This window comes from Schistocerca cancellata, chromosome 6 (genome assembly GCF_023864275.1).
Source record: "Schistocerca cancellata isolate TAMUIC-IGC-003103 chromosome 6, iqSchCanc2.1, whole genome shotgun sequence".
Taxonomy (NCBI): Eukaryota; Metazoa; Arthropoda; class Insecta; order Orthoptera; family Acrididae; genus Schistocerca; species Schistocerca cancellata.
Genome location: NC_064631.1, coordinates 719,983,026 through 720,055,114, shown reverse-complemented (window position 1 = coordinate 720,055,114; position 72,089 = coordinate 719,983,026).

The window sequence follows — 72,089 nt, the reverse complement described above, 5'->3', positions numbered from 1 at the left end:
AAGTCACGAGATCTCAATATTATTGAGCCTTTGAGGTCTATTTTGAAGAGAGGGGTGCATGACAGATACCCACCTCAATCATAGTTACCTGACGTTGCCACTGATTTGCAGGAAGGATGGTGTAAGAGTCCCTTGGAAACTAGAGACTACTGGAAGCTGTTTCGAATGCCAATGGGTTTCGTACACCCTTTTACGCTTGGTAATGGGCTATTTTGAAGTGTTTCCGTATTTTTGTCCAATCCTTGTAGGATGAAAGAAAGTGAAGCCGACCGGATTGGCCGAGCGGTTCTAGGCGCTACAGTCTGGAACCGCGCGACCCCTACGGTCGCAGGTTCGAATCCTGCCTCGGGCATGGATGTGTGTGATGTCCTTAGATTAGTTAGGTTTAAGTAGTTGTAAGTTCTAGGGGACTGATGACCATAGATGTTAAGTCCCATAGTGCTCAGAGCCATTTTAGCCATTTTTTGAGAAAGTGAACATTTTATACCATATAGTCTACTCGGAGCAAAATTAGAAAAAGAGGTATACACATAAAACTGAAACGAGGTATATGTTATAAGAGAGAAAAAAAAATGGGTGGACAACCCGCCAACAGAGTTTGGTTTTATGCCCATGTAGAAAGATGAGTTGTTCCAAAATTGACGAAACGCATGTCAACATCTTTGACTCGAAACCGAAAGCAACATGAAACATGAATGTCCAAAAACGTCTAGAGGAAATGAAAACATAATCAGAAGATATACAAAATCGAGGCATCCTCACAACAGCTGTACGGTCAGTTGGTTCAAATGTTCAAAGGTCTGTGAAATCGTATGGGGCCTAACTGTTAAGGTCATCAGTCCCTAAGCTTACACACTACTTAACCTAAATTATCCTAAGCACAAACACACACACCCATGCCCGAGGGAGGACTCGAACCTCCGCCGGGACCAGCTGCACAGTCCATGACTGCAGCGCCTAAGACGGCTCGGCTAATCCCGCGCACGGTCGTTTGGTACTTTCCAAGGTGAGAAAAGAACAGCTGGTGCCAAATGGTCTGACGAAGGCCAAACTACAACTGCCACAATTGTTGCAAGTATATTGGGATCCTTAGATGTCCGACTAACGAAATATATAAATAAGGTTTTTAAAGTCAACTGCTGTGAGGCTTCTTAGCCGCAACGTGGAGTTCCAATCTGTGGCAAAAGTGTTTCCTCAGGCCGGCCGCGGTGGCCGAGCGGTTCTAGGCGCTCAGTCCGGAACCGGGTGACTGCTACGGTAGCAGGTTCGAATCCTGCCTCGGGCATGGATGTGTATGAGGTCCTTAGGTTAGTTAGGTTTAAGTAGTTCTAAGTTCTAGGGGACTGATGACCATAGATGTTAAGTCCCATAGTGGTCAGAGCCATTTTTTTTTGTCTCCCCAGTAAGTTAAGCCGGCCGAAGTGGCCGTGCGGTTAAAGGCGCTGCAGTCTGGAACCGAAAGGCCGCTACGGTCGCAGGTTCGAATCCTGCCTCGGGCATGGATGTTTGTGATGTCCTTAGGTTAGTTAGGTTTAACTAGTTCTAAGTTCTAGGGGACTAATGACCTCAGCAGTTGAGTCCCATACTGCTCAGAGCCATTTGAACCATTTGAATCCAGTAAGTTAATTAGAACATTAAGTACAATCATAGACAACATAAGAACATGTCTGGATTAACAACAGCTGTGATTTTTGATGCTAGTTAAACAAAATTGTGGAGGTTCTATAGCACTTGGATGCCGGAAGGTGAAGGATGTTTAGCGGATGACGTTCAAAAGACGGACGAAAACCAGATATCACGTTCTTGTTGACTCTGTAGGAGGAAGCAAAAAATTCATTAGATTGGAAAAAAGTAGGAACCACTGGGTAATCAAGTTCTGATCTTAAGCTGTAAAACCTTAATGTGAAGAAGAAGTTCGTCATAAAACCCGAGCACCGTAGCAGGCAACCTGCAAGGCGGCTTCTCGACAACAATCTGTTTGTTTTTGCCTATAAACGCCGCGCTCGTGTGCTGCCTGTTGATAATTCTGCCCCGCTCCGAGGCCAGGGAGGAACAGAAACAAACAGACGAGGGAGGGCCCAGCCCATAAAAAAGGTGTCGACTTGTACAGGCGCCCTCTCCCCCCTTTTCCGGACGCCGGTGCTGGTCGCAGAGGCTCGGCTGTCTGCAAATTACATCCGTCTCAGAGGGGCGGCCGCCGTAATTAAAAATTCCACGGCGTGCGTCGCAGGCCGGCGCCGGGCGTGTGCGGCGCAAATTGCCCCCGGCGTGCCTCTGGCGCCGGACGCCTCTGTCCACATTACCGTCCCGACATCCGCTGGGCGCTGCGGCTCACTCGCGGCAGATTAACTGCACCAACACTGTGCTGTGGAACTAATGAGCTCTTTCCTAAATTGAGGAAACCAGAAGTCTGTTACGAAGTTTGACCTCAGATATGTTAAGGGGCCACTTACACCGAAGCGCCAAAGACACTGCTACAGGCATGCGTATTCAAATACAGAGATATGTAAACAGGCGGAATAACACGCTGCCGTCGGCAACGCCTATGTAACACAACAAGCGTCGGGCGCAGTTGTTAGATCGGTTACTGCTGCTATAATGGTAGGTTATCAAGATTTAAGTGCATCTCAACGTGCTGTTACAGTCGGTACACGGGCGATGAAGTGCGGATTTTCCCGAACGAGCATTTCACAACTGTACCGTGAATATCAGGAACGCGCTAAAACATCAAATCTCCGACACAGCTGTGCCCGGAAAAAGATCTTGGAAGGGCGTGACCAACGACGACTGAGGAGAATTGTTCAGCGTGACAGAATTGCAGCTCTTCCGCAAATTGCTGCAGACCTATACTTGAGTATTGCTCATCGTGTGGGATCCGTACCAGGTCGGGTTGACGGAGGAGATAGAGAAGATCCAAAGAAGAGCGGCGCGTTTCGTTACAGGGTTATCTGGCAAGCGTGATAGCGTTACGGAGGTGTTTAGCAAGTTTGGCAGTCTCTGCAAGAGACGCGCTCTGCATCACGGTGTAGCTTGCTGTCCAGGTTTCGAGAGGGTGCGTTTCTGGATGAGGTATCGAATATATTGCTTCCCCCTAGTTATACCTCCCGAGGAGATCACGAATGTAAAATTAGAGAGATTAGAGCGCGCACGGAGGCTTTCCGACTGTCGTTCTTCCCGCGAACCATACACGACTGGCACAGGAAAGAGAGGTGATGACAGTAGCACGTAAAGTGCCCTCCGCCACACACCGTTGGGTAGTTTGCGGAGTATAAATGTAGATGTAGATGTAGATTTCAGTGCTGGGCCATCAAGAAGTGTCAGTTTGCGAACCATTCGACGAAACTTCAGCGATATGGGCTTTCGGAGCAGAAAAACCACTCCTGTACCTTTGATGACTGCGCGAAACAAAGCTTTACTCCTCGCCTGAGCCTGTCAACACCGACATTGGACTTTTGATGACTGGAAACGTGTTGCCTCGTCGGACGAGTCTCGTTTCAAATTATATCGAGCGGATGGACGTGTACGGATATGGAGACAACCTCATGAATCGATGGACACTACGTAGCAGCAGCCCGCATCTCGTGGTCGTGCGGTAGCGTTCTCGCTTCCCACGCCCGGATTCCCGGGTTCGATTCCCGGCGGTGTCAGGGATTTTCTCTGCCTCGTGATGGCTGGGTGTTGTGTGCTGTCCTTAGGTTAGCTAGGTTTAAGTAGTTCTAAGTTCTAGGGGACTGATGACCATAGATGTTAAGTCCCATAGTGCTCAGAGCCATTTGAACCATTTGAACGTAGCAGCAGCGGACTGTTCAGGCTGGTGAAGGCTCTGTAATAGTGTGAGGCGTGTGCAGTTGGAGTGATATGGGACCCCTCGTACGTCTAGATAAGACTTTAACAGGTGACACGTACATAAGCATCCTGCCTGATCAGCTGCACCCAATCATGTCCATTGTGCACTCCGGCGAGCTTGGGGAATTCCAGCAGGACAGTACGACACCCCATATGTCCAGAATTGGTACAAACTGGCTCCAGGAACACACTTCCGAGTTTAAACACTTCCGCTGGCCAACAAACTCCCCAGAAAGATCATAATTGAACGTATTTGGGATGCCATGCAAAATGCTCTTCAGAAGAGATCTCCACCCTCTCTTACTCTTACGGATTTATGGACAGCCCTGCAGGATTCATGGTGTCAGTTCCCTCCACCACTACTTCAGACATTAGTGGAATCGATACCACGTCGTGCTGCGGCACTTCCGCGTGCTCGCGGGGGTCCTACACGATATTAGGCAGGTGTAGCAGTTTCTTTGGCTCTTCAGTGTATAATCAAGTAGACGGAATGATGATGCCGTTTCAGAATAATAATGTAATTATGATTTATTCAGTTTGTTGCCCCAATGACATTTTTGTCTGTGAAAATGCCTTCACAATATCGGTAAAGCCCGTAATACCGAAACAATGCAACAAGCGGTAAAGTAAACCTCATATGCAGATGAGAGTGCATGTACTTTATTTAGAGTTTTGATTTTTCACTTTCGGGAAGTGAAACTATCAGCACTGCCGCACGTACGGGGTAAGGAGCGAGCGGTAGGTCCCCACGCTTGCTAACAGACGCGTTTGGCGATCAGGCGCTTTCGGAACCAGTGAGATGTAGAAATCGCTCTTCACGTCAGCGAAGGGATACGTAGGGAAAGTTCATTTATTTTGGTGGAAATCAAATAATTGTTAATAAATATTTGCTAGCAAAAGTTGCCTTTTACTACTCAGTACATTGGGAGGAATCTTCAGGTCATAAATACTGTTTTTCACTATTTTTACAGCGGCAGGACACGCTGATATTAACAAATAAATGAATAACTTTGGCATGACTCAAGATGCACGATGTTATACGAACTATACCGACTGTACGCTCAAGTTACAGACTGTGCGCCATAGTCGGTAGCCGTCGATAGGATGCCTTTAGATCCAGTCGTGCGGTAGACCATGATCTCGTGCTGTTAATAGTTAGCTTATAATCAGTGTGAACAATTGCATTTTATGGTGTTTCTTAAATAAACACATCATAATTGTATTCTGTGTAAAAATTATTTGCACAAAGAAACTTCTTCCCGCTTCATTACGTAAAACATAGGCAGTAGTATTGAAGTTTGAGAATCAGACGCGCTGCTACTGCTCTGCATTCGGACATGAAACTGCGAGACCGTCTCCACACACACACGTAGGAAGAATTGCTACGCGGCGGCTCAGCTCACAAGGGCAGTTGAAGGATGGAACGTCTTAATTATCGCAAAACTCGGGTGGGAAAGTGTGGCCAGTTATGCTGTACGCCCCTTACACCGCCATCTACGGTATCACTGGATACCAGAGAAATTTCTGGAGATGGTCTCACTCACACGGAACAGACTCGAGACAAAACCTGACAACACTGAATGAAAGGTTCAGGACGATGAGTAAAATGGGCAGTATTGTTTCAACAGCAGCTACCGTGAATGAATGGGGCAAGTTTTATTTTCAAACAGGACACACAGCGCATACCTACGACTTCTGTAGTGTTGTGCAGATATCTTCACTGCGATACGGAAATAAACATAAACTGTAGAAATAAATCGAGAAAATACAAGTACCCTTTAAAGAGCCGCTGGAGGCTACGGGTTCCTTATAACACAATTTAAAAAAAATAACGCTTATAGAATATCTGACGTTGTATTCATAGAGGAAAGAGGGCCAAACCTTACAAGCCACATTCAGCGCAGTAGTGAGTATTGGCGGGGTGCCAGGTGTCACGTGACGGCGGGTATACATCCGGCACCAGGGTGGCGGCGATCATCGTATGGGGTGTGAACAGAGCAGCACTACGTTGTATCCTTGCCAGGTACACTCAGTACATATCTGGGTACAAATAAGGGAACGGAAACTTTTCCGAAGTAACAGGGACCACAGGGCTTGAATAGGAAAATGAGAGGCGTTATGGAAAAGGAACCTTTACGTCATGCGAAGCCAATGACAGGCTAGAAACTCAGTACTTGGACAGACTCCTCTCCCCTTCTACCTAGCCTCTGCCCGGCAGCAAATTAGAGCCAATGAGAAGGTAACGCTCCTTCAGTATTGCGTCATGAGAGATGCAGACACGGACGAAGAGGGGAGGCGGCGCTTCTCGAGAAAGTAGCAGGGCTGAGAGTAGTAGAGAAATAGACAGGGAGTCTGACACTCTGGAAATCTGTCTGTCTTAGAGTGCTTACAGTACCAGCTAACAGTGACACTCAGTGTATACGGAACGCTGCTATCAAATCACGTCTCTGCATAAGGACTTGTTCCCGTTGTGGGCTCGAAGCTTAACTCAGAAGAGAAGCCAGTTCATGAAATAAATTAGGAATTGCAACGTACTACTTGTCAAGATAATTTCAAGCTACGTTAGAGTCCTTATCCTATTTTGCAAGAAGGGACAGCTAGGTCAAGACCCCCTCTCACTCCCAGCGAGCCCCTGTCGCTCAGTCCCCGACAACACTCATGTTCGGGGAGTAACACTGACAAGGAAGTCGAACAGTGACAAGGGGCGGAGCAAACACGAAATGACACTTCGCAGATTGAGAAGGTATGTGATGTTCCACTGATTAAGAAATCGAATCAAATTTACATAGAGCTTGGCAGTACGATCCTATCTATCAGTAGCTCGTTACACCCCGTTTGACATGGATGCAAGCACTGGTTCTCTTAGGAAGGTGTCACAGAGCTGTTGTATCTTCCCCTGAGACACGCTGGCCCGCAAGTGTTGTAACAGGTCTTCGGAATCCTGGGTACTGACGTTCGGAGTTGACGCCAGAAATAGTCCCATACATCTTCTATCTGGGACAGGTCTGGGACTCTTGCTGGTCATGGCAGTATCTCAGCATCACGCAAACGGATCACAGACACGTGTCATGTGCGGACGAGCGTTGCCCTGTTGACAAATGGCACCACAACACTATTGAGTGGGAGGTACCACACGACCACGCAGGATGCCCGTGGCGTACCATTGTGACTCCAGAGTTCCCTCAGTCAATATCAGCCGTGATCTCAGGTCATATCCACTTCATGACGCCAAGAGTAACATCGCTGTGCCTCTCAAAAAGTGGAAGAATGGGACCTCTCCCTAGGTCGCCGGTATACCTACCGACCACGGTCATGTTGGTAGTGCACAACTGCGATCCTCTTCTGACCACAGTTCATCACCAGTCTTCAGCTGTTCGTTCTTCCCAGTCACGGCACTACCCAAAAACAGCCGTTTGTGTTGCGGTGTGACAGGCAGCCTACGCATGTAACGGTGGTGGTGGTGTGTTGGGGCTTATGGGCACTCAACATCGAGGTCATCAGCGCCCTGACACACATTAAAAGGAACGAATGTGGACAGACCTAATAAAACTGAAGCACTCACTCAAAGAAAGCAGGAAAAGAATGAAAATGCTACACAAGAAAGTAAAACCTAAGGAAAGGGAAAACATAGCAACAAGAATGCCACAGGAAATTGTCATTGGCTGGTCACTTACATAAAATATGGGCGAGCTTGTCACACAGTGAACAAGTTAAAATCCTCTCCCTAAAATCTTTCTAAAAACATTTGACATGGCACAGAACTTTAAAACTTTAACCACATTGGTCCGAGTGTTGCCTAAAAGAGATGGCAGGTCCGCCGGCAAGTCAGCCATGGCCCGCTGGTCAGAAAATTAGTTGGGCTGCAGCTGATCCCCGACCGTTGGTACAGCGATGCCTTGTCCTCGGATGGAAGGCGCTGATGTGAAGGGGTTACGATCTGCTTAGTTCACATTACTGCGCTCCTCTCTTTTTGTTGTCAGAAATGGTCGACTAGAAGCTTGAGGACTAGTGTTCTTGCCCACAAGTTCCATGCAGTCCAACGTCGGGACACTGTCACAACAGTATCTAGATACCGAAAGATTCGACCAGCCGGCCAAATAGGGAGCCACAAAGCCGCTCCTTTCAAACTTTGTCAGTTGCTGATAATATTGCCTCATACGAATATGCGGGATCTTCTTCGCACTATCAGTGATCACTCAAAAACTGACACTGCTCATTCTACCTGGCCTGGTAACAATACTACACACGAACAACACTAGTGGACGCTGGTGGCCGTCCTGTCACAGAAAACTGCTTCTCTAATCATTTAAATACCTGTCGATAGTGTGTACGTCTACAAAGTTACACTGATGTCTCACCATGTCTTCTGGATGATTCAATTTTATTCAGCCAGTATATTTGGTACTTGTGGTTTTCGGTATGAAGACTTATTTGATGAATCTCTCCACACAAGCCACTTTTGTGGAAGACTCTACATCTCTGTGCAACTGTTACAACCGGCCGGAGTGGCCGTGCGGTTCTAGGCGCTACAGTGTGGAACCGCGCTACCGCTACTGTCGCAGGTTCGAATCCTCCCTCGGGCATGGATGTGTGTGATGTCCTTAGGTTAGTTAGGTGTAAGTAGTTCTAAGTTCTAGGGGACTGATCACCTTAGAAGTTAAGTCCCATAGTGCTCAGAGCCATTTGAACAATTTGAACTTAAATGCACGTACACTTGTCTACGGTTTAATCCTCAAAACCACTACCACACTCCATTACTAAATGAACTACTCCTCTAAGACTCAGGATGTGTCTTATCAACTGTACTCTTCTTTTAGTCAAATTCTGCCATACATTTATTTTCTCCGAAGTTCGATTTAGTACATCTTTATTAGTTATCCTATCTACACACTTAATACTCACCATGCTTCTCTGGCATCACACTTCGAAACCGTTTTTGTAATGTTTATCATCCGTACTACACTCCCATCCAAAGTGACACTCCAGAGAAATTGTTCTCGAAAAGATTTCTTAGCACTTAAATTTCAATTAAATGTTAAAACACTTATATTTTACTGTAAAGATTTTTCTGCTACTGTATGTTCTCATTTTATATCCTTCATATTTCAGCCATTTTTACTTACTTCTTCCCAAAATAGCAGAACTTCTCTCCTACTTTCAACGTATAATTTCCGAATCTAATTTCTTCAGCATCACCTGATTTAATTCGTCTACTTCCGATATCTACCTCCGTTACACTTTCTTTATTTGTTTTTATGTATTTTTACTTTTTAGTATACTAGTTATTGTTTTATTTCTGTATGGACTAGCTCCTAAATACATCAAAAAAAGTTTCACATCACCCTGGTTCCCAGAAATTTTGAAGACAAAGGTTGACTGTGGATATTGCATCACAGACACAGTCCTTTCGATTGTTCAGAGATGCCACTAAACCCGCCCAAAGATGTAAACAAACATGCCTGAGCAGCGCCTATTAGACGGAGGGTGTCCGACAGTCGAACACCTCCAGTCATTCCACCAGGAAGGAGGTACACGGCTCGTGTTGTCTGTAATTCAACCATGCCTAGACGGTCAATACCACGGTTCGGTCGCGCCCGCATTGTTACTTTGCGCCAGGAAAGGCTCTCAACAAGGGAAGTGTCCAGGCGTCTCGGAGTGAAACAAAGCGATGTTGTTCGGACATGGAGGAGATACAGAAAGACTGGAAGAGGCTATGACGCCTCGCTCAGTCCGCCCAAGGGCTACTACTGCAGTGGATGACCGCTAGCTACGGACTATACCTCGGAGGAACCCTGGCAGCAACGCCACCATGTTGAATAATGCTTTTCGTGCAGCCCCAGGACGTCGCGTAACGACTCAAACTGTGCGCAGTAGTGTGGGTGACGTGCAACTTCACTCCCGACGTCCATAGCAAGGTCCGACTTTGCAACCACGACACTATGCACTATCACGTTCTCTTCACCGATGAGTGTCGCATATGCCTTCAACCAGACGATCGTCGGAGACGTGTTTGGAGGCAACCCGGTCATGCTGAACAGCTTAGACACACTGTCCAGCGAGTGCAGCAAGCAGGAGGTTCTCTGCCTTTTTGGGGTGGCATTATGAGGGGCCAACGTACACCGCTAGTGGTCATGGAAGGCGCAATAACGGCTTTACGATACGTGAATTCCATCTTCCGACCGATAATGCAACCACATCGGCAGCATATTGGCGAGGCATTCGTCTTCGTGGGCTACAATTAGCGCCCCCTTCGTGCACATCTTGTGAATGACTTTCTTCAGGATAACGACATTGCTCGACTAGAGTGGTCAGCATGTTCTCCAGACATGAACCCTATCGACCAAGCCTGGGATAGATTTGAAAGGGCTGTTTATAGACGACGTGTCCCACCAACCACTCTGAGGGATCTACTCTGAATCGCCGTTGAGGAGAGAGACGATGTGGACTAACAGTGCCTTGATCTACTTGTGGATAGTATGCCACGACGAATACAGGCATGCATCAGTGCAAGAGGACGTGCTACTGGGTGTTAGAGTTACAGGTGTGTACAGCAGTGTGGAATATTACCTCTGAAGGTCCCGCTGTGTGGTGGTGCAACACGCAATGTATGGTTTTCGTGAGCAATAAAAAGGGTGGAAATGAAGTTTATGTTTATCTCTACTCCAGTTTTCTGTACAGGCTCCGTAACTCTCGGAACCGAGGTGATGCAAAACTTTTTTTATATGTGTGCAGCTAACTGTTGCTCAAATTTTTCGATAGTACAAAGTGCTTAACGTAAGACGTATAACTAATTTTACAGAGCTTTTTGAAATTCCCATTACAAATTTATAGGAAGTGTAACAAAACTGTCACATTTCGCCATGCGATGTTGTTTCATTTTATGCCCCCATTTTGTAGTTATTTGATTGAGAGTATTATACATGTGTACCTGGGGAGAAAACTTTGCGTTGGTCTCAGTTCCTTTTGTTGTTGGCAAGAGGCGGTCAGTAACTCTCATTAGGAGCGGCGGGCAGCCGCAGGGGGTTGGGCAGTTTTCCCGGAAGTCGGGCTGTGACCTGCTCCGTGCTTTTGTTGGCAGATCCTGCGCCTGGCCTCGCGCAGGGCAGAGGACGCCATGCCACCACTGAATGACCTTCCCCAGAGAAAAACTGAGCGAGACATTCTTGACTTTTCTATACGCGCGTTGAAAGACGAGACGCAGTCGTGTTGCCGGACCAGCAGGGTCCAAAATTTTGGTGTATCCACACGAATGAGCTGTCCCAGCCACAGTGATTGGTGCGCAGGGTCCAGAAGCGATATTCTTGTTCGTCACATTGGCAACAACGCTGAGTCGTCACCTCCATGGAGGTTGATTTGTTTGGGGAAATACAAACCTCAGGACTGTGGTAGTACAATCCATATTCTGAGCAGCTCTCTACTTACTTACTTTACTTAGTTGGTTTTAATTTTAGGCTTCATTTTTCTCGCTGACTTTGAATTCGTAAGCTGCCGAGATGAGGAGATTCTGTTGTGTTTTCCCTACAGTGTTCCATATAAATTGGTTCCTCTACACATTGTTAACGTCATTTTGCAATTTCATTTGACGTCTAGAGAACTCTTCTCTGTGTTAATTTCATGTGAATTACCTCAGCTATTAGTAACAAATAAATATCTGTTACTGTCAGTCTTGAATCAGATTTCTAGATCCCTCACTGTCCTACAACTTTTCCTAAACATAAGCTATTGCATTCTCGAGCTGTTCGTTCCACTTTCTCAGTGTTTCCGCTGAGCACAGGGATAAAACTCAGTGACCAATTAGGTACTTACGTAGTTCAGAGAAGGAAACGAGCAGTGCTCTGGCCCGTCTTGTATGATTATAGATTTGTTTATTGACCAGGGAGAGTGGTTTCGATTTCCCCTTGCTTGGCTGTGTGTTATTTCACGATACTACTGCCAAGAACGTAAAGACAGAGATCATAACTTTGAAAGATTTGAAGAGAACCGCATATCTGGGCACGAACTATTTCCTTGATAGTGAACAAATATATAACACAAAGATTTCCAACTTTTCCTCGTCTACTGGGCGAAGAAGAAATAACACAATACTGTGACTTCGGGAATTGCTATGTTAGTAACAAATTGATTAATGACCAGTGATAAGGTATGCATGGAACATACAGTAATCAGTTGCGACGTTACATATTCCTCCATATCTGCAATCCGTGTTACTATTACAGCAATGGCTATTATTAGGAACCATTAAGTGGTTACAAACGTAGCAACTGCCACACACAGTATACTGTTATAGCTGTTTCATCAAACAGACACGACAGAGTGAAACATACCGTGTAATGTTGTTAACTTATTTTATTCTGCAAGCGGTGCTGCTATTCAAGACCATAAAAGTGGGTTAAAAGCTGTGAGCTATCTGAGGAAGTTAACCTTGCATTACTGCGCAACTGTTTCACCAGGTATCCAGTCTAGCTTACCAAATTCCCAACCAGACTAACATTAATTATAATCTTTTAATAGTTATACGACAACCGGTGATATATATATAAAAGAGAATTTAGATAAAAAGAAATAAATCAGTTTATATTTGGAAATTTATTTTAACATTGATCATTGAAATTTCAGCATATTAAACTTGATTCCTAACTTAACTGGTGCCTTTTTTAGGATTGTGAAAATGTGAGATTGTAATCTTACGGAACACATCAAATATGGAGCCAAGATTGGGAGACTGCATACAACACTGCATTCATAAAATCACACACAAAGAACGTTGAAACATATGCAAGAGGAATTTAATCACTACCAACCGATTCAATTTTCACCCAAAGAAGTTACGTTCGTAGCGCAATCCTGTCCGCCATGTAATTACCACACACTGGTATACTAAATTCACACTAATCTTAACGAAAAGAATAGCTGAGGGCTACTTTGATGATTACACCACATGCTTCACGTGGTCAACTTGGTTTACACAAAGAGTGTAACTCCACAATAATTTTGATAATTAAAATAAATTAGATCGAAAAGCAATGTACAAAAGTAAAACCTCGAACTGGTTACTTACGTCTTATTATTAACCTGATGGGTCAAACAATTGTATAAAGACGTGGTACTGGTCTCACACGTGGGTTGAACATAAAGAAAAGTTGCTATATTGAAAAATATTGTCAAGACGAGACGTTATAATCTCACGCACATTCGCATTTAAGATTGATGAACTTAGTTAGAGTTACTGATCAACACGTGGTTCCACTTTACTCACAAAGTAGTGACAAAGCAACTACCGGAATATATTCTGAACTTCACACTCGAATTACACTGCGCTACAATTTAAGATAACATTAGATATTTTAGAGCTAAACCTAAAATAAAGGTGATTAAATTTTCAGTTAGGCTGAACTTAAGAAATCCATTGTCCTACGGACTTAGCAGACATGCGCTTAGCCGGAGATCTTACCACTTCAGACGCTCGCCGCGGACAGACTGCCGTGGTCCCTTCCTGAGGGTGGCTGACAAATACAAACGGAAGTGGCCAGAGGGGCAGCTTCCTATACCAACATGACAAGGGACGGACAGGACCATACTAAGAATAGAAACCTCTCTGTTTTTAGAAAGCGTAGCTACCTGTTCTGACGTTGGTCCTACTGTTCTCTAGCAGACAGGTTTGTCCGCTACCCTCAAGCATGCAACTAGAAATACATTTGCTCATTCATCCTCTCACACAGAAGGGAAGGGGGATGACAGTATCTTATCATATACAGTATATAAAAGAAAGCGGATGTAGGTTCCGTATGAGACTGTGTGACATGAATTACATATAAACTGTGTTTTAAAGTGTAGTAGTGTGACAGATCGTTGTTTATGTGTAAAAGTAACACGTTTCACTGCTCAATCTCCTCCCAGATAGTCAGAAACACTACAGTAAATTTAGAAGAGGAATTTATGCCGTAAATGACAACAGATTTAAGAAATTAACATGAAAGGAATCCAACAGAGACCTTTCAACCGCTTTCCCTGATTGTTCCTTTAGCATTGAGACGGCTTGCCTCCAGGTACTGGCAAATCTCTACCAGCCCTGCCGTGCTTTTCAGACTTCTTACGGAACCTGATGTAATAGTGAGGGCATGGCTCAAATAACTCTAGTACCAAACAATTTAGAACTTTTGCGGTTTTCCTAAACCGGTACCATAGAATTCCACTTACCTTAGTCGTATCCTTCTCTCACTCCTCTCTAGTTGGTGCTCTAATAACCTCACCATCAATCGCTCGTAAAATCTTTCCTTCTTCTTCAAGGACAGCGGAGATATAAGTTCTTTCTCAAATATATCATCCGTTAGAAGTTCACTATATCCCATCCGTGTTCTGTCGCCAAGGGAAGCCGATGAATTTATACGAGGGTTTGAACCCGAACCTTGTAAGTTTCCAACCCCTTAGTAGCCCCCCTCGTATCCCTATTTCACTCAAATACAGTTCCATTATCACTCATTTTAATCCATATAGTCAAATATTGGAACACTCTATACGCATAAACTCAGAATTGGCAAAATACGTGAATACAGTGACTGTTTATTCGAGAAAAATTTCTAACTAACACATCCAGTTTGCGCCCAAATTCGCCATTGTTTTTTCAATACCTCGACATTATTAGTGCCATTCTTGATGGTATCCCACGAAAATTAATTTGGAACCATGCATATGGCTACTGCTCTGCTTCTTTATTCACGAAAGATAGTTACCATTAAACACTTGGGTCACTTTTAACGTGAACACTACTTCCTTAATATCTCCCTGTCATAATCTCTGTACTCCTGTAATTGATATTCTTCCTCTCACTGCTCTACTTCAACCGTCTCCACATTAATCTTCTGTTTAAAATGTATCACTATTTCCACAACTCTACACCTCTGACCTGCTCAAATTTCTGACTGCGTCCTCGTAACTGAGACTGCTCACTCACCTACGAAAACATTCACTGATTCGAATTAAATATCTCACATTTTCAACACTTTAGTGACCAACGAATTTCCGCCTGGCTACCAGATAACGTTATCTCCTTCTACAACGAAAGCTTAAAACTTCGTCTTGCGGTGAGAAACACTGACTTCTCTGCCCTGTTGAAAGTAACTATGTAATAATAATGAGAATAACAATGTACCGAAAGAAGAAAATAATTGCAGTAACCGCTAAAAGGCTGAATTACGATGAAAACACAAATGTTCCTTCACAATAAACTAAAGCATTGTGGACAGATGTTGTAGCACTCGTCACAAGTGGTACTCACCCTGCCCGTGAGCCCTCAGAATATAGTATTTCTGTTCAATCTTAGAAATACTTAATTATCACTACCGTTTATTATATTGGACTAAGTACTGCAAAATAGTATACATTCCGAAGCACGTCTTGCATTTAATACTCTTAGCTGTTGGTTCGGCTGTAGCTCAAGACTGGCAGGACTGGGTTGGGGTACGTCGACTTCGAATGAAACCCAACCTGCCGTCCGGCTTAGGTTTCGTTTTGCTCCCGCCTCGGAGGCAGGCTGGCAATATGTGAAGGGTAACACCTTTTTTGCTCCATGTTTGCTGTGACAGAGAAATGTGAAACTTTTTCTTAGCTCCCCATTTTCTACCTCTGGGTGTTATACACAGAGAATGCATATTGTTTTAATCATAACGATAATAATAAAGTTGTCACGATCAGTCTTACATGAACCTTTCAAAAAGAATCCACTGCGGTACCTTCGTTCCAGTGATGCTGTTTTATTTATTCAACCCGCTACTGGGTTATTTGAACGCGGCTGAGTCCATGGCTTCCACAGTCTAAAAGAAGATGTTCAGCGCAGCTATAACCGGGGAGTTCCATACCCTTAACAAGTAAATCTAACGACTTGTATCGTAGATTATGCAACTTCTGGCTTGTATGATTTTACGGTGTTTTGATACTGCACCACGATTCCAACTTCGTTTACCCTACTGAACTTGTAATCTCACTTCACTATTAACTGTACTCACATTAACTTTTCACTCGAGCTTTCAAACAGAACGTTAGAAGTCTCAGTTGCCCGTCTATTATGGATACAGTACCATCTTGGTCCTCCCTGTGAAATTATCTCTCTTTTAGGATTCCTGAGCCAGAAGTTACCAGCTCCTAGTCTCACATTTGAAATATCATCAGTGATACCCACATATGTTCTTTTAGGCATGGGCATAAGAATCGTGACCTGAAAAGCTACGAATCATATCACCATGATCTTTCTTTGTCTCCAATTAGGACTAACACCATTTCCGACCGTATCTCGTGGCAGACAAGCAAAGAGAGAAAATAGGCAATTGTCAAGCCAAAGATAAAATAGTCAACGAGTATCAGAGTACATAATGCTATGCAGTTACCACACCAAAATAAAAACAAAACTAAAGAGTAAAGATAACGAAATAAGCTTTCTTTGTATGAAATTCCTGAAGGTCTAATGAAGTGGCCACTTTCTGTTAGTTATTATGCTCTCAAATTATGGATTTTTGCACAGAAATTCATTTAGTGGTTTCATTTGATATGTTATTTCCATAAAGCTATGTTAACACGTAGTCTGAGGTGTAACTTCTAAGGCTGAGGGTTCTGTAACTATGAAACTTGTAGAGGAAAGAGGAAACAGGAGCAGAAAAATTTCATTTGCCAGTTTTACACCTACTTGAAGGACGACACTGTTTGTCCATTGATAACACCGACTGTTTCGCCGTTACGTGATACAACTGATTCACTTTGTAGGAAGTACCAGAAATTAGTTATATGTGGTGATTTCAATATAAATTTTGTGTCTGATGGCGCAAGGAAAAGGATGCTGGTAGATCTCCTAAATTTATATGATCTCATGCAGACTGTGTTTTTTTTCAACTAGGATGCAGGGGAACAGTAGCACAACCATAGACAATGTTTTCATTCGTTCTTCACTACTAGATGGGCATTCTGTTAGTAAAAGCGTTAATTGCCTTTCAGACCATGATGCACAAATTTTTATACTAAAAGGCTTTTGTACTCAAACAAATGTCGCATATAATTAAAAAGTATGTAGAAAAATTAATCCAACAGCAATAGAGAGTTTTTTAAACCTTGTCAAGGAAAAAGAGTGACAGGATGTTTATAGTTCCGGTAATATAGATGATAAACATGACGCTTTCCTTAACACCTTTCTCTTGCTATCTGACAGGTGCTTTCCATTGGAACGTTCTATAATGTTACTAGCAGTAATAGGCAGCCTGGGTGGCTGACTAGTGGGATGAGGATATCACGGAGAACAAAGCGGGAATTTTATCAAATTGTTAGAAGTAGTCACCATCAAGCAGCAGTAGCCCATTACAAACAGTATTGTAAGGTGCTAAAAATGTTAGTAGGAAGGCAAAGAGAATGCGGTTTGCAAATAGAATAGCTAATTCACAGGATAAAATTAAAACCATATGGCCAGTTGTGAAGGAAGTGTCTGGTCAGCAGCACAAGGTCAACGATATAAAGTCAGTTCGCAGTAAAAATATTTCTGTTACTTATAAATCAGACATATGTACAGCATTTAACAATCATTTTGTGAGCATTGCTAGTGAATTAAATAAAAATTTAGCTTCTACATGGCATCATATAACTCCCTTGGCAAATGCCTTCCCGAGATTGATGTCTGAAATACTTCTCTGTGACACAGACAAGGGGGAGATTGAGTCACGGTTATGATGGAGTGCCTAGCAGAACATTAAAGTACTGTGCTGCACATGTTAGTCCCGTGTTTAGCCATATTTGTAATTTTTCTTTGAGGAATGGTCAGTTTCTTGAACGATTGAAGTACTCAGTAGTAAAGCCGCTTTATAAAAGGGGAGAAAGGGATAATGTAGACAATTTTAGACCTATTTCTACGCCATCAGTGTTTGCTAAAGTTATTGAAAAGGCTGTGTATGTCAGAATAATTGATCATTTTATATGACACGATTTGCTATCAGATGTACAGTTCGGCTTTGGAAGTCGTTTAACAACTGAATATGCTATGTTCTCTTTTCTCTCTGAGGTACTGGATGGGTTAAACAGAAGGTTCGAACGCTAGGCATCTTTTTTTATTTAATCAAGGTGTTTGATTGTGTTGATCACAAAATATTACTCCAGAAGTTGGACCATTACGGAATATAGGGAGTAGCTCACAATTGGTTCACCTCTTACTTTAGCAACAGACAGCAAATGGTCGCTATTTACAACGTTGAAAATGGCTGTGATGTGGGGTCTGGGTGGAGTACAATCAAGTGGGGGGGGGGGGGGAGGTGCCCCAGGGATCAGTGTTGGGGCCACTTCTGTTCCTTATTTATACAAACGATATGCCCTCTAGTATTACAGGTAACTCTAAAATATTTTTGTTTGCTGATGACTTGGTAGTAAAGGGTGTTGTGTGCAACATTGGCTCGGTTTCAAATAGTGCAGTTCATGAGATACGTTCATGGCTTGTAGAAAATAAACTGACGCTAAATCACAGTAAGGCTCAGTTTTTACAGTTTCTAACACACAATTCAACAAACCCTGACGTTTTGCTTTCACAATGGGCATATGGTTAGTGAAACTGAACAGTTCAAATTTCTGTGTGTTCAGATAGATAGTAAACTGTCGTGGAAAGCCCACGTTCAGGATCTTATTCAAAGAGTTAGTGCTGCCATTTTTTCTTTTCGAACGGCATCTGAAGTGAGTGATAGTTCGTCACGAAAATTGGTCTACTTTACTTATTTTCATTCGCTTATATCCTACGGTGTTATATTCTGGGGTAATTCTTCCCATTCTAAAAGGATATTTTTGGCTCAGAAACGGGTGGCTCGGGCAATAAGTGTTGTAAGTCCAAGAACCTCTTGTCGACCCCGTTCGCGAGTCTGGCCCCTCAATATATACATTCCTTACTGTGATTTCTTGTTAACAATAGCAGCCTGTTCCCAAGAATAAGCAGCTTTCACTCAGTTAATATTCGGCAGAAATCGAACCTGCATTTGGATCGGACTTTCTTAACTCTTGTGGAGAAAGGTGTGTAGTATACAGCTGCATCCATTTTCAATAAGCTGCCACTCGAATTCAAAAATCTTAGCAGTAATCCACGCGCTTTCAAATAGAAACTGAAGAGTTTCCTCATAGGGCATTCCTTCTATTCTGTCGAGGAGTTCCTTGAAAAAGTAAGCTGATTCTTGTTGTATTTTTGATTGCGTTTACTTATACTTACGGATTGATTTTTTTCGGGTTCATAAACATTTTGTTTTTATCTGTTATTACCTTTATATTGAAATTTCGTGCACTGACACGTTCCATGACCTTGGAGATTTGCTTCTCAATTTGGTCCTACGGAAGTTGACGTGTAAATAAAAAAAATTAAACAATTCATAGTGATGGTCAACATATGCGAAGTAGACTCACCAGTTCTGGTTAAATGATGAAGTTTTATAATTACTCTGATAAACCAGTGACGTCGAAATTTTATCCCACTTGCTACCATGCCAGTTACCTTAGGAGAACAGAATCTTCTGAGAGACGTGCAATGTTTTATGATGAAGAAACTTGGCGAACACGTGAGGCTTCCGGCCTCAACTAACATTCTTCGCCTGGAATCAGGGTTTCCCTGTTGCGAATGCCGACGTCTTTTTCTCAAGTTACACGACCTGTTTGATGTAGTGGCTCATTCCTCCCATCCCCCGCACTAACTTGTTTATCCACGTACTCTCACTGCTTGATTCCCTGCACATCGCAACTCATCTAAGATTTTTGCCGTACGTTCCTTCTAACTTCACAGCAGCTGTTCCCGTGTGTGTTGTGGTATGCTCCTCAGCTTTTTAGGTAAAATGTTTGCACAGCTCTCTCTATCTGTGCAACACATTTAAAACATATTTTCCTTTCTCTCGCCCCTTTTTTTAAAAAAAATTTTACAACCTTTATAACGACTCATCCCCAACTCTGCAATCAACAACTTACTTTCCTATGATGGTTTGTTGGGAAAGAAAACAGCAAATTTTTCAATGTTCCCCGTTTCATGTCAGGAGGTTTGCCCTCGTCGGAAAATAGTTATTTGGGCTAATACACTTTCTTTTTGTTCTGCCTTCTGTAGATAAAGTTTCTTCTGCACCATCTTCCACAGTAATCCCAGTTTTGCTGTGGAAAAAGTTTCTTCTGCACCATCTTCCACAGTAAACCCAGTTTTGGACTTTAACAGTTTATGATTAGTAATAAGGTTGTCCAATATTTTCGCTTTATTTTCGTATTCTCAACCCAGTTTTCTCAAATTGCCCCTAGGAAGGGATAGTTGTGACTACTCGACAAAAAAACAATGGCACTCTTCAGGTATATCGTTAGTGGCTCACAAAAGCAAGTGATTCAGCCAATTTCGTAATAGTCTGCAGTGAGGAATTAGTGGATTAATTTATTTCAGTACGGATAATACTAACAACCACAGTTAAGGTTTTATAGCTGTTGAAGCGTCTGAATTTCATTACTGAAATCAGTAGGCTTCTGGTTGATAGTTTCGCCAATGAGAGAATGGCTCAATGGAAAAAAGCCAGGGAGCACCAGTTCTACTTTACGTTTGGGATAAATTAGTGTTTCCACGGATAAAGTGTTGCATAGAGCCTCCTGCCTGCAAGTGGCCACAGTCTGGGCTAAGCACACTGCCACTACCCCTAAACCGTGGCTTACAAAGCACTGAACTACTATCAACATACGGTTTGGTAGAGAATATTTTTGATTATGTTTAAATGACTGTTAGTAGATTTCAGATAACAATATTTGAAACTGGTTTCTTTAGATTAGTATTTTATTTATTTGTTTATTTATCTCTATCTTCCGGCAATCAAGTCAACTCGTAGTGATAAATGTATCTGCGTAAAAGAGCTACTGATGACAAACAGTTTTTAGCGGTTGTTGTTTTTCAGTTATGTGGCTGTTTCTAAAAGCTGATCACTTAGTAGTAACGAGCAATATTCATAATCTCCCATAGAAAGCAAGTAGGGATCATGCTAATTAAAAAATCCGAGGTTTGTTGCATTTAAAATGAAAATAAGTACATCTATCTTCCGATAGATCAAGGGAGGGCAGCTGTTGCTACAGTACGTTTATATGTGGTAGGGATGACATTTTCAGCTGTACTTATAGAACTTACTTTCAGTCTTTGTTACTGTTAGAGTAAACTTCCTTCAGGCTCCTCTATGATCCCAGGACATCATGTGGATGCCGAGTAATCATCATTGTGCGTCTCACAAAGGGATAAAAAATCAATTACCGCCGTTCTGTTCTTTTCTGTTTATGGTCTGAACGGCACCAACATATCAACTAGGCTCTGGTTCATGTCTACCACCGTTGACACGAATCCCGCAGACCATTTCAGTTCACAGTATCTTAACTTATCGGCGGGGTGTACCAGGGAGTAACTTTATTAATCCCCAAGTGCGGTGAGCTGCTCTCGAATTGGGATCGTTTAACTTGGTAAGTTTAATGTCGATGTTAATCGGACTCAACAGTAACCTTAGCAAGCAAGCTGAAGAATCCAGGAAACTGAGTAAACTAAAAATCACATTACAGAGAGGGTGACGCCACAGTTCACATGATAATCAGAAGAATAGAACGGTAGTTTGACAAAACCGGTTAACTTGAACACTTGGTTACATCAACAGGAGAATGCTTCTATTTTGCTGACCCATCATTTGCGAGATGTCCATGGTCAGATTAGTGAACAAGAGGAAAAGTTGAAGTAATTCGAAGCAGAATTAGCTTCTCTTCGTTGTAACGTCGATAGCTGACACTCTGTCGGAAAGTAGACACCGAAAATCTTGTTAAATCAGTGATTAAAACTGCGAATGATAAGATTGTTGAATATCAAGAGTCCCGCGCGTCCTTAGATAGGTGGGTTACGGCACTCGGCGCAGGTGTGCGAGGGCAGCTGCACCTTACTGTTTGGCGTTTGCGAAGTGTGGATGGCACTGGGGTCCTTACAAAACGGACTCGATCAACGGGTTAGCGCAAGGAGCCAGATGGTAGACACTCTTGTCCTATCTACGCAGCAAGGAACGCCGTTCCATCTTCTCACAAGAAGAAAATTTCCCAAAAGTCTGCTATTTCTCGAGGGTTATGCGTCTGGCTAATAATCACGTTTTACGTGAGATCAATAAAAGCTGCGGGTATGATGATCCATTCTGACAACCTCCAGGCTTCCACAATAGAGCGCAGAATATTTCAGAAAACTTTATTTGCTCTGCTTTTTTTCCAATGTTTAAGACTGTTACTGGCAAATAGACAACTGAGTTGTTAGCTGAGATATTGCCTGTTAACTTTGGTAGTAGAATAACGTTTGAGAAAAGTCCCCAACCGACAGGAGGTGTTACCCTGTGATCGGAGGGGAGTGATTTGTAGTGTGCAGCACATGGGGGTTGAATGCCTACCTGAAAAAAAAATTTGCTTGAGTTGTGGGGGTCCGCAGCTAGTGGTCGTGCGGCAGCGTTCTCGCTTCCTGCGCCCGGGTTCCCGGGTTCGATTCCCGACGTGGTCAGGGATTTTCTCTGCCTCTTGACGACTGGATGTTGTGTGATGTCCTTACGTTAGTTAGGTTTAAGTAGTTCTAAGTTCTAGGGGACTGATGACCATAGATGTTAAGTCCCATAGTGCTCATAGCCATTTTCAGTTGTGGGTCGAAATGAACAACGATAGTCAAGAGTGAAATGGGAACGTCAATCTACACTCCTGGAAATTTAAATAAGAACACCGTGAATTCATTGTCCCAGGAAGGGGAAACTTTATTGACACATTCCTGGGGTCAGATACATCACATGATCACACGGACAGAACCACAGGCACATAGACACAGGTAACAGAGCATGCACAATGTCGGCACTAGTACAGTGTATATTCACCTTTCGCAGCAATGCAGGCTGCTATTCTCCCATGGAGACGATCGTAGAGATGCTGGATGTAGTCCTGTGGAACGGCTTGCCATGCCATTTCCACCTGGCGCCTCAGTTGGACCAGCGTTCGTGCTGGACGTGCAGACCGCGTGAGACGACGCTTCATCCAGTCCCAAACATGCTCAATGGGGGACAGATCCGGAGATCTTGCTGGCCAGGGTAGTTGACTTACACCTTCTAGAGCACGTTGGGTGGCACGGGATACATGCGGACGTGCATTGTCCTGTTGGAACAGCAAGTTCCCTTGCCGGTCTAGGAATGGTAGAACGATGGGTTCGATGACGGTTTGGATGTACCGTGCACTATTCAGTGTCCCCTCGACGATCACCAGTGGTGTACGGCCAGTGTAGGAGATCGCTCCCCACACCATGATGCCGGGTGTTGGCCCTGTGTGCCTCGGTCGTATGCAGTCCTGATTGTGGCGCTCACCTGCACGGCGCCAAACACGCATACGACCATCATTGGCACCAAGGCAGAAGCGAGTCTCATCGCTGAAGACGACACGTCTCCATTCGTCCCTCCATTCACGCCTGTCGCGACACCACTGGAGGCGGGCTGCACGATGTTGGGGCGTGAGCGGAAGACGGCCTAATGGTGTGCGGGACCGTAGCCCAGCTTCATGGAGACGGTTGCGAATGGTCCTCGCCGATACCCCAGGAGCAACAGTGTCCCTAATTTGCTGGGAAGTGGCGGTGCGGTCCCCTACGGCACTGCGTATGATCCTACGGTCTTGGCGTGCATCCGTGCGTCGCTGCGGTCCGGTCCCAGGTCGACGGGCACGTGCACCTTCCGCCGACCACTGGCGACAACATCGATATACCGTGGAGACCTCACGCCCCACGTGTTGAGCAATTCGGCGGTACGTCCACCCGGCCTCCCGCATGCCCACTATACGCCCTCGCTCAAAGTCCGTCAACTGCACATACGGTTCACGTCCACGCTGTCGCGGCATGCTACCAGTGTTAAAGACTGCGATGGAGCTCCGTATGCCACGGCAAACTGGCTGACACTGACGGCGGCGGTGCACAAATGCTGCGCAGCTAGCGCCATTCGACGGCCAACACCGCGGTTCCTGGTGTGTCCGCTGTGCCGTGCGTGTGATCATTGCTTGTACAGCCCTCTCGCAGTGTCCGGAGCAAATATGGTGGGTCTGACACACCGGTGTCAATGTGTTCTTTTTTCCATTTCCAGGAGTGTATTTTTGAAGAGCACGTTTTTTATGTCAGTGTGAGGTGAAGTACTAGAAACTGTGCAAGTAGCCGGTTTTGAATCGCTTACTTTACCTTTCTTTTTCAACTGACCACATTTTTGTGTACAATTTCGGATTCCATACAAGTGCCGTCTGTAGCTTCAGTCTGGATATCTCCCATTTCTTCATTTTACTTCTAACCATGGAGCTGCTAGCTACTTGACAGTATGTGCTAATATTGGAAAAAAAATTTATCAGAATGAATGAAGTTATGCAGCAACTTTGAAACGTCTGCGTGCGTTTCTCGGGCGCAATGAACCAACGAATGAATCAACAGTTCGCAGACTTAATGTAGCGATCAGTGAAACGTTTTCACCATTGAACCTGTCGGTTGGGGTCTTTTCTCAAACGTTATTCCACTACCAAAGTTAACAGGCAATATCTCAGCTAACAACTCAGTTGTCTATTTGCCAGTATAGTCTTAAACATTGTAAAAAACGCAGAGCAAATAAAGTTTTCTGAAATATGTTGCGCTCTATTGTGGAAGCCGGGAGGTTGTCAGAATGGATCATGATACCCTCAGCTTTTATTGATCTCACGTAAAACGTAATTATTAGCCAGATGCCTAACCCTCGAAAAATGGACCCTGCATGTCAGCAGGGGACTGTTCAAGCTGGTGGAGGCCCTGTAATTATGTGGGGCGTGGGCAGTTATAGTGATACGGGACCCCTGATACGTCTAGATACGACCCTGACAGGTGAGATCCAAGTAAGCATCCTGTATGATCACCTGCATCCATTCGTGTCCATTATGCATTCCGACGGACTTGGGCAATTGGAACAGGACAATGCGACACCCCGCACGTTCAGAATTGCTTCAGAGTGGCCCCAGGAGCACTCTTCTGAGTTTTAACACTTCTGCTGGCCACTAAACTCACAGACATGAACATTATTGAGCATATCTGGGATACCTTGCAATGTGCTATTCAGAAGCGATCTCCATCCCCTCGTACTCTTACGAATTTATGGACAGAACTGCAGGGTTCATGGTGTCAGTTCCCCCAGCACTACCTGAGACATTAGTCGAGCCCATGTCATATCGTGTTGCGGCAATTCAGCGTATTCGCGGGGGCCCTACACAATATTAGGCAGGTGTAACAGTTTCTTTGGCTCTTCAGTGCATATCTTACCAGTTCTAGTAACAAAACACCAGCGACACTAATGCACTCTTGCAGCCATTCAACCTGTCACACAGAGTACTGTAGTTCTGATCACTTAGAACTAAACGCCGGCCGCTGTGGCCGAGCGGTTCTACGCGCTTCAGTCAGGAACAGCGCTGCTGCTACGGTCGCAGGTTCGAATCCTGCCTCGGGCATGGATGTGTGTGATGTCCTTAGGTTAGTTAGGTTTAAATAGTTCTAAGTTCAAGGGACTGATGACCTAAGATGTTAAGTCCCATAGTGCTGAGAGCCATTTGAACCATTTGAACTTAGAACTAAACCCTGGGGGAACTTCTGAGTGAAAGTGCTTCTATGATTACTTCTCTGAACCCCAGACGTATTTATCTGTTCTGTAGCCAGCTTTCGAGCAATAGTTTCAGAAATTCAGTTGATTCATCATCACTCATTTAAAAGAAAATATTGTTGACGTCTCAAATCCTTTTCCATCTCTCTCCACCTTTACAATAGGGATGTAGATGCCACAGTCCACTGCACTTACAACACTTCGTAATGCTGGAGTTCTGGACATGCCTCTTGAGTTTTACCTTCTAAGACGTTTTTTATGGAGCCGTTATGTCGCACAAACGCCGGAAATAAGAAATGACACTAGTTCGCATTTTCGGTGCATTGATACTCGGAACCGGACTGTGGAGAGGGACGAATGCCACAGACAGTCAGTGTAAGCGTGGGCCGAATAAGTGCCAGAATAAGCTGTGTCCTTCCTCAAGACCGCCACGAGAGAGTTAGGGCACTCTCTTGTCCCAGGCTTCAGAAGCTGATCCCAAAAGCAGATAAATGTAACTAATGCTCAACGGCAGGAGAATGCGGTAGGTAAGTAGAAAGTCTCCTGAAATCAAGCACTGATGAGTTCAATAGCTTAAGATGGAATTCTCTCGTTCAAAGTAAAAACCTTACTACGAATTCTTAACAGCTAGAAAAAGGAAAATTAGGATTCATCGTCCTGTCAGTGGCGGGCTAAATGATTGGATGTGGCAAAGAGTTTGTCTTAATCGGTTTGAAGCAACCATGGGACACCTAATTCTGGTGGCCAGATATTTTGTTGATAATCAGGAGGAAACAGACTGGCTGTTGTATGTTCCGCAGCCTACGATTTATCAGGTTTTCTTGCACGTAACATGGTGATCTGAGGTAATCTCGGATTTTCCTTCGGAAGAATGACCGTAAATTTATTTATTTATTTATTTATTGTTCCGTGGGACCAAATTAAGGAGAAGTCTCCATGGTCATGGAACGAGTCAATACATGAAATTATAACACGATATTAGAAACAGATAAAATGAAATATAAAAAAAAACATACAGGTGACAAGTCGTAAGTTTAAATGAAGACAATCAACAATGTAACACTAGAATTTGCCTAATTTTTTAGCTCTTCCAGGAGCTCCTCGACAGAATAGAAGGAGTGAGCCATGAGGAAACTCTTCAGTTTAGACTTAAAAGAGTTTGGACTACTGCTAAGATTTTTGAGTTCTTGTGGTAGCTTATTGAAAATGGATGCAGCAGAATACTGCACTCCTTTTTGCACAAGAGTCAAGGAAGTGCATTCTACATGCAGATTTGATTTCTGCCTAGTATTAACTGAGTGAAAGCTGCTAACTCTTGGGAATAGGCTAATATTGCTAACAACAAACGACATTAAAGAAAATATATACTGTGAGGGCAATGTCAGAATTCCCAGATTTTTGAATAGGGGTCGACAAGAGGTTCTCGAACTTACACCACATATAGCTCGAACAGCCCGTTTTTGAGCCAAAAATACCCTTTTTGAATCAGAAGAATTACCCCAAAAAATAATACCATACGACATAAGCGTATGAAAATATGCGAAGTAGACTACATTTCGTGTTGAAGTGTCACTTATTTCAGATACTATTCTAATGGTAAATGAAGCAGCATTTAGCTTCTGAACAAGATCCTGGACATGGGCTTTCCACAACAGCTTACTGTCTATCCGAACGCCTAGGAATTTGAACTGTTCCGTCTCGCTTATAATATGCCCATTCTGTCTGATCAAAATATCGGTTCTTGTTGAATTGTGAGTTAGAAACTGTAAAAACTGAGTCTTACTGCGATTTAGCATCAAATTATTTTCAATATTACACACAAGATCCTTCACTATCAAGCTGGTGTCATCAGCAAACAGAAATATTTTTGAATCACCTGTAATACTAGAAGTCATATCATTTATATAAATAAGAAACAGCAGTGGCCCCAGCACCGACCCTTGGGGAACGCCCCACTTAACAGTGCCCCATTGGGACTGAACATCACTACCACTCTCAATATTGCGGAGAATTACCCTCTGCTTTCTGTTCTTAAAGTAAGAGGCGAACCAAATGTAAGCTACTCCCCTTACTCCATAATGGTCCAACTTCTGCAGTAATATTTTGTGGTCAACACAGTCAAAAGCCTTCGTTAAATCAAAGAAAACACCTAGCGTTCGCAACCTTTTATTTAATCCGTCCAAAACCTCACAGAGAAAAGAGAATATAGCATTTTCAGTTGTTAAACCATTTCTAAAACCAAACTGAACATTTGACAGCAAATTATGTGAATTTAAATGCTCCAGTAACCTTGTATATACAACCTTCTCGATAAGTTTAGCAAACACCGATGGCATAGAAATAGGTCTAAAATTGTCAACATTATCAATGTCTCCATTTTTATAAAGTGGCTTCACTACCGAGTACTTTAATCGTGAACTAATTTATGTAACTCTTTGAATAAACGAAAGGGCCGTTCAAAACAGACGTCGGTTTTGAGTCATTAGGCGTACGTTTGTATGCCGGCTAATCGCACTGTCGTGTATAGCCTCCGTTCCCATAAACATTCCGGTTGTTGCTTCAGTCTCAATTTCTTACATTTCTTCATTGTGGTCTTACCAAGGAACTGTTAACTATTGCGCAAAGAGTGCTAAAAGGTAACAACTTTTTATCAGGAGGAAGAAAGTTATACAAGAACTATGATAGGTTTACGCACGTTTCTAGGGAGTAAAAAGCACCGAATGAATCAACAGTTCGCAGACTTAATGTAACGTCCAATGAAATGATTTCAATCGTGAACGTGAAGAGTCATTGGCGCCCCCTTTCTGGTTGATATATGCGAAACATGGTGGTGATTCTTTACGGTGTGGCTATTAATCCAAGTAAATGGGTTCTTCGCCGTTCCCGGAACTGGTCACTGGGTCATCTTCAGTACGACGAATTCTTCGGTATGATCTCTGTTGCCACCCTTACAGAATTCACTTAACGCATTAACTCAAAGTATCTGATCATGAGAATAGGCGGCATTTTGTGGAATGGTTTTTGAGGAAACGATTGGAAGGCGACGGTTTTCCGGGAAGATGGTCTTTAGTGACGAGACGCAGTTGCACTTAAATGGATTTGTGAAGAAACAAAAGTGCCATATCAGGAGACGGAGTTGCATCATGCGCGAGTTGCATCCTTCATGTAGGTCTTTGGTGGAGGGTGTCGCCAGCCCTGATTTTGTTGGAGATAAGGCATGACAGGCTGTGACAGTTAATGGAAACCGATACCATGTGATGATAATTTTTCTGTGGGCTCATTCCAGTGGGTTGAACCTTCAAGAGTTCTGGTTTCAGCATGGTTGTGCCACCTGTCACGCATACCGCGAAACAATTGACTTCCTCCGTCAGTGGTTTCCTGATCGCCTCTCTCGGTGACAGACAGTAGCCGCCAAGGAGGTGGCCTTAACGCCTGACAATCTTTTTTCTTTTGGGGTTTTCTTAAATTATTGTAGTATGACAATAAACTCCGAAATATCCGCGATGTAAGGGAGGATATTCGACGTGTTGTCTGCCAAATGCAAGTGGAGTCCTCGTCAGGAAATCATATCGAGTTTCACTGAGTTCTTGCATGCCAGGGCAGTACAGGTGGTCATATGCCACACATAATTTTCCACACCTCAAATGCTGGCAGATTGAAACTGTGTGCCAGGCCGAGACTCGAACTCGGGACCTTTGCCTTTCGCTGGCAAGTGCTCTACCATCTGAGCTACCCAAGCACGACTCATGTCCCGTCCTCACAGCTTTACTTCTGCCAGTACCTCGCCCCCCCCCAATTCCAAACTTTACAGAAGCTCTCCTGCGAAACTTGCACAACTCGCTCTCCTGAAAGAAAGGATATTGTGTATACATGGCTTAGCCACACACTAGGGGATGTTTCCAGAATGATATATTCACTCTGCAGCGGAGTGTTCGATGATATGAAACTTCCTGGCAGGTTAAAACTGTGTACCAGGCTGAGACTCGAACTCGGGACCTTTGCCATTCGCGGGGAAGTGCTCTACCATCTGAGCTACCCAAGCACGACTCACGCCCCGTCCTCACAGCTTCACTTCTGCCAGTATCTCGTCTCCTACCTTCCAAACTTTACAGAAGCTCTCCTGCGAATCTTGCAAAAGTCGCACTCCTGAAAGAAAAGATATTGTGTAGACATGGCTTAGCCACAGACTAGGGCATGTTTCCAGAATGATATTTTCACTCTGCAGCGGAGTGTTCGCTGATATGAAACTTCCTGGCAGGTTAAAACTGTGTACCAGGCTGAGACTCGAACTCGGGTCCTTTGCATTTCGTGGGCAAGTGCTCTACAATCGGAGCTACTGTGTTTTGAAAAAATAAAATTCATAATTTGATAGATCAAAACAGGCTCGCTGTTTGAGGGACCCTATCCTAGCGGCACTGATACGCTAGTTGAAATGGCTCTGAGCGCTATGGGACTTAACTTCTGAAGTCATCAGTCACCTAGAAGTCAGAACTACTTAAACCTAACTAACCTAAGGACATCAGACACACCCATGCCCGAGGCAGGACTCGAACCTGCGACCTAGTGGCCGCGCTGTTCCAGACTGTAGCGCCTAGGACTGCTCGGCCACTCCGGCCGGCTGATATGCTAGTCCTCGGAGGTATGTAGTGATTCTCGCCCTTGTTTACAAGGTCTGTCGAGATTCCCGGTAACCACCTCAGAATTATCCGTAGTAGAATGAGCTGGGACTGGGAAGACTTGGCCAGCGGACGTCACCTTTCCTTATGGTTGTTTACTGAGGTTCGTCGGACACAGGACGTGAGGAGAAGTGCCGAGATAGCAAGGAGCCTCGGGCCCTACCGCCGCCTCGCCACGCCGGCGTGCACTCGGTGCGTGTCGGCTATCGGAACTGAAGAAGCGTGCGCGCAGCGGCGGACGGAGCGTGAGCCCTGGGAAGGAGAGCAGGAGGAGAGTGGCTGACAAACGGCCTTTCTGTCGGGGCCATCCGGCGCGCGTCATTAGGAGCGCGAGTTATCGAGCTCATTATACGCTCACCGCCTGTGGAGGAAGGGTGGCCCAGTGCCCGGGTGCCGAGGCCGGCGGCGTGGGAGTGCCGTGGCCGCAGTCCGCGCCACCCACTGCTCCACTGACTGTGGGCTGCGCAGGCGGCGGCTGAGCCGGCGAGCAGCTGAGTCCCACGGACCACGAGCAGCTCCAGTTCAGCCTGTTCGCCTTGGCTCAAATGGTTCAAATGGCTCTGAGCACTATGGGACTTAACATCTGAGGTCATCAGTCCCCTAGAACTTAGAACTACTGAAACCTAACTAACCTAAGGACATCACACACACCCATGCCCGAGGCAGGATTCGAAACTGCGACCGTAGCGGTCGCGCGGTTCCAGACTGTAGCGCCTAGAACCGCTCGGCCATTTCGGCCGTCTGTTCACCTCGTCCCCTTCGCAAGTATTAGGTGACGAAATTCATCATGGAACGAGGCGGTATACATTATGTGATCAAAAGTATTACGGCACACCTGTTGTGAGTGTGTGGGTTTTATTTTGTCAAGTTGTGCAATGGATTGATCCACGAAGTACCCTTTGCCTCCTGCAAGAAACAATTTCCACCTCACACTACTACAGAAGTCAGACAGACGCTCCTAATGTACCAACAAGAACTGATTGAAAAAACAAAGCAACAAATATCTTCTGGAGTCGTCTGCTTTAAGGAAAAGACACAAAAATATTCTATATTCTTGCGTAACTAGTGGAATACTTAGGTACTGGAGTATTGCTAGTTAGTGTAACAAAAACACTAAACGAACGAAAAATATTATTTATTGCAAAAAGTTCTGAGAAATCAAGTGAAACTTTTTCTTATAAAATAACGAATTTCCATGTTCTTTTCGGAACAGTAGATTGCCTCTTATGGGTATGAATTCTATTATTTTACAAAGTATGGAAAGGTTCTTTTCTCCCTTACCTTTAAGAATGTTATTTACTCGACGCCGGCCGGTGTGGCCGTGCGGTTCTAGGCGCTTCAGTCTGGAACCGCATGACCGCTACGGTCGCAGGTTCGAATCCCGCCTCGGACATCGATGTCTGTGATGTCCTTAGGTTAGTTAGGTTTAAGTAGTTCCAAGTTCTAGGGTACTGATGACCACAGATGTTAAGTCCCTTAGTGCTCAGAGCCATTTCAACCATTTAGCCATTTACTCGGCAGAATGGCTGAGAGCCGTGCCTACACAAGTTGAATAATTTTTCTAGGTGCGGTCAAGGCTGTTGCATGAGAAATGTAATGGAGTGTACTGTTATGGAGGACAGGTGGGGCTCGCATACGCTGTAGCGCACAATACCGTGAGCTGCGACGACTGCTGCCAGAGTTGCTCACTGCTGACAAATAACACAACTATCTCTTTCTACCTGGATTGACCTTCGCCAATTAAACTCTCCCTACGCCTTGATGGAGTGAAGGACTCCTATCCGCCCCTAGCCTAACTATTGGCGTGGTACACCGGTCAGGTAGCCAGTCCACCGCTAATGCCACTCAATAATCAATAACAGGCGTCTGTCCGTGTTTACACCACACAATAAGTGTGGCGTCAACACAGTGAACAACACTTAATTGCGAGCGACTCAATATAGAGTATCACTCCGATTCAATAACGACTTCGTTCCTCGGTCTTTGCCTGTATGTACGAGCGAACTCACTCTCGTTACGTGTTCCTGCTCCAAGAGTGACAACGGAACCGCCCCTTTTTCTGGAAAAGTTGCCTGTCTTCCCTCACTCCTCTGGCTCTTTGCTTCAGTAATATTCCGCCAATCAGCGTTGCTCTTTTAAACGGCAGAATGACGTATCGCTTAAGTCGACCAGTGCGCAAATATGTAGCATCTCCATTAGGCGTATACTGTCCTCCTGTGAGAACTCCGTAACTATGCAGTCTTCTTCTTCTTAAGTTGCCAATCCTAAGATTGATTTGCAGCAGCTCTCCATTCAGTGCGATTGTCGGCCAGCCTCTTCAATTCCGTGAAACTTCCGCATCCTAGGTCCTGCATTATCTGGCTTATGTACTTTCTTCTAGGTCTGCCTCTTGCCCTTTTGCCCTCCACAAGGCCTTCCGTTATAGTGTGGAGAAGACTTTCATGTCTCAGAATGTGTCCCATCCATATATCTCTCCTCTTCTTGACCGTCTTCCAAAGAACTGGAACTTCCTCCGCTCTCTGCAGGACTTCTTCATTTGTCATCCTGGCCGTCCATGGAATTTTTAACATCCTTCGCAGACACCGCATTTCGAATCCTTCAATCCTTCTTCTTTCGTCCTCTCCAAGTGTCCAGGTTTCGCTGCCGTAGAGAAGCACACTCCCAACAAAGGTCTTTATTAACCGCTTCCTTAACGACAGACTTATCATATTTGATGTGAGGAGTCCTTTCCTTTTATAGAATGCAATCTTTGCCTGATTTATTCTACTTATTACATCTTTCCTACTACGACCATCTGATGTTATTCTGCTTCCCAAGTAGACAAAGTCTTGTATTTCTTTCAGCTTCTCTCCATTCAGCCTTATATTCGTAATTGATTGATTATTTTGTTTGCTTGCAACTAAGATTTTTATTTTTGACTTATTAATTTTCATGTTGTACCGTGTAGCAAGAGTGTTTTCCATTTCCTCCAACACTACTTGTAATTCTTCCTCATTTTCCGCTAGGACAGCAATGTCATCCGCAAAACGCAGCATATCAACTATTTTTCCCTGGATCCTGATTCCATTAGCTTGTCCTAACTTTTCTCTGACCTCGTCCATTGCTTTCTGTATGTACATATTAAAGAGGACAGGGGAGAGTGCACATCCCTGTCTCACACCCTGTTTAATTTTTGCTTGTTGTTGATGTTCCCCACATCTCACTATTGCCACCTCTTCTTTGTATATGTTCCATATCGTTCTCCTGTCCTTATACTTAGCTCCAGTTTCCCTCAATATCTGGAATAGATTTTTCCATTCAGCCTTATCAAAGGCTTTTTCGAGGTCAATAAATGCTATGTAGGTGTCCCTTCCTTTTTCCATTCTTTTTTCTATTATGAGCCTTAGGGCCATAATGGCTTCTCGCGTACCTCTCCCTCTTCTAAAGACAAACTGGTCTTCTGTGAGCATGCATTCCACGTTCCCTTCAATTCTTCTGAGGAGGATGGTCGTCAAAATTTTTGATGCATGTGATGTTAGGCTGAGGGTTCTGTATTGTGCACACGATTTTGCTGGCATTTTCTTTGGTAATGGAACAATAATACACTTTTTGAAGTCCTCAGGCAGCTCTCCAGTATCATATATTTGGCAGATTAATTTATACAATTTATACAACTATGCAGTCAGTCCATCAAAAATATGCATCTTCTTGGTGCTACCACACAATGTAAGGGAATTTGCTTTTAAGTCAAACACAGGTGTCGTTGTCCCTTCGCTCTGGCAAAAGTTATCCTCTTTCTGGGTGGCTGCTCCCGCCGAGGCAGGTGTTTTGACTCATCCCTCTGAAGAGACGGGCCTCCCAAGGGGCTGGCTGCCTCTTTAGAACGAAAGTTCCTGTGGCTGTAATGTTGTGTACGCCAGCCTCGACTTTTTCAAGCTTGAGGCACACTTGCGATTTGGTTATTAGACATGGATATCACTTACATCACTTCAAACAAAATTAACTCTGCCTTATCGAGTTTGGTTTCAAATGAAGCGTCGTGATGTGCTGAATACGATTGTGAGGATGCAATATGTAAGAAATGAAGGTCAGGAGACAACGCCACCTTACACTGTGCGATGCAGAACTGACCACTAGAAGCAGAACCGCTAGTTTAAAAGGAGACAGGGAGTATTGTGTTGTCAGTAGGGAAGCAATAATGGCAGAGTGGTTTGGTCAGGAGAACTCAATGATGTCGAACGTGGACCAGTCACTCAGTGTCACCTGAGCAACATATCCATCAGGATCACTTGAACCCTTCTAAAGCTGTGCAAGTCTACTCTCGCTGACGTGGCTGTGAAGTGGAAACACGAAGGGACAGTCACAGCTAGGCCAAGGTCAGGGAGACCCCACATACTGACGGACGGTGACCGTCGAGCATGGCTGTAAAAACTCGCTTGAATTCAGCGCAAGGGACCGCTTGTAAGTTTCAGAGTGCTGCCAACAGTCAAGCTAACACACATCGCCTGTGTGTATGGGGTTAAAAAGGATGGGGTACAATGGTGCAGCAGCTCCTCATAACCGAAACATGCCGCAGTCAACCTAAGGGAAACTTGAGCAGGTGTGGAGAGAGACGCCACTGGAGAGCGTATAACACTCCCGTCTGCTACTGTTATACCATAACCTCAAAACTGGAGGCAATTTGCAAAACAGAATTATTTTGTTGGATTAATAATGGTATAAAGCAACAGAACAGTGTTACCCTCTGAGAGGAATTTTGCTAGGTTGACCGTGTTGTTCCTAACGGAGGTGGCTTATCGGAAATGAAAGTCAGAATTACGTAAATATTTGAACAGTAACAAACAAAATTTTGCCTAGCTATACTGTTTATAGAATAAGGGAAACGGTCGCCAGCCTAATTAGGCAAGAGAAAGATTAACGTTCTCGTTTAAGAAAGTCGGTATAAGTAACTATAACGGACAAACACAACCTATACTTGGCCACACGCTAGTGCAATGAACTCTGACACACATATGTTTTAAGATTGAAGCTAACAGTTAGAGCAGCACAACCTATTTGCAAAATTATAACATATACCGAAACACACTATTACTTTCAGGCTTTAAAGAAATTATGGTTTTTTATGATTAGTGGTCTTCCCATTACTTGATACTGAGCATTAATACAATAGACAAACTGTGGATCTTGTTATATTATTAATATGCACTTCCTATACACAAGAGAGACATACACTTAACAAACATGAGTATATAATGTTTCACAACTGCAGTTTTCCACTTTTACTACAGCGAAACACAATGTTGACAAAATTTCAAGAAACTGACTCACCTTTTTGCATTTACTGCAGATATCAAGGTGATCATTTGCTAAGCAAAACTTTAAAAGCCTCAGTCTTAAGAACTTTTAATTTTGCAGTTGGCAACAGCACTTTAATAAGCAGTTTTAATAGGAAAATTATTTTCAGCAAACAACATTTACTTTAACTCACTCTCTTGCCACATTAACTTTAACTTTCTTTTTACTAAGTTCAAGAGGCATTGATTAGCATAACATTGGTCATAAATGTTCTTTCAATAGTGACACTCAGCAATTACTTTAGTTCAAACGGAAAAGAACCTGACAGGTGTTATGATAAGGAGAAAAATCAAAGTAGGTACATAAATTCAGATATAATTTACCTTATATTTGAGCACAATAACACATCCATTAAGCTGATCCTTCACTGTACATCATTATAGTATTACGTTACAGTGATTGCGCAACGTGGTGGCAACTGCATGTTAGTAGGTGGATTCGCAGACAGAATTGCTGGACTCTGTCATTTCTTGGTGGCGACGACAGATACCAATTCCAGAATATTTCCAGCTATTTATCCACTCTTCCCAGGCATTGGAAAGCGGCAGGAAAAGCCTCTCTCGGAACCGGCACAATATGCATCTTTTACATGGCAGTGCACCGACTCGTAGCTTGTCCCCGACTCGTAGCTCGTCCCCGACTGACTATCAGTTCCACCTTTCCTACGTAGGCCAACCACAATTTGCGCGCGCTACACAGTTCCGTTCCCGAGGGGAACCACTACACCATTTACATACAAACTAACTAAGAACCCTAAGTGAGGATCAGCAATTTACATAACAGCAACCAAATGCATTAAATAAAATAAAACATTTACACATATTGACATCTCTACAAAAAGTTATTCACACAAAATTACAATCATATACAGTAAGTTTTGTTCCCTCCAAATGGGACAAAGCATTTACAGTACAGATACACTACTTTGCATTGAACCAAACCATGACAGCAAAGTTTGTACAAGGAAAGGAGTATACAAATCTGTGTTATCTATTCAATCAAACACATCTACAGAAGCTCAATGATGTAACATTAAATGAAACAAAAGTAAAATAAATCCGTACAGCATAAGAGCTATGGTGTTACAAGCGGATTACTAGAAAAGGGTGATTTCGATTGATGTATCACGCTAAACCCTGTGCCAATCCGGTAGAAGGATGTAGGTTTAGCGAATGCATTCAGAACGTTACTTGCCATCATTTGTCGTACCAACAGTTAAGTACAAAGGAGATGGCGTTATGGTGTGGGGGTGTTTCTCGTGGGTCGGGTAAGGTCCGCTTATCGTGCTTAAGAAAACGCTAAATGCGGAAGGATACGAACACATTTTACAACATTGTGTACTAAGTACAGCAGCGGAACAGTCCAGAATCGATCACTGATCGTATCAGCATGACAGTGCACCCAGGTATGAAACAGTGCATGTAAGGCAATGATCTGTGGACAATAACGTTCCTAAAATGGACTGCACTGCCCAGAGGCCCGACGTGAACGAAATGGAACACGTTTTGGATGTGTTAGAACTTCCACTTCGCTCTTGAGCCCAGAGGGAAGATAGACTGTCGTTCCTGTTTAGACATTCAGGCAGCTCATTGAAAGTGTCCCCAGTAAAGTTCTAGCCGTTGTAAAGGCGAAAGATGGCAAACGACATCTTAATCTCCACGAATAACTGTGTACACACTCATGAAAGTTGAAAGTGTTGAAACATGAACACCTTGACCGAATAGTACCAAACTCATACTCTAACATTCCCGTGTCGGTGGGGTATGTTAATTATATTTTCATCCTGGTGCGAACGTATTTTCGGTGCAGAAAACTCCCATTCCTATAGATGAGGAATGGTGTGAGCACGTGGAAGCTATTGGGTGTGTCTAACACTAACTTACCATGTGGAGACCGTAACACAGCACACCAGAGGACGAGTGCTTGCAGTTTAGTGTCATCTTTCGGTCTTTGGGGAAGGTCGGATTATTGACATGAGAGACATGAAAGCATCAACAGTTGTCTCTGGAGTACTGACTGCAAACGGTTTGTGACGAGATAGACTGAAGAGAATAGTGTGGGAAGCAGAAGAGGCACGGGTCCTGGCAGAGGGATTACATTACGACAATATCGTAGGATTTTGGAGTTAGTTTCAACGAATCCGTGAATGACAACAGCTGAAATGCGGGCGGTGTAACAGGCAGAGTGCCGCCTCAGAAAATTGAGAACAGATTATTGGAAACTGGGTTGAGATCTCGAACTGCCACGCATCGCTTACCGCTGACAGCATAGCTCAGGCAACAGACTAGCATGGCGTACAACTGGAGTCAACTGGGACGGACACTGAATGGCGTCCTGTGCTGTTCAGCGATGAATCTCGCTAGAGTCGCATCTGTAGACGACCTGGTGAAAGATCACCGGCTGCACTGTTTCAGTACCCCACTTGGGATCGCGGTAGGGCGGGGGGGGGGGGGGGGGGGAGCTTTTGGATATGCCAGCAGAACTGAATGGATGTCTGTTGAAGGGAGGCTGAATTCTTGCCACTGTTGGTGGAAATGTTAAATACTGTTGTCATACCGTTCATACCAGGGTTAACAAAGGGGGTGTTTGGCAGGATATTGTAAGACGCCACGTTGCAGCTCACATCACTAACGCCTTCGAGAATCTTTACTGGTCCGTTCTATCCTCTGATTTGTCACCTGCACACCGTGTCTGGGTTGCATGTGAAATGACACAGCACATGTTTCAGGCATGGTAAGCAAGACTTCAGGATGACATTCGGAGGCTTTTGGCTTCCATGCTACAACGAATACAAGAATAAATTCATGCCTGTTGAGGTCAAACCTCATACTGATGTTCATGCTGGCATCAGTTCCGAAAGGAATTAAACTTTGGTCACTTAATACCAATTACGTGATGAAAACCTTCGCAAAGTTTGGTAAAAGTCGGATTGTTGCTTCATAGTGTAACACAGCTTATTCCCATCACTGTACGTAATTAACAACATAAGGAATAAACCACAATGAAATATCGTTATACTACACTTATGATATATAAAAACCATCTGAAAGTAAAAAGTCCCATAACAAGTACGAAGAAAATCTGTATGGAATACAGAGGGTGTGCTTAAGGGACGTCTACACAATGGATTTGAATGTTATTACCTGTGAACTTCGTCGGATTGTTCAAATTTTGTTTTTGCGACGGCAATGTGAGTCTTACTTAGCAAGAAAACAATCCCAACTTGACCTCTATGTTTAAAAGGCAGAAATGGACATTAGCAATACATCAGCCCTATAAATCGATACCGCGCGAAAATTTGGGTCATAATTCTGACAGTTCTCAGTTCTGACGTTCTGGAGGTACTGCTGTTATTCCTGCGCGCACACCGGTTGTCCCATTCTCCGCCCCACTGCAAATGCAGCCGCTTAATGCCCGATGTGCTGTACAGTGAAGCGAGTAAGAGGTTTGTGAACTACTGTTCTACCGGTGATAATACGCTTTGTACATTGTGGCCGGCCGTGGTGGTAAGCGGTTAAAGGCGCTATAGTCTGGAACCGCGCGGCCGCTACGGTCGCAGGTTCGAATCCTGCCTCTGGCATGGGTGTTGTGTGATGTCCTTAGGTTAGTTAGGTTTAAGTAGTTCTAAGTTCTAGGGGACTGATGACCTTAGAAGTTAAGTCCCATAGTGCTCAGAGCCATTTTGTACATTGTGCTTCAAGTGCGCTGATTCTAGCTGGCGCCAGAGATCTCTTTGCTTCAAATATTTTTATGTTGCGATTCAGAAATACTGACTAATAAATAACAGGAATGACTGTGCCATTAAAGACGTAGCATAACGCTATTTAAATATTAACGTCGTTGTTTGTGTTATGTCCTTTGAATTTAAAACTGGTACGCTTATGTATATCTGCAGAAGATGCACTGTTCTTGTGCCGGCCGATGTGGCCGAGCGGTTCTAGGCGCTTCACTCCGGAACCGTGCGACCGCTACGGTCACAGGTTCGAATCCTGCAACGGGCATGGATGTGTGTGATGTCCATAGGTTAGTTAGGTTTAAGTAGTTCTAATTTCTAGGGGACTGATGACCTCAGATGTTAAGTCCCATAGTGCTCAGAGCCATTTGAACCATTTTTTGCACTGTTCGTCACAGTCATTCACAGTGATTAAATTTTAAATCGAAAACCGTTAACTTCATTTCATAATTCTTCATTTTTTTGGTAACATTTTCGGGGAAGAGCCATCTTGTTAGCTATATAAAATTAGTGCAAAACGTCTAGTTCGTAATGGTTATTTTATTGAAAACGATCGGTTTCGGCCTAGTCTTAGACTAGCTTCAGAATAGCACCATCAGCTGAAGTTTACGGTGTCCAAAACGGTCAGTAAACCTAAGTCGTTGAAACTGGTAGTGACTGAGGTCTATTGACTGTTATGAACATCGTCAACTTCATTAAAAATAACCATTGCGCTGTAGACTGTTTCTCACTATTTTTATGTAAATATGTAAAACCTGATTATAAATTAGCGTCTGATCATATAATAAAACAGGCATGCTGACTGTTCTGGTGCTGATGATATTCTGAAGATGGCCTAAGACTAGACCGAAACCCATTGTTTTAAATAAAATAATCATTGCGATCTAGACTGTTTTTCACTAATTTTATAATTCTTCTGTTGACTGAATTTCTTCGTTTTGATATTGAGGTGTATATACAGCTGCCGAAAATCAATACGAGAAGATTGTTAAAATAATATTGAACGTAGATGATGAACGGAGATGATAGATAAACTCCAGTGGAAGACTCTGCAGGAGAGACGCTCAGTAGCTCGGTACGGGCTTTTGTCAAAGTTACGAGAACATACCTTCACCGAAGAGTCAAGCAGTATATTGCTCCCTCCTACGTATATCTCGCGAAGAGACCATGAGGATAAAATCAGAGAGATTAGAGCCCACACAGAGGCATACCGACAATCCTTCTTTCCACGAACAATACGAGACTGGAATAGAAGGGAGAACCGATAGAGGTACTGAAGGTACCCTCCACCACACACCGTCAGGTGGCTAGCGGAGTATGGATGTAGATGTAGATGTAGAACGTATATGCGCGTGAACTTACTTCCTACTTTTATTCCGATTTTTTTCGCGTCAAATAATATGTGATCTCGAACTAGATTTCAAAACACGTTGCACAAATACGTTCTCGTTCCCCCTCCCTCAGCCGACGTTTCCAACATCCTGCGCACAGGATGGCTGTCCTTATCACTGCACAGTACAGTGCTTCGCGCTCCGTCATTAGGCGGCTGCAGTAGGGTGGAGCGAGTTACAAACAACCAGTGCTCCTGTAAGTTTAGAAACTATGCCGATACTTTAAGAAGGGCATTAACTGCGTACTATGAGAATAATAGCCCCCATTTTCTCGCGGGATCTATTGTTGGGGCTGATATCTTGCAAGTATGCTTTTCTCCTGAAAAAATGAGTTCAAGTTGCTGGCTTTTGTTGGTAACTGTAGATAACTTTTCTTTGTTTACTGGTTGAGTGACTACAAATTTTCATCATGAAGATTATTAATTACAACGCTTAATTTCTAATCCAGAGACAGTGAAATAGCCGTCTACACATGACCGCAAGGTGATACACTGACTGACCTCTTTTCTGATCTAAGAATCTCCTTTGGTAATCCATATAAATACCCAAAATGCGATACTACAGATGTGTGTTTCACTGTATTCACACCGGAGAATGTTCTAATAGTGAAGACAGTAGTACCCTGTTTCTTAATCATACGTTGAAGCAGAAGACCTTTGGAAGGCTATCAACAGCCGGCCGCTGTGGCCGAGATGTTCTAGGCGCTTCCGTCTGGAAACGAGCTGCTGCAACGGTCGCAGCTTCGAATCATGGATGTGTGTGATGTCCTCAGGTTAGTTAGGTTTACATAGTTCTAAGTGTAGGGGACTGATGACCTCAGATGTTAAGTCCCATAGTGCTCAGAGCCATTTTAACCATTTTGAAGGCTATTAACAGCTGTAATTATGAATCGACTTCAGTGATTCGTTTTTCGTCTTGGGACTGTATTGATGTCTGTACTGTAATCGGATCTGTTTGTGACATGTTTTATAGCAATTAAGCGACAGATATTTGCGTAAACCACTTGCTTATACCCAAACCTATTTTCTGAGTCATTACTTATGTCTGTTAGTAACAACAGATTTAGATAGAAGTTTGAAACTGTTGTGGTTGTTACACTGTATCAGTAAAGTGAACAGAATACAGACAGGACAGCGTGACGGGTTTAAAGTGACTCCGTGGGCCGACGATGTGCTGTATAGGATAGGTGGAGCAAATTGACAGAGTACCAAGATTCGCACAGATGTTAAGCAAACGACTCGGTCTTTGCGGAACAACCAACATCGCTGCCTGTATGAGTACCAGTGTTCTGCAGAGATAGATTCACAGGCGAATCTACTAAGAATGCCATCCACGCAAGTGGTAAGATTGTAACAGAAGCTCTCCTCCACTTGTTGTTCTTCCAGCATAATTCGGAGGGAGATTCTCTCCGCTATTTTTCAATCGACTTGCCGGTTTCGGCCCGTTAAAAGAAACTGAGAGCTGCGTTCTCTTCCCTGAATGTTGAGAGGAAAGAACGTCGACAATAATAACTGAATTTTATTATACTTCAGAGTTCATAACTGGGTTTCGGTGTGTTTTGAGCATGTTAATTACGGAATTTACGAACAGTTAAAATTGACATAGAAAGAGGAATTTTATCTGTGTCAATTACATTCACTTTTTGCCAATTTGTATGACTAATCAATATAAGCTCCAGATTATTGGAAGCATATTGGATTTCTGAAACCGATCGCAAATGTGAATGTATAAAATACCTTCAGTGTTTCATTCGCGAAAGTCTTGAAATAAATGCCTCATTCCGAGGATTAAAATTAAAAAGAAATGCCATGTGGATACGAAGACCCAGTGGAAGTGCAAATGAAATGACTCTTTTGAGCGAATATGAACTATAAATCCTGTGACATAGCATGCAAATTCTGCTCGTAAGTTAGACGGGTTACCCTTATAAGCGAGACATTCTGATGTGAGGATGGTCACATGGAATCGAAACCGGTCAATTAAAAACTTAGAGCAATCCAGACGCACAGTGAATAATCCGATCACAACAGAAGATTGCGTTTCTTCTCCGTGGATACACTGTCCTCCAATTTTTATAAAATTGTAAATGAAGACTGATAGTGGACCAACCGGCCTCTGTGGCCGAGCGGTTCTAGGCGCATCAGTCCGGAACCGCGCGACTGCTACGGTCACAGGTTCGAATCCGGCCTCGGGCATGGATGTGTGTGATGTCCTTAGGTTAGTTAGGTTTAAGTAGTTCTAAGTTCTAGGGGACTGATGACCTCAGGTGTTAAGTCCCATAGTGCTCAGAGCCATTCTTTTGATGGTGGGCCACCTGTCAACAGTTGGTTCTGGACGTCGCACCTGAACTTACGGTGGGCCAGTGGTCACATTTCCCACTATTCATTTTCACAAATTAATATTCCTTCTATAGTTGTCTGTACACGACAAATTAAAAAAAAAATGTTCAAATGTGTGTGAAATCTAATGGGACTTAACTGCTAAGGTCATCAGTCCCTAAGCTTACACAATACTTACACTAAATTATCCTAAGGACAAACACAACCACCCATGCCCGAGGGAGGACTCGAACCTCCGTCGAGACCAGCCGCACAGTCCATGACTGCAGCGCCTCAGACCGCTAGGCTAATCCCGCGCGGCACACGACAAATTAAGAAGGGGCTCAAGACTTTTATAATACTCAATATCTTAATTGTTTAAGATTGTTTCCTTGGCAGAGATTCCAGGTGATCTAAGCCATCCTACTGGATTGAGGAGGACAGAACCAACGTCCGACGGTGGGCAGTTGGGAAAGGGTGTGGATGGAGATTCACCATAGTTCTGTCGATGGAACCATTGCCGTTTTCGTCTGAATTGATTAGGGGAACTGGACAATGATTTGAATGGCGCTATCCCAGAGAACCATGTAGTGACATAACCACCATGCCCTCTTATCATATTTTTCTGTGGAACTGTCTTATGTTTCTACCTGTTTGCAATTAATCAATGACATGCAGGTACTACAAGTCATCAGTAAATATTAGGGCTGATACTAAAGATGTCTTGACCCCACCTAAATGATGATAACTACAAACACAGACCTAAAAACCCGCGCCTCTGTTCACAAAATCAGAACAGTGAATGCGACTCGATGATATCCCTGTCATAACGTCGTCATTAACTGAACTCACTCAGAGAGATAATCATATATGCGCTCCATATGTGACAGTAGTGTTGTGAGCCAAAGACATTTCAGCGGCTTTGCAATATGTCTGGCGTTGTGACAGCATTGCGACGGACAAAGTGTAATATTTGGCGTTGCTCCCGCTGGCGGTTCCTGCACCTATTAAAAGCCTCGCAGCTTCATTACTGCCCTTACTGTCTGGTGCAGTGAAAAGTACAGGTACTAATAGCGCCGCTACACGTTATGAATTGTGTATACAAACACGCGAATAAAACACACAGATACACTCACGTTCAGAAAAGACACCTTGAATCACTAAAGATAGGACGCTCAATTTCACAGGATGTGTACATTAGTATGTTCTGCAGAAATGATTAGCATTTCAGACACCTCAGTTCAACATATGTCCTGTTGCCTAGTAGGCACAGTTCCACCATGGGCGCTGATAACTCGGTCCATGCCTGATGGCATCGACGGGTATCAGGTGCGAATGGTGTGCGGTGGCATAGCCATCCGTTCTGCATTCATTTGCTTCCAAAGTTCATTTTTGGTGGTCGGCATTGGGTCACAGTACTACACCCGTCGTTTCTCCATATCCCATACATTTTCGACTGGCGACAAGTCTGGCATTCTGGCGGGTTAGGGCAAAAGACTGACATCCGGTTGAGGCTTGGCGCCTTATATCCCTCCTGTCTATGGCGGGTGTACCGGAAGAATGACTCGTGCGTGCACAGTGACAGATAGTCTGAAACGGGTTCAGTCGAGTACGTAATCTAATTTTCATCTGCTGGAGGACAATAGTTCACAGAGACATTGAAGAAACAGGTGAAGAGAATGTTTTTTTGAGTTGTTCTCTTTATTTTTGAAGGCTTTTTTGTTTATGTTTGTACAGTTTTGTATATGCTTTTAGTAGTGTGAATGATGCACGAATGTGGTCTAAAGTAAATATGTAGATCATTGTTCTACCGATGAACGTTGTACGACGGGGAATTTTGTATCATATGCTAAGTAAGTTTATGGTAAACGGAAAGCTAATTCGAGTCCAAATGAAAATAGTTAATAACATAAAGTATAAACAAAATATCAGAATGTTAAATATCTATTTCGGGAAAAAGCGCTGTTCGAAAGTGCGTTATTCGTTGATTCGTTAGTCATGCAAAGCGCGGACTAACGCGGGAGAACAATTTTTTTGTATTGGCCTTAAAGAAAACTGTCCAGTCAGAGCGGAATATTCCTGATGCGTCCTTTCTCTTAGATATGTAAAATGCTTACAGCAGTCTAACGTGGTCGGAGCCCAGCCTTTCAATGGTACGGTTTTTGTAGTATGAGCTCCGAAGAAAGTTATAATTTGCAGGTTTTAGTTGTGCTACATGCTTCAAAAATGTTCTAAAGTTGTAGCCATATACATTCTGGTGTGGTTCTTTAAAAGGTACGGGCTTTAAGTAGTTTTGTGTATGAGAAACGACAGTAATTCCGCGTGGCATATTAAGCTGATAGGTGACTAAAAACGTGAGTGCATTAGACACCGATAAAGTTAATACTGTGGCGAGCATTTTCAATTAAAAACAATCCGTGCTTAGTAGCTGTTCAGGTTTGGGGGAAATACGTTACCAGAAAGTATGGTGGGTCTGACACACCGGTGTCAATGTGTTCTTTTTTCCATTTCCAGGAGTGTATACATGACTGTGCTTAAACTGACACACAATAATTTTTAGCGCAACGCTATCTGACTTTCAAAAATCCCAACAAAACAATGGGCCTCACTGACATTAACCTATACGTTTCACAAATCACTTACCTCACAAACATCTTGGTTACTCGAACTACTGCAATACAGCGAGCGCCACTACTGCCAGCTAAATAACAGATTCAAACTACGGAAGGCACTAACTACTGATAGGCATAGTTAGCAAATGAAAGATTTTAATAGAGAACAAACAATGTATTTACCTTAATAGTGCTGAAAAATCATAATATACATAGCAGTTCATGACATCCAGTCTTACAAATTTCTAAACTCCGCCATTTCTCTCCCCACATCAACCACTGCTGGCGGCTCACCTCCAACTGCGTAACGCTACGCGCTGTTCACATCCAGCTGCCCAACACTACAATGGCAGACAACAATGCAAACTAGCCGCAGACTGCACACAGCACAGCCAGTGATTTTCATACAGAGCGCTACGTAACGTTGCCAATAAGAAAACATAAACAGCCTACTTACATAGCCGCCATGCTCCCCACAAAAAATTTTACAAATTGTTTTAGGCAGTGGCCAATAGTGATTTGATAAAATTTTTCATAATTACAATAACAAAGAAATCAAATGCACACACTTATTGATACAATGTTGGTCAAAAGCTAAAATTTTCTCACAGTCCATAAAGACAGTCCTGATCATTCATCACAGTAAAATTGCAGTGTTTTTCTCAAAGTCTGAGCAGTAGAAGGAAATGCACACGGAAGTAGTGGGTTTCCATGCCGTCTTGAAGAAGTAGTGTTGTCCTTCGAACAGAAAGACAGTGCTGACTCTTGACATGCAGACAGGTAATGGGCCACAACAGAGCAAACCAACAGCAGAGTCAGTCGAAGTTTTGAAGAATATTGGTAGGTAGGTCATCACAGAGCAGACCCACTCTAGTCCTGGTAGAGAGTATGGTATTGGTGGGCCACCAGAGGTGCAGACCCACTGCAGTCCTTGTAGAAATAATGATATTGGTGGGCCATCAGAGATGCAGACCCACTGTAGTCCTGGTAGAGATGGCCAGCAGCCATCTGTTGTGACTGTGCAGTTGCACAATCACCATTGAAGAGTCTTGCGGATAATATAGCAAGTCCATAACCACCACTTGTGCACTCACAAAGTTTTTGGAATTGTCCTTAGAACCAGCAATGCTGTTATCCAGTCCCTTGCTGAATTATTAACACACGTGCAAACACTAACAGTCCCTACTTCTCATATATTGTCCATATACAATCACCAACAGAAACGTGTGCAGTGAAATGGAACTTACAAGTTAATAATAAGATTAACTGGTGTCAATTACAATTTTACAACATAAGAATACAATTACAAAGCCGTCAGCAGTGGTGGATGTGGGGAGAGAAATGGCGGAGTTTTGAAATTTGTAAGACTGGATGTGATGAACTGCTTTGTACATTATGATTTTTCAACACTATTAAGGTAAATACATTGTTTGTTCTCTATCAAAATCTTTCACTTGCTAACTATGCCTATCAGTAGTTAGTGCCTTCAGTAGTTTGAATCTTTTATTAAGCTGGCAGCAGTGGCGCTCGCTGTATTGCAGTAGTTCGAGTAACGAAGATTTTTGGTGAGGTAAGTGATTTGTTAAAGGTATAGGTTAATGTTAGTCAGGGCCATTCTTTTGTAGGGATTTTTGATAGTCAGATTGCGTTGCGCTAAAAATATTGTGTGTCATTTTAAGCACAGTCATGTATAATTTTTCTAAGTTGACGTTTCAATGCTACTCCCCCTATCTGCGGCGAATCAAAATGCGGCCATCATTTCCAAACAAACAGAACCTGGGTTCGTCCGAAAGCACTATCTGATGCCGTGCCTGCCCTCAGCGACATCATGCCATACACCACTGCCGTCTGGCTAGTTTCTGCACATCGTCAATGATAGACGGACAAGTGGACGAAGTGCACGTACCTGTGCCGTAATAAACGGCCGACGGACTGTCACCCCTGATAGTGCTCGGTGTGTTGCACTGTTCCACTGTCGCGCCACAGCCGAACAGGACGCCGATCAGCCCTGCAATGCCATTCGGTTGAGGTGTCGATCTTCTCTGGGAGTGGTCTGGGCCGTCCGACCTCACCCATCTCGCCGTCTTCTAAAGCCTTCCGTGAACCATTCTAACACACACCCTGTCGTGTGAATATGAACGACCTATCTGTAGTCGTTCAAGGTGTTGCGTTTTTGTGAATATGAGTGTGTTTTCGTGTCAGTATGTGCCACAACAACGGATTTTAACAAATGCAGTCTGTTATAGGCCTATCTACGAGGGATATTCGGAAAGTAAGTTCCGGTCGGTGAAGAAATGGAAACCACTGTGAAAAACTGATAAAGCTTTCCACATACGTGTTAGACAATGTCTGTAGTATCCCTGTTGGTTGCATCACGTCGCTCTTTTCAGTTCTGAGCGCTTGGTGAGCACATAAAGATGCGTAGAAAATAGCGTCTCCCTCGAAGTATGGGGTCCTGGTGAGAGATTTCGCCTGATGTTATGCAGCCCACATTACAGAACTGTCATACGGTTCGCACTTCGTGACAATTCTCGGTCGCAATCTGCAGGGGCAATTAACATGCTCCTGCAGCTTTTTCGATGGGAAGTGTTTAATCACCCGCACTACAGCCTCTGTGTTTCATCTCTGCTCACCTTAACTACTGGCTATGAAGACAACACTTTCGCACAGACAACGAGCTATAGATGAGCGCAGAGAATTGGCGGGAAGCACAGCCGGCTGCCTTCTACGACGACGTTATTGGAATGTTGGTATAACCGTGCGACAGATGTCCTAGCTGAAGCGGCGACTATGTAGAGAAGTAGTTGGAAGATGGAGCCAACTTTCGCAATTAAAATATTTCTGATTTTCAACGTAGTTTCCATTTCGCGATTGATCGGAACCCACTATCTGGACTAGTCTTGTATTTACAAAATTCTCGTGTCATGAACCACGAATGGGGTTCAGTGTGTAAAAACCTCCTATAGTATCGAAGTGGTATTCTTATACAAGTGATAGCAACACGTCTTCATCCCAATGAAAGAGCGTACAGTTATGTCGGGAATGTTGCAATATTTTGTATCTTTCCGTATCGACCCATTCGTAAGGGTTATCTTAAAAACAAATGCGTAGAAAATAGTGTCTCCCGCCAAATATGAGGTCTGCACTTAGATTACGTCGCAGTGGCTGAAAATAATTTCGATCTGAGACAACGGTAGAAATCGGTATTGTGAATTATGGGTCGATTTTCTTTTGACATCGAGGTACAGTACATATCTCGCAAGAAGCTTATCACGGAAACCCACCTTACAGAGCTAACAAATATTTCGCACAGTCACCATCCTCTAAATAGCAAAATCATTCTAACTAGTAACACGTTGCGTTCAGGAAACATTACAGATCACACAAAGGAAACGACGTTTAGAAGATTGGTGTCCCGTAATTTACTTGTTATTTAACAATACTCAACCAAACTTAGCGGTAAACAGAAGTTTTCTACATCTACATCTACATCTACATTTATACTCCGCAAGCCACCCAACGGTGTGTGGCGGAGGGCACTTTACGTGCCACTGTCATTACCTCCCTTTCCTGTTCCAGTCGCGTATGGTTCGCGGGAAGAACGACTGTCTGAAAGCCTCTGTGCGCGCTCTAATCTCTCTAATTTTACATTCGTGATCTCCTCGGGAGGTATAAGTAGGGGGAAGCAATATATTCGATACCTCATCCAGAAACGCACCCTCTCGAAACCTGGCGAGCAAGCTACACCGCGAAGCAGAGCGCCTCTCTTGCAGAGTCCGCCACTTGAGTTTGTTAAACATCTGCGTAACGCTATCACGGTTACCAAATAACCCTGTGACGAAACGCGCCGCTCTTCTTTGAATCTTCTCTATCTCCTCCGTCAACCCGATCTGGTACGGATCCCACACTGATGAGCAATACTCAAGTATAGGTCGAACGAGTGTTTTGTAAGCCACCTCCTTTGTTGATGGACTACATTTTCTAAGGACTCTCCCAATGAATCTCAACCTGGTACCCGTCTTACCAACAATTAATTTTATATGATCATTCCACTTCAAATCGTTCCGCACGCATACTCCCAGATATTTTACAGAAGTAACTGCTACCAGTGTTTGTTCCGCTATCATATAATCATACAATAAAGGATCCTTCTTTCTATGTATTCGCAATACATTACATTTGTCTATGTTAAGGGTCAGTTGCCACTCCCTGCACCAAGTGCCTATCCGCTGCAGATCTTCCTGCATTTCGCTACAATTTTCTAATGCTGCAACTTCTCTGTATACTACAGCATCATCCGCGAAAAGCCGCATGGAACTTCCGACACTATCTACTAGGTCATTTATATATATTGTGAAAAGCAATGGTCCCATAACACTCCCCTGTGGCACACCAGAGGTTACTTTAACGTCTGTAGACGTCTCTCCGTTGATAACAACATGCTGCGTTCTGTTTGCTAAAAACTCTTCAATCCAGCCACACAGCTGGTCTGATATTCCGTAGGCTCTTACTTTGTTTATCAGGCGACAGTGCGGAACTGTATCGAACGCCTTCCGGAAGTCAAGAAAAATAGCATCTACCTGGGAGCCTGTATCTAATATTTTCTGGGTCTCATGAACAAATAAAGCGAGTTGGGTCTCACACGATCGCTGTTTCCGGAATCCATGTTGATTCCTACATAGTAGATTCTGAGTTTCCAAAAACGACATGATATTCGAGCAAAAAACATGTTCTAAAATTCTACAACAGATCGACGTCAGAGATATAGGTCTATAGTTTTGCGCATCTGCTCGACGACCCTTCTTGAAGACTGGGACTACCTGTGCTCTTTTCCAATCATTTGGAACCTTCCGTTCCTCTAGAGACTTGCGGTACACGGCTGTTAGAAGGGGGGCAAGTTCTTTCGCGTACTCTGTGTAGAATCGAATTGGTATCCCGTCAGGTCCAGTGGACTTTCCTCTGTTGAGTGATTCCAGTTGCTTTTCTATTCCTTGGACATTTATTTCGATGTCAGCCATTTTTTCGTTTGTGCGAGGATTTAGAGAAGGAACTGCAGTGCGGTCTTCCTCTGTGAAACAGCTTTGGAAAAAGGTGTTTAGTATTTCAGCTTTACGCTTGTCATCCTCTGTTTCAATGCCATCATCATCCCGGAGTGTCTGGATATGCTGTTTCGAGCCACTTACTGATTTAACGTAAGACCAGAACTTCCTAGGATTTTCTGTCAAGTCGGTACATAGAATTTTACTTTCGAATTCACCGAACGCTTCACGCATAGCCCTCCTTACGCTAACTTTGACATCGTTTAGCTTCTGTTTGTCTGAGAGGTTTTGGCTGCGTTTAAACTTGCAGTGAAGCTCTCTTTGCTTTCGCAGTAGTTTCCTAACTTTGTTGTTGTACCACGGTGGGTTTTTCCCGTCCCTCACAGTTTTACTCGGCACGTACCTGTCTAAAACGCATTTTACGATTGCCTTGAACTATTTCCATAAACACTCAACATTGTCAGTGTCGGAACAGAAATTTTCGTTTTGATCTGTTAGGTAGTCTGAAATCTGCCTTCTATTACTCTTGCTAAACAGATAAACCTTCCGCCCTTTTTTTATATTCCTATTAACTTCCAAATTCAGGGATGCTGCAACGGCCTTATGATCACTGATTCCCTGTTCTGCACTTACAGAGTCGAAAAGTTCGGGTCTGTTTGTTACCAGTAGGTCCAAGATGTTATCTCCACGAGTCGGTTCTCTGTTTAATTGCTCGAGGTAATTTTCGGATAGTGCACTCAGTATAATGTCACTCGATGCTCTGTCCCTACCACCCGTCCTAAACATCTGAGTGTCCCAGTCTATATCTGGTAAATTGAAATCTCCACCTAAGACTATAACATGCTGAGAAAATTTATGTGAAATGTATTCCAAATTTTCTCTCAGTTGTTCTGCCACTAATGCTGCTGAGTCGGGGGGTCGGTAAAAGGAGCCAATTATTAACCTAGCTCGGTTGTTGAGTGTAACCTCCACCCATAATAATTCACAGGAACTATCCACTTCTACTTCACTACAGGATAAACTACTACTAACAGTTTTCCAGAGAATGGCTAGAAATTAAAAACATGGCTAGCTTCATACGAAAACCATAGCATCTATTTATGTCTTTTAACATAAATCTGCTGATTTCGCGCTATTTCATTCATTTTGTTTCGCGTTACGTTGAACAATTCTTCGTCCTTAATTCTGCGTTTCATATACCGCGACATAAGAATCTTCTTAATTTAATCCATTGTTTGCTGTGTTTATTCCGTGACTGTATTACTTTCGTAGTAATAAAGAACAATCACCCTCAGCCACAAATCGTGACTTTATTAAAATGAACGACGCATTTCGAGCACGAGGGGCTCGTCTTCAGGTGCTTTGACAGTCGACATCATCTTTGCATTTTGTTTATTTCTCGGCTGTTTCTAGTAGATATTTCAATTGTGTTTTGCTGTGTCAAATTTTTTCTGCAGATGTGCAGTTTAATAAAAAGTGTGTATTTGTACATAACCGTTCTCCAAAACGATATACCTACTACTAGAAACAAACCAGAATTAAACGAAACGTACAGCTGCTATAGAGCACCTGAAGGCGAGTCCGAGGGCTCAAAATGCATCGTATGTTTGAATAAAAATCACGAGTTGTGGCTGAAGGCGGTTGTTCTTTATTATTAAGAATCATCTTTCTAGCTTCACTGCGTTTTTTTTTTATTTTATGTAACATAACTGTGCGGTTTATAACGGATCTTTTATGTTGGGATAAATTTATTTTATTTTTTGTTAGATGTTTTCGTTAAATAGCTGAATAAATTGTAATTAGGAATAATTTAATTAACCAGAGTAGAGAAGATAAAGTCAAAGAGATGTTCATTGGGTGGACATTGTCGTCATGTAACGTCATTGCGTTGTTCGGTTGTTAAAACAAGTCGTTTGTGTTCCGTTCTGCTGTTCGATCGTGCGCGTATCTGAGGGGAATTAATTCGGGGACTAGAATACACTTTCACATAATAGTTTCGATTCGATGTTCCGACAAAAGGTGCTAACGTCAGTGTTAATTTGAACTGTGGGCGGCAGGATCAGTTTTGACAGATATGTGAAAACGGACGTAACGAAAGTTGTTCGCATATCATCCTTGAACGTGACTCTTTATTTAATTTACGATTGCGGGCTCATTAAAAGCTATTATCTCATGATTAGGAGCAATCCATCTTTCCTCCTAGATAGTGATCAATCATTGACATTTACGTCATAAGAAAAAGGATTATTAATAAAAGTGATGTTAAATGACAATTACGTGTTATTCCGTTGTGAGAGGTCCGAGCAGATGTAATTTTATGTAAGAGGTCCGAGCGGATGTAATGCAGATGTAATTTTATGTAAGAGGTCCGAGCAGATGTAATTTCGATGTATTGCTCATGCGCTGCCTGCGATATGCAAAGTATAAGAGAATCGCTGACCAGAGAGCAGTGTTGACTGAGTGGGAACTGTGTAGCTGTAGCAGTAAGTTGTTGCTAGTCTGGAGTCTGCTCTGGTCTGCTCTGGTCTTGTATAGTGTATCGTGTTGGCTGGGCCGGTCGCGGTGCAGCGATGCCGGAGCCTGAATATTATAGTATAAGGTAAAAAAGCAGCCTCGCGCATATCTAGTAATGTTATCTGAACTCCCATGTAAATGTTTTAAAAATGTCAAATAATAATAATCTTTGTCATAAAAAGTAATTTCTAACAAGCATTCATTTCAATTTAAAGAATTTACTAATTTCTCCAATCCATGATCATTCCGATTGTTGCAAAAGAAAAATCAGTTGCTTCCTTTCATAAATGACAAATCTATCGGCCAGAATTGCACAGGGCTGTGCCGGAAAAATTTATTGTAAGAGCAGATATATTCGACAATTTTATTGAGGTAAGAATTTTTCCTTTTTTATTCAGAATGATCTTACAGGGCCAAGACGCAGCACTGCTGTCGTCCAAAATTTACCAGGTTACTGAATTTATTTTTTTATTACGAGGTTTAGGAGTTTTTCTGTTTCGAGCTTACATTAGATGAGAAAAGAATTTTGTGGGTACATTAAATCGGAAACAAATTTTGTGTGGAGGTTAAATGTGAAAAGCATTTTTGTAGGGAGGTTGCAAATGAGAAAGAATTTTGTTTTGAGGTTACACAAAAATTAGAACCATATTCATATCATAATTATTATATATTCAATTTTGTGTGGGGAGGTTACACCGTTAGTGTGGAACCGACGTAATATCTCTGAAATGACATTGATATGTAATTTGTGTTAAATACTGAACTGAGATAGGAAGTAAATTGAAATTGGTGAATATTTGATACTGAGACTATAGAAGCAGAAGCGCTTAAGGTTTCTCTTCTCTAAAATGGCAAAATAGGTACGAACTTTAACTCAATAGTCGACATTATGTATTGCAAAGACATTAGCATTTCATACTTATTTTGACGACGCGCTGTTAAACAAAGGAATGTTGAGTCTCTGTACGAGTAATAAAATTAAATCTAAAAACATAATTACTAACGGCGAATACACTTTAACAAACTGTATTGTGTGTCGTCATCGGGCAATAACTGCTCAACCCTGCAGACTTGTGTGGTGAAATTAGAAGTCGGGCATATTAAAAAACTTAAAAAACGCATTCAAGCTACAGTGGAGTCGGAACAACACGGCGTGGGCAGTTATAAGTTACACGCACACATTTCTTGTTTTATTTATTCGGTCTTCGACCACGAGAGTTCGCACTCATATTGCTTATGTTTTCGTTGTGAAATATGGGATCCGTGCCTTCATAATTTTTGCACATTTTTCAATATTTACTCTTCTTCTTCTTTTTCTCTATCCGAATAGAAAGTAACGTGTAAATGAGTGGGACAACGCTAAGGACAAAAGCGGAATGGAGAAAGTGTCTTAAATAAGTTGTGTTTTACACGAAGGCATCAACAAAACAAAGCTGCGAGACGTCATCTCTCTGAAGAGTATATGCGGAAAGTTTCTGCGTGTCGCTGGTGGCGGGAGACTGAATTGTGGGCGCTGGACCACCACTGTGTGTGGGTGTTCTCGCCCCGCCTGGCTTCTCTGGGCTAAAGTTAATACCGGCCCTCTCGACAACGAATAAAGCAGCGAGGCGCTCGCAAAACATCCCGGACGCGCCAGACTACTAAATAAGCCTGACGTACGGCCAACCGCTGCTGCATTCTGCAACTCACTTCCTCGCTTAATATCGTATTCCGGGCAGTTTCCGTTGTTTTGCGAAGCGCCGTCCGTCGTTGTTCTTCTCTCTCTGGGGGCAGAGCGGCATGGCGCAGCATGCTCAGACACGTGAGAGGGAGATGTGTTTTCAGCTGACCACCCGGTATCCGCCTAATGTAACTTACTTTAAACGGTACGTATTCCATGTTTCTACTCTGCACGGTCGTTATATTATAGGAATTAAACGGAGCTGTTCAGCTTAGCTTAGTTTTTTGCATGTTACGTGGATCTTATTCGTGATAACTCAAGGTGTGAAATGTGTCTACAGATAAGATACGGTCTGAGAGATATAGAGGGGTTTTTAACAATTATTATTGTGCGCTGGGGGCTGTAGATTGTAATGGTCGCCTAGTCGTAGATATTCCTAATTGCTATAATCGCACTATTTCACTCCCATTTACGGAGCTTGTTAGCACTTGATGTTAGGTTGGCAGCATTAAAATGCATTGTGTTGTGGTAATCGCTGCTACTTGCTGGATCGCTGCCGTGTCTCGGTGCTGATGCTGGCTCTACATCTGGTTGTCCAGGGTTAACAACATGAGGTCCCGTGTTTTTTATGTGCTTTTGATGATAAAGAACGAGCGAAACCAACAAATATGTAAACTTCAAATATTTATTACTCTGGTGGCCATCTTAATTCCACTGTCCACCAAAGACCATGACACAACACAAAGTAGTACTTCCTTTACATGTTCTTTGCATTGTTTATCCACCTCAAACAATAACACACAAACACACTTTACCAACGTGACATTCCGACTGCGCCCCCGACCCTTCTTACTGCTGGTATTCATAACATTGTCAAAGAACTACTAAAAAGAGATATAGTTTATAAGTCACATGTACATCTGTTGTCATAAATTAATTTGCATCGAGTGACATAATATAACATGTTATTAAAATGACAGACAGATTTGTTGACTTGACAGAATAATTCTTTGTTACAAAAAGGCCGTTTTTTAGAAGTTTGTCAATTGACTTCTCTAATTTGCATTAATAAGCAAATAACATGAATTATTAAGAATTACATTGGTTTTCGTCTAAAATAGGATTGATTACATGAATACTGAGTGAAAACGCTCCTAGTGAACAAATAGGTTTCGCTGGGTGATTTTTATTTAAGGAGATTCAAAATACCTAAGTTGGCCACTATTTTTCGTACTTCATATTAATTATTTAAGATGGACTTAGTGTTTTTACGTGATGACATTTGCTGTATCAGTGATCAAGTGATATTAACTTCTGTGTGGGTCAGTTATTCAGTATAATTTAATGGGTTGACTGTTTATGGAGACATGTTATGCAATCATTGTTAACATACACAATAACTTTTCTATAATTATAAATACTCGTTAAACTGGTTGAATTTGGAGGGTATCGCATACTTCGGTAAAGTAAAGCCTTTAATATGTTCCGTTACAAGATGGGGAAGAGTAGATAAAATTTTGATGAGGAACCCATGTCCGGAAGTAAAATAAACATGAAGATAAGATCACTTTTGAGCCGTGGCGGCTCGGCCTGAACGAGCAAACTAGGTGACTCTTGGCCGACGTGAGGTGTGTGGGTCGAGGAGAGGAAAGCAGGAGGCTGTCGGTGGAGTGGAGTCAATTCTGGGCAAGGCAGATAGGGAAGGCGCGTGCTTGATCGTTCTGCTTTGGTGCTGGCAGTGGACTGGAATGTTCACTGCCTTTATCTTCTAGCCGGCCGTTGTGGCCGAGCGGTTCTAGGCGCTTCAGCCCGGAACCGCGCTGTTGCTCCGGTCCCAGGTTCGAATCCTGCCTCGGGCATGGATGTGTGTGATGTCCTTAGGTTAGTTAGTTCTAAGTCCAGGGGACTGATGACCTCAGATGTTAAGTCCCATAGTGCTTAGAGCCATTTGAACCATTTTTGTCTTTATCTTGTAGCCGTGGACTTGCCGAACGTTTCAGCTTTTCCCGATGGTGGCTTCTGGGCAGACTTGAAGGTGAAGATTTCTACTATTTTGAAACCACGGTATTATACGTTAATGTAATCTTACTCCATGGTCGTTTCTGCCTGAATAGTGACTTGCTGGTTGTGTGAGAAGGGAAGTGATCTCTGAATTGCTGTGAGGGATTTGCGCCGCAATATATTCGTAAATACAGTATATCTTTTGTGTGTTACTGTTTCTTAAGGCTTGTATGTGGGCAGCCTGATTGACATCTTAAAGGCCTTTTACTTTGCATAAGAAGTAACACCTTGTTGTATTGGATGTAAATTGCGTGCTCTGGCTTGCCTAATGTTGCATTCTAGAGAGTTGTAGTGTTACCTACACAGCTGGTTGCTGTTCTGGACGTGTTAGAGTATTTTGCCTACCTGTGTCCTGGTGGGAGTGGGACAAGCTGCAAGCCAGAGGCGCATTTGCTACTCGTCTGAGTATTTAAACACCGAATTTCAAATGGTTCAAATGGCTCTAAACACTTTCGGACTTAACATCTGATGTCATCAGTCCTCTAGACTTAGAACTACTTAAACCTAACTAACCTAAGGACATCACATAGATCCATGCCCGAGGCAGAATTCGAACCTGCAACTGTAGCAGCCGCGCGGTTCCGGACTGAAGCGCCTACAACCGCTCGGCCACAGCGGCCGGCACCGAATTTCAATCTGTGGTATACGCACCCTCACGGCAGTGAGCTGTTTGTAGTTTTAAGGTTTTATGAAGTTGCCTTTAGTACCTAATTACTGAGAAGGGTGCTTATTTGGAACTGGCATTCATGCTTTGCTCTGCCGTTTAGGCGATTAATGTTTAAGAGATGTTGATTTGTGTTAATTACTCGACACATCCACTAAAACCCCTACATTGAAGACGCAGACTTCTATCTCTGTGCTGTTCATTTGTGGAACACAACCTACCACCAGCTTAGAGACAGAAGTGATGACAATTTCCTCAGGACCTGACCATCATTTTCCAGGACAATGCTCAAGCACGTACAGTGCAAGCTGTTACTGATTTCTTTGACTGGTGGGGCTACTAAGTGCTATACCGCCTACTGCACTCCCCTAACTTAAGCCTTCGTGAGTTCAACTTGATTTCTAAACTAAAGGTAACATTTCACGGCATTCTCTTGAGAATTGCTAGAAATTCGTCGGTCAGTAGACCGCGCCGCTCGAACTGTCAACACATCTGGCACTGTTAAGAGTATTCTACGACTTCCACATCGCTGGCAACGGGTTATACACACTGCTGGTGGCTAATTTGAAGGTCAGTAAAACTTTGAAACACGTATCTATTTCGTACGAGCTCTAAATAAACAGTTGCCACTATTAAAGTTCCAACCCCCGTATCATGTGAGAAAATGGCAAACTGAGTTTCGGAAGAGCGACGCTTTCTGAAACGTGGACGTAAGCTTCTCGTTCTCAAGCAAATTTCCTGTCAGATAGGTCACAGTTCGTAGTAACTGACGGAAAGTCATCAAGTACAACGAAAATGATATCTGATGCTCCCCAAAGAAGTGTTTATAGGCTCCCTGCAATTCCTTATCTATGTAATCGATTTAGGAGACAATCTGAGGAACCCTTTTAGATTTCTCGCAGATGACGCTGTCGTACAGGATCTAGCAAAGTCACCACAAAATCAAAACCAGTTACAAAATTATCTAGACAAGATATTTGTAAGGTGCAAGAAGTGACAGTTGGCTCTAAACAATAAAAAACATGAGTTCATCTATACGAGTGCTAAAAGAAATTTGTTAAACGTAGGTTAAAGGATAAATCACACAAATATACGAGCTGTCAATTAAACTAAATACCTAGCGCGATTACAATGAGAATAATTTAAATTGAAGTTATCGCGTTATAATGTTGTGGGAAAGGCTATCACTTAGAAGATGGAAGAGATATACGAAAGAGCCTGACTTCACTACGCTTGTCCGTCCCCCACTGGAGTATTGCTGCGCAGGATGGGATCCTTACAAGAGAGGACTGTCTGAGGACATCGAAATAGCTCAGAGAATGACAGGTCGTTTTGTCACGAGGTGGGATAGCAATCATTAAAACAAAGGATTTTTTTCCTGGGGGTGATATCTCTTCACGACACTTCAAACATTGCCTTTTTCATCCGAATGCGAAAATATTTTGTTGACACCCAACACTGTTCCTGGCATGGTTTATGATTCAACTAACATGTTTGTTAGTCACATGGGATCAAGTACGTTATTTCAAGTCACATATGATACAAATTTCTTACGAAACGTTGTCTGACTGTTAATGGATACTACATGAGGCAAAAACATTAACTTTCTTTCGTTATTGATGTAACCTAAAATTAAATTATCTTTTAAAAATACTGTTTTCAATTAATGAAATTTAACTTATTATTACTTTCTTCACTTACAATTCCATACATTGTAGGTTCCCATTTTCTCTTTAACTGTGCTAGCACGGATATATGAAATGATATCAAGGAAATCGTGTGAAGATACCGTGGGAACGACGTGTTGTGAGAAATTCCGCACATTCTGTCAGGCCTTTTTCCACTTCACATGAAAATTACGTCAAACTTTAACTGGAGAAGTTTTGTAACAATGCTCAATTGTGACCACTAATCATTGCAAATACATTACCGTCTTGTACACAAAAGAGTAGAGACCCAACACACTAATCTTGCAAGCTCCACACCACTCTGTCATTTTAAGGCGCTCAAGAGAACGTTTATGACGCGCCGGCATGTTGTTGATATTTACTTTCGTTGGTTAGCAGAACCTAAAAGATGAAAAGGAGTGTTCCCTGAAGAAAGGAAAGGGCAAGCGGCACGAAGAATGTCTGAATGCAAACTAATATCGATATCAAAATCAGTAAATTCTTGTGTGTTCATAAATTTTTCAAAGGACATTTCCAGGTCCCGTATAAGAATTCTCCGAAGATAACTGCGGGGCGGTCACACTTTCCGTGCGTAGCTTTGCAGGTCATGTTTCCCTGAAGTTTCAAATCCAAGTGTGAACCGCTTTTCACCTATCTCGGAGCCCAGACTAACATGTCCGAAGTAGTAGTGAAAGTCACGCTAAGATTCCGTCAGTTCTTAACTAGCTATTGAACAAAGCAAGTGTAATGCATGTTGCACCAACTTATTGGTATACTAAAGACGACATGTACGAGTGAGTCCAATGTAGTTATCTACATCGCTCTATTTTCTCCCTACGTTTAGGTGTGATTCCTTGAAATAGAGGGTCTCCTTATCCCGACTCTGTCAACACTACTCGTTCTAGGTCTTCGTTAAAGACTCAGCTTATTATCTAGGTGGTAAAATGAACATTTGGGTAAGTCTTGTACGTTATTGATACTAGACAAAGTGGTCTAGAAATGGAATTATAATTGTTCACGTACAGTGGTAAGCCTGGTTATTATGACCACTTACTTAATGTATGTTGGTCCACTTTTGGAACGCAGTACAGAAGTGTCTACGGGGCATGGATTCTACAAGTCCCTGGTAGGTCTCCGGAGAAACGTGCCGGAGGATTTCTACCCACATCTCGCGAAATTCTCATCAAAAACGAGCCAGCTGTTTGTGAGCTCTGAGTCCGCAGCTCGTGGTCGTGCGGTAGAAATCTCGCTTCCCGCGCCCGGGTTCCCGGGTTCGATTCCCGGCGGGGTCAGGGATTTTCCCTGCCTCGTGATGACTGGGTGTTGTGTGTTGTCCTTAGGTTAGTTAGGTTTAAGTAGTTCTAAGTTCTAGGGGACTGATGACCATAGATGTTAAGTTCCATAGTGCTCAGAGCCATTTGTGAGCTCTGAGATTGCGTCCTAGACGTGTTCCTCGGTTTCAGATCAAGAGAATCTGGTGACCAAGCTAACGAAGTGCCTTCACTATTATGCTTCTCAAACCACTGCAGCACGGTTATGGCACTATGACACTGACAGTTACCCTACTGGAAAATGTCATCACCGTCAGGGAAGACATCCAGGAGAGCCACAAGGATGTTCACGTTAGTCCATAGCTGCCATCGTCCCTTTGATTATTACCACAGGTCCCATAGAAGTCCATGTGAATGTCTCTCATACTATTTTACTGCCCCTGTCGGCCTTTGTGTCCGCAGTGCCGAACATGTTTCGAAAAAGCATTCGCCTGGATGATGACATATCCAAACGTGATCATCGATCAGGTGTAACAAGAAACCAAATTAACCCGACCAGGCGACAAATTTCCATGAATCCACTGTCCAATCTCGATGATCCCGTGTCCATTACACTCGCGACTGCTACAAACATGCACGTTTTCTGACTCAGTATGACATGGTTGTACGATTCTAAACGGCGTTTCGGGCGCTGGTTGGGCGGGATGGTGATATCCGGCATGGCCTTAAGTATGGACCATCATAATCCATGCTGTCATGACGTTAGTGTGCTTTTAATTTGAGAGACAGGACAGCTAGTCGCAAATTAAAGATACTGTGGTTAACTGGAACACCGCGAGTCCCAAAAATATATAAGAGTGACACTTGATAGATCTCTTACGTACCTGAAGCACTGCAAGGACTGCAAGTGAAAACTTTTCGCCAGGAGCCATGACCTACGGAAACTGGCTGGATCACAGTGTGTAGTCAGCCTGAAACTCTACGAACCTCTGCAGTGGCAGTATGCATGTCCTGTATGTCCTGTTTGGTACAATTCTGCACATGCCAAGCAGATGGACACAGCTCTCTATGACACCTGCACAGTCATAACAGATAACCTGAAATCCACTCCAGTAGACTGGCTTTACCACCTTGCAGGAATAGCACCACCTCCTGTTGGAAGAGAAATAGTCGCGATTGAGGGAAAAAAGAAAACGGTGCAGGAGAAAACGCTTCCTCTGTACGGGCATTAACTGGACTCACAACGACGGAAGACAAGGAGTAGTTTCCTAACAACGTCAACGGCACCTGGAACCACTGCTGAAAAAGCTAGGCTGCAACTATGGAGAGCTACACCCTACCTTCCTCCTGGATAGAACCGAGTTCCAGAAACTCTGCCTCCAGGCTATGATAAGAAAAGGAAGATTTGGAAGTCTCTGGACAGACTGAGATTCGGATTTGGCAGATCAAAGGTTAATTTGGCAAGATGGGGCTGCATCGATCAAGATGATGTCCAGTGTGTGTGTGTGTGTGTGTAGAAGAAAAGAAGAGTGTTTTTCAATGCCGACTGTGTCCAGCCTCCTGCACAGAAGATTATCTTCACTAAGGAGTAGAAAATGCGTTGGAACTGGCCAAGTTTCGGCAAAAGTAACATAGTCATAACCGTGTATATAACATTTATGTTTCTGATAAAATAATAAACAAAATGACACTCGTGGGATCCTGACCATCATGAGCAGCAATATCACGGAACGAAAGACCGGCATTTCCAGCTGACAGATACTTGTCCGTCGTACACGTGGCGTAATTCGACCTACTCAGAAACAGACGACATTCAGATGCAACTTCTGACTGAGGTATCCTCTACTAATCTCTACTTATATCCATAATGTAGATGACGTTAATCCTGTCTACTTTGTGCTGTTCCATTGAAATACTTATCATTTTCGTATCGAAACACGCAGTACACTTTATGCCAATCTGCCATTTGTTGCATGCCCTCTGCACGAGTTTACAATTTTAATGGCATGCAGTGTAGTATGGTAGCAACCTATAAGCGTCCTGGCTGGTGTAATAACTGCAGGTCTTTAATACAGCCTTAGCACTGCACTTCGGTAATGCCGGGATGGGTCTTTAGAAAGGGCGCGGTCTATTTCCTCTCCCATTGTGGGGCGGCTGGTTGGAATTTATTATTGTTTATGTATAGAATGTTATGTAGAATAAATGCATTTCCCGGCCAATGCATCATATGTGGAATAGTAATGTAGAAAAGATGCATTTCCCTGCCGTTTAACCATATGTGGGGCGGCAGGTGGAATTAATTGTTATATAAATGTTCCTATTATTTATGCTGTCTGTTTCCATTCTCAACACTGGCTCTCTAACTACAATATTGGCAACCAGAAAGTGATTAGCAAAACGTGAAGCCTGTAATTAGAATTCCTAGTGCCCACTTCATCTGAGAAATACACTTATAGCTACAGCTTATAGCTCTGAGGAATTAGCAGGTTGTCTGGGATTCATAATCAAAAACGATCGTGGAAAAAACGTTCGATATATTCTGAAAGTCACAGATAAAAAAACAAAGAATCCGCACAATCTGACTAACAGAGCAGTTCAGAGTCTAATGCGCTGATGCAACTATAACTGTCCAAATTAAATGTTTAAGTGAATGCTCGCCGTAATTTGATGATAATGTTCATCAAACGCCACGCAAAATAATGGTAGAATCTCTGTCCCGCGGCGGCACGTGAAAATACGACATACGCAAACACTTCAGAATTAACACTTCACTCGAAAATGATTTCATGGTTACGCGTATCCCGAGTAACTTAATACGGCACCCGAGGATGTTTATAGCAATGATACCGACGCGACGCGACTCCCGACACAGATGGTGTGCTATTCAGCGTCTGGAGATTTTAGGCGAGAGAATTAATTTAATTACACTACACGCAGTAGATGAGCTCTGAACTTGCCCTTTGGAAATACGCTATCGCTATAGTTTTATAGTTATTGAGTTGAAATTTCTCACATCTTTATGATTATAGCGGATCTCCATTCTACTTAAATTTAAACATCCTAGCCTTATTTATTAGCCTACTTAATCTATCTTGCTTCCTTAATTTTAAAGACAAAAACTGGAAAATCATGAATTTCAACTAAAATCTTAATTTGTGAGATCCAGAAGACTGTTTGTATTAAATAATTATGAAAAAGGAATCTAAATATAAATTTTTAAGTCTCTAGCTCTTTTCTGTTGCGCCAATGATTTTTACAGAAAAACGTCCAAATTTCGAAAATGGTTAAAGTTATCGAACTGATATTCAACACATATTAATTTAGTATTACTCCTGACATGCTAGAACCGTTTCAGGTTATTTACTTTATTTTTAAAGTATTGCGCAACATTCATGACGTCAGAGCTAGTTACAGCGGACTCGGCTGGCACACAATGGAAAGACTGATGTGAATTTATTACGGCGTGAGTAGGCTGCTTCCCTACACCATCCTTCAAAAAATCCGAGCTCGTGATCCGTCTCTAATGGCTGTTCAAGGTTCAAATCGCTCTGAGCACTATGGGCCTTAACATCTGAGGTCATCAGTCCCCTAGAACTTACAACTACTTAAACCTAACTAACTTAAGGAGATCACACACAGCCATGCCCGAGGCAGTATTCGAACCTGCGACCGTAGCGGTCGCGCGGTTCCAGACTGAAGCGCCTAGAACCGTTCGGCCACACGGGCCGGCCGTCTCTAATGACCTCGATATGGACGGGACGTTCAGATCCTAATCTCCCATCCTTCCTTGCAGTTCGTTAACTGTTATGAAAGCTTGTTTTACAACCGTGGTGTACATCACATACAGACAGCTTCAGCCCAGGCTTCTCCTTCCTAAGTGACACTGTCCTTCGGGCACGTGCTGGAATACTTACCACAAGTTCGACACCGAAAGAACACCAATGATATTAACGCAGTCCCATTCTGAAAACTGGTTCTTTATCAGAACGTTATTCTCATTCACAAATCTGAATCATTGTCACATTCAGACCAAACAAGTCTACCGGTCGCTTCCTCTTGAATATTATTACGATATTCCACGTCCACCGAATGTGGCGTAGCGGATGCATACGAATGTAAGTGTATAGCGCACGCGAATTGGTTTAAACTGCGCATTGATCGTATCGTTTGCGCTGTTGTGCGGCACACAAGTACACGCATTTCTAAATAATTGCCTCTTATCACTCAAATAAACTTTTAATCTAAAGCCGTCGACACACGGACCATGCATGCGAACATTGTGCGTTGAGCGTGCCGAGTTTCTGACGTCATAGCGTGGAATAGCACGTTCGGGAGTCTTTCCGAACGTGCAGAGCAATATCTAGCACGTCAGATATCCTGAGCGTGCGTCTGGGCGTTGACCAATCAGATAGCACAACGCCACCTACGTCACATGCACGCCATCTCTCTTCAGCATTGAGCTGTGAGGCGCCATATCGGTATGCAGTTCAAGCCTACACGTATATATGTCGTTTCTGAGCTCCAGAAAATTGAGAATCATTCGAAAAGCTGTTGTTAAATGCATGATTCGTTGCAATAAAATAATAAGAGACATCATATTCGGCAAAAGAATTTTTTAACTTGCGTATTATGAGAGTATATCATTTGAAGGTAGCGACACACTGAGGATCCACGAAAAGCACATTGTTCTTGGTACAGTTTGTTATAATTAAATTTCAGTTAGTAACTTAGCTACGATTAAAGCTTTTAGCAAGTGGCATCATCTTATAAGACGGCCTTTAACAAGTTGTTCTCACATTAGCGCAGTGAGTAGCGTTGATGATTCAAGACCAGATACATGTTCTGATGATACTTAGCATCTCGCTAAGTCTAAATTTTTTTCATAATGTTCTCGTATATAATAGCTTCTGATGCTTTATTGTTAGTTTAATTTAAGTATATAGTACAATATTTAATGTTATGTAAATATAAGTTCACCTTTTTTTGAGGAGTGAGTTTGTTCGATTGGCTTAATCTACAGGACAGCTTACGCTGCTTGTATAAAGATATTACGTTCCTTTTTCTTTTGAGTTTCGTGATTTATATGTTGTATCGTTTGCCTTCTTGTGGACCAGGAGGCATTTGAGCGTCCGGTCGCCGGAGTTGTGTAGACTTTTTGCCGTTGCATTTTACTGCAGTGTTGCCCGGGGAGCACCATCTTGGAGGTTGTCTACACGTCGCTCCCCATGATCATAAACAATGGCTTGCCGCAGGAGTCAGCCCTGGCGCCGACCCTTTTTAATTTATACATATCTGATATGCCGAGCACCAGGTCGCGTAAATTTGCATATGCGGATGATCTGGCCATCGCATACCAAAGCAAAAATTTCGAAGATTTTGAAAAAACATCGAATGCGGACCTTGAAGCGCTGACCACCTACTACCTTAAGTGGCATTTGCATCTCAACCCCAATAAAACGACCAGTACCATAATGCACCTTAATAACGGAGCTTCAAGCAGGAAACTACAGCTTTCCCTGAATGACCGGCATATCAGACATAAAGATAAGCCCAAATATCTGGGAGTAAAATTAGACCGCACACTAATGTTTAGCTCCCATCTGGAAGACACCAAACAGAAATTAAAATCTCGAAATGTCATTACGTCTAAACTGCCCGGAACATCATGGGGGTGCGGAGCTAATACACTAAGGACGTCAGAATTAGCCCTCGTGTACAGCGTGGTTGAATATTGTTCACCAGTCTGGGCGAAAAGTGCGCATGTAAATAAAGTAGACACCCAATTGAAAGAGACGATGAGAATTATCTCAGGCACACTTAGGGCTACACCATGTGACTGGCTCCCAGTCCTTGCCAACTTAAAACCCCCTGATATAAGGCGCTCCATGGCGACCTCAAGAATATATAGGAAGATCGTACACAATCCAGAACTCCCTATACACCAAGGCTTATCACCCATCAACAGGCTAAAATCTAGGTCCCCCTTTTGGAAGTTTGGCAGGGAATTACAGGACTTCGACCCAAAGCTAGCCTGGGGGGAATCATGGCGCAAAGGGACGCACAAGAACCAAAAGCTTATCGATGACCCCAGCAAGAAGATAAATGGCTTTGATCTCCCTCGGAAGCCCTGGGTTGCCTTAAATCGTCTTAGAACAAGCGTGGGAAGATGCAAACATCTAATGAATAAGTGGGGCCTTGCGGAGAGTCCCGTGTGCGAATGTGGTGAAATCCAGACAATGGACCACCTACTGGTGTGTGAAGTGGTAGGATATAGTGGTGAACTGAAGGACATACATTACCTGCCTGACCTAGCCATAGATTGGCTCAAAACTATAAGTAGCATTGTGTAGTGTTGTAATTTCCTGGTGTATTGTAATGACACTGTAATATTTGCCTTTATAAGCCGAACGAATAAATAAAACATGTTGTAAAGTTTCTGCTACTGGGTGGGAAGAATGATCGAGTAAGAATGACTTTAGGGTTTTACTAAAATGTGGGGAAGACAAAATAGTGTTTATCTTACGTGGAGAACTATTGCAAATTTGGGTCCCACTGTTTGTAATTGAACTTTTATAAGCCTGTGTTCTTATTGATTGGACATGATACTTTTCTTTTTGTCTTAAAACATGTACATCGATATTGAAGTTTTTATTTGTGTATATTACATTTAAAACAACTTGAGTAGGATATGAACAATTGAGCAAAAGTACGTTTTAATAGAGCTAAAGTGCGAATTTTAAGGAGCCTGTTACGTAAACAGTATGATTTACGAACTAGAAACATCCCACAACTGCGCTGGAGTGCGTTGCAATCGCGTATACCACGTTGGGGCCCACGTACCGTATGCACAAGTCGCATCGTTCCTGGGCGTTCAGCAGCACGTTGAACTGGGCACGTTTAACGTTAACGTTCGACAGCACGGTCCGTGTGCCGACGGCTTAACGCCCGATTCCGAGTTCCGAGGAGCGTGTCTGACTTCCATTACGCTGTATGGGGGAACTCCAGTACAAACAAATTTCACTGCAGCCGTCACTGACCGCCGGCAAAAGGAACAAACGCGACGCTAACTGGCCATTATGGTATACATAAAGCGATATGCAGTTTCAGAATCGAATGCGTTTGAGGATGTATTTTTTTTATTTTTTTATTTCTTTCTTTTCGTTCTTACAAGGGAACCTCCCCATCGCACCCCCCTCAGATTTAGTTATAAGTTGGCACAGTGGATAGGCCTTGAAAAACTGAACGCAGATCAATCGAGAAAACAGGAAGAAGTTGTATGGAACTACGAAAAAAATAAGCAAAATATACGAACTGAGTAGTCCGTGAGAAGATAGGCAACATCAAGGGTAATGCAAGCTCAGGAGCGCCGTGGTCCCGTGGTTAGCGTGAGCACCTGCGGAACGAACGGCCTTTAGTTCAAGTCTTCCCTCGAGTGAAAAGTTTTAATTTTTTATTTTGAGACAATTATTATCTGTCCGTCCGTCCGTCCGATGCGATTACTTTTTTGGGAGTGATTATCACATCGACAAGAAAACCTAAATCGGGCAAGGTAGAAGAATCTTTTTACCCATTCGCCAAGTGTACAAGTTAGGTGGGTCGACAACATATTCCTGCCATGTGACGCACATGCAGTCACCATTGTCGTATAGAATATATCAGACGTGTTTTCCTGTGGAGGAATCGGTTGACCTATGACCTTGCGATCAAATGTTTTCGGTTCCCATTGGAGAGGCACGTCCTTTCGTCTAGTAATCGCACGGTTTTGCGGTGCGGTCGCAAAACACAGACACTAAATTTATTACAGTGAACAGAGACGTCAATGAACGTACGGACAGATCATAACTTTCCGAAAATAAAGAAAGTAAACTTTCCACTCGTAGGAAGACTTGAACCAAGGATCTCTAGTTCCGCAGCTGTTCACGCTAACCACGGGACCACGGTACTCTCGTTCTAACTTTAACCTCGTATTGCTTATGTTGCACATGGACTACTCAGTTTATATATATTTTGCTTTTTTTTTCATAGTTCCACATAACTTCTTCCTGTTTTCTCGATTGATCTGCGTTCAGGTTTTCAAGGCCTATCCACTGTGCCAACTTATAACTAAATCTGAGGGGGGTGCGATGGGGAGGTTCCCTTGTTAGCATAGCCCATCGCTGCTAATTGCGAGTGGAAAGAACAGCTGCAGCATGTAGAGACAGAGACCAGACTAATGACGTCACAACGTAGACCGCCGCAGCAAGCCCCAGTTTATTCCGGTGTCACTGGGGTAGCGGTTTCAGAGCAGGGTCACAGGATTGCCCGTGGCGCCAATGGAGCTCTCCAACGAATGTGTTAATCAAGATCTGCCAATAGTGGGGCGGTGGCCAGAGTTGGCCTGGACGGGGATGACTTCACCCCCGGCGGCTATTTATCAGGCTGACGCTGGCAGTGACTAAGCCCGACATCGCTCTCCCGCCGTGACACACACCGGCGGACAGCTATTGTGTTTCGCGGCCGGCAATCACACGTCGCGGCCATTGTGGGCGGCGCGCATTTGCAGCGCGGCCGCCGCGTCGGAGCTGCGCGCCAATTGCGCCGCCGTGACGGCGCGCTATGGCCGGCGCGGTCCGGCGTTGCTGGCTGGCCGACTGCCGCTGCCACCGGCCAGACGCCCCCGCACACCCCCGCAGTGGACAGCGGAATTCCGGGCACGCGTCCCGGCTTCCGCACAGGTGGTGCAGACTGAAGCGTGCGCATTTTCACCGAACAGTCCTTTCGCCATAAAAGTTTCAGCTGAAAATTCTGTACGACTGCAAATGCTCTGCGACACACGGGATATCCTCCATTCCGCTCTATCATCCCACTCCATTCGCTACTTGACTGAAAAATTCACGTGCTGTATCGATCACGCTGTACTATGACGCGAAAAATGTCATGCGGTACCTCCTAACATCGTATCGGACCTCCTATTGCCCTCGTAGCGCAGCAACTCGTCCTAGCGTGAACTCAGCAAGTCGCTGTAAGTGCCGGCCGCGGTGGCCGTGCGGTTCTGGCGCTGCAGTCCGGAACCGCGGGACTGCTACGGTCGCAGGTTCGAATCCTCCTTAGGTTGGTTAGGTTTAAGTAGTTCTAAGTTCTAGGGGACTTATGACCTAAGATGTTGAGTCCCATAGTGCTCAGAGCCACTCGCTGTAAGTCCCTGCAGAAAGACTGAACCACGCTGCCCCTGCTGGCGTCCATAACTATGAAAGGGTTGCTGGTGAAGGATTTCGTGTACGAATTGACCTCTGGATTATATCTCATAAATGGTCGATGGGATTCACGTCGGGCGATACATATCATGCGTTGTGGGTGGCCAAATCATATGCTCGAATTGTCCAGAGTGCGGGGTGGCCGAGCGGCTCTAGGCGCTACAGTCTGCAACCGCGCGACCTCTACGATCGCAGGTTCGAAGCCTGCCTCGGGCGAGGATGTGTGTGATGTCCTTAGGTTAGTTAGTTTTAAGTAGTTCTAAGTTCTGGGGGCTGATGACCTCAGAAGTCCCACAGTGCTCATAGCCATTTGAACCATTTTTGACACACCAAGTCATTGCTTCAAACTCCTGCCCCAGCATTCTCAGCACGGCGGGCTGTGATTTGGTGGGCTGTCCAGAGCGTTCCTCAAACACTTTCTGAATATAGCAGGTGAACTAAATAGAAACCTAGTCCCAACAGGGAATCATAAGGCGCTCTTAGAAAAAAGTGTTCCGTGACTGTTACCTGAAATGCTCCTCCATGACACTGACAAGAGGGAGATTGAGTTAATAATTAAATCACTAAAGACCAAGAACTCTCATGGACATGACGGGGTATCTAGCAGAATACTGAAGTATTGTTCTGTGTATGTTAGTCCAGTACTTAGCCATATCTGTAACTTTTCCTTTAGGAGTGGTCGGTTTCCTGACCGATTAAAGTACTCGGTAGTGAAGCCACTTTATAAAAAGGGAGACATTGATAAAGTTGACAATTTTAGACCTATTTCTATGCCATCGGTGTTTGATTAAGTTATCGAGAAAGTTGTATATACAAGGTTACTGGAGCATTTAAATTCACATAATTTGCTGTCAAATGTTCAGTTTGGTTTTAGAAATGATTTAACAACTGAAAATGCTATATTCTCTTTTCTCTGTGAGGTTTTGGACGGATTAAATAAAAGGTTGCGAACGCTAGGTGTTTTCTTTGATTTAACGAAGGCTTTTGACTGTGTTGACCACAAAATATTACTGCAGAAGTTGGACCATTATGGAGTAAGGGGAGTAGCTTACAATTGGTTCGCCTCTTACTTTAAGAACAGAAAGCAGAGCGTAATTCTCCGCAATATTGAGAGTGGTAGTGATGTTCAGTCGCAATGGGGCACTGTTAAGTGGGGCGTTCCCCAAGGGTCGGTGCTGGGGCCACTGCTGTTTCTTATTTATATAAATGATATGCCTTCTAGTATTACAGGTGATTCAAAAATATTTCTGTTTGCTGATGACACCAGCTTGATAGTGAAGGATCTTGTGTGTAATATTGAAACAGTAACAAATAATGTAGTTCATGAAATAAATTCGTGGCTTGTGGAAAATAATTTGATGCTAAATCACAGTAAGACTCAGTTTTTACAGTTTCTAACTCACAATTCAACAAGAACCGATATTTTGATCAGACAGAATGGGCATATTATAAGCGAGACGGAAGAGTTCAAATTCCTAGGCGTTCGGATAGATAGTAAGCTGTTGTGGAAAGCCCATGTCCAGGATCTTGTTCAGAAGCTAAATGCTGCTTTATTTACCATTAGAACAGTGTCTGAAATAAGTGACAGTTCAACACGAAAAGTAGTCTACTTCGCATATTTTCATACGCTTATGTCATATAGTATTATTTTTTGGGGTAATTCTTATGATTCAAAAAGGGTGTTTTTGGCTCAAAAACGGGCTGTTCGAGCTATATGTGGTGTAAGTTCGAGAACCTCTTGTCGACCCCAATTCAAAAATCTGGGAATTCTGACATTGCCCTCACAGTATATATTTTCTTTAATGTCGTTTGTTGTTAGAAATATTAGCCTATTACCAAGAGTTAGCAGCTTTCACTCAGTTAATACTAGGCAGAAATCAAATCTGCATGTAGAATGCACTTCCTTGACTCTTGTGCAGAAAGGAGTGCAGTATTCTGCTGCATCCATTTTCAATAAGCTACCACAAGAACTCAAAAATCTTAGCAGTACCCCAAACACTTTTAAGTCTAAACTGATAAGTTTCCTCATGGCTCACTCCTTCTATTCTGTCGAGGAGCTCCTGGAAGAGCTAAAAAATTAAGCCAATTCCAGTGTTACATTGTTGATTGTCTTCATTTAAACTTACGACTTGTCACCTGAATATGTTTTTTTTATATTTCATTTTATCTGTTTCTAATATCGTGTTATAATTTCATGTATTGACTCGTTCCATGACCATGGAGACTTCTCCTTAATTTGGTCCCACGGAACAATAAATAAATAAATAAATAAATAAAAAACCAGTCGTGAGCAGTTGTGGCCCAACGACATGGCACATTGTCATTAACAAAAAAAATCCGTATTTTTTGTTTTTTTTTGTTTTGTTTTTGGAAACATTAAGACCATAAATGGCTGGAAATGGTCTCCAGATAGCCGAACATAGTCA